We start from the raw sequence: 72,089 nt of genomic DNA, 5'->3' as shown, positions 1-72,089 counted from the left end.
AGGGAGCATGTAGGCAGCTTGTAGAGTTAATTTTAGCTTAAGTGTAGTGTAGTAGACAACCCAAAGTATTGATCTAGGCCCATTTTGGTATATTTCATGCCACCATTTCACAGCCAAATGCGATCAAATAAAAAAAAATTGTTCACTTTTTCACAAACTTTAGGTTTCTCACAGAAATTATTTACAAACAACTTATGCAATTATGGCATAAATGGTTGTAAATGCTTCTCTGGGATCCGCTTTGTTCAGAAATAGTAGACTTATATGGCTTTGGCATTGCTTTTTGGTAATTAGAAGTCTGCTAAATGCCACTGCGCACCACACGTGTTTTATGCCCAGCAGTGAAGGGGTTAATTAGGGAGCATGTAGGCAGCTTGTAGAGTTAATTTTAGCTTAAGTGTAGTGTAGTAGACAACCCAAAGTATTGATCTAGGCCCATTTTGGTATATTTCATGCCACCATTTTACCGCCAAATGCGATCAAATTAAAAAAAACTAAAAAATTTTCTCAATTTTAGGTTTCTCACTGAAATTATTTACAAACAACTTGTGCAATTGTGGCACAAATGGTTGTAAATGCTTCTCTGGGATCCCCTTTGTTCAGAAATAGCAGAAATATATGACTTTGGCGTTGCTTTCTGGTAATTAGAAGGCCGCTAAATGCTGCTGCGCATCACACGTGTATTATGGCTAGCAGTGAAGGGGTTAATTAGGTAGTTTGTAGGGAGCTTGCATGGTTAATTTTAGCTTTAGTGTAGAGATCAGCCTCCCACCTGACACATCAGACCCCCTGATCCCTCCCAAACACCTCCCTTCCCTCCCCCACCCCACAATTGTCCCCGCCATCTTAAGTACTGGCAAAAAGTCTGCCAGTACTAAAATAAAAGGTTTTTAAAAAAAATAATAATTTTTTAATAGCATATTTACATATGCTGTGGTGTAGCATCCCCCCTTAGCCCCCAACCTCCATGATCCCCCCCAAAACAGCTCTCTAACCCTCCCCATCTGCCTTATTGGTGGCCATCTTGGGTACTGGCAGCTGTCTGCTATTATTTCACAGTCAAAAAAGTGTTGTTGTTTTTTAAATGTACACTACTGTTACACCAGATATGAGTGGTGGCACTGGGCAAGTGGGCACAGTATACGCTGTGAGGCTGACACACACGCTGGCAGGCAGGCAACTGCAATTAGATTACACAGGAAAAAAAAAAAAAGTAGACTGATGTTCTAGCCCTAAAAAGGGCTTTTTGGGGTGCTGTCCTTACAGCAGAGATCAGATGAGTCCTTCAGGACTCTAGTGGACATTGAATACACTAGCCTAGCTATCGATTTCCCTATTAAATCAGAAGCAGCTACACTGTCCCTCCTCTCACTAAGAATGCAGCTTCCAAATGAATCTAAAATGGATGCTGTCCAGGAGGTGGGAGGGTCTGGTAGGGAGGGTCTGCTGCTGATTAGCTGTAATGTGTCTTCTGACTGTGAGGTAGAGGGTCAAAGTTTACTCAATGATGATGAATAGGGGGCAGATCAAACATCGCATATGTTCGCCAGCCGCGGTGAACGCGAACATGCTATGTTCGCCGGGAACTATTCGCCGGCGAACTATTCGCAACATCACTACCTGTGATCAATGTGAAATCACCAAGAATGGTCCTAGACATCTAAGTGAGGATTACAATACTACTTCCAGTGACCTCGGAATCGATGTCTGGAGGTTGGGGTGATAGGGAGTGAATGTCTTTCCCAGAAAGTTTGCTCCTTTTATCTAAGAACAATTACCCATTTTAGTCACTCTTTTAAATTTAATGACACATCATTTGTAAAATGATGGAAAACCCATTTGAACCATTTCTCCACTCAAATCCCAACTGATATTATTATATTTAGGCATTGTTTTCCCTCCCTGGAAAAATGTCTGTGGACACCATTGGATCTAGGTGAGGTATACAAGACACTGCCAGTGATCTGGATATAATCACCAAGACTGATCCTACACATCTAAGTTAAGAATACAAGACTACTTCAAGTGAGCTAGGCATGTATTTCTTGGGTGGTCCATGGAGCCAGTTGAGGTATACAAGACTACTCCCAGACATCTAGATGGGGTTTCCAAAACTTCTCCTAGGGATCTAGGTGACATCTCCACATAATATGTGTGAGGTCTACAAGACTAAATACAAGGAATAGACAGGAGCACTGGAGGATGTCCAAGTAGCATTTAATACTAACGATAATGCCACAATTAAAATGAGTGGTACAAAGTATAAAATTCCTCAAAGAAACTGTCAGCAACAAAGGGATTGCTTGCAATGGGAGGAATGAAGTAAAACAGCTGACGTGTTTCGGCCTGCAGCCGTAATCCAAGCTGAATAAAATATTTAAAACAACCACCCTTTTGTAGGGCCTTTATGTCTCCCATTGGTCAACCTATTAAACCAATCAAATCACATGTACACAATGCAATACACCTTAACATCCAGACAGTTAGTAGCGCCACTTATACAAATTTACATAGAAATAATAATCGTTTTCACTTTACAAATTTGTTTTAGCATGTATGGTCTGCATGAATGTCTTATCACTTAACCATTTAAGTTAAAAAAAATATACATCATATGTGCCCTTTTAGACAACATTGGACGCTAGTTTATTCAAGAGCTGAAATGTTCTCAACACAAACAGCCTCATGAGCTCACTACTGTTAAAAGTGTGCAATTCTATTCATACTATACTTTAAAAAATGATAACAGTAATGCTATTTTGGGATATTCGCTGCATTACTGACCTGGTTAGTAGTTACACGCTTTCTATCATATGCTGTGGGGGCATGCTTGTGTGATAGAGGATTAGAGTCACTACTGCCAGTAGTTTATTAAATCATAGGTGGAGTTCAAACCTAACGGTGTTCTGGTCTTTAGTGTGAAGATCCAGAACACCTCCTGTTTGCCCAGGACCTTTTCTTTGTCTCCTCCCCTCAAAGGTGTAGTTAGCCTTTCAATAGCTGTCCATTTGAAGCTTTCTGTGTTTTTATCATGAACCTGTACAAAATGTTGTACTAGGGGGTACTAGATCTTCCAATTCTAATGGTAGACAAATGTTCCCTGATTCGGGACCACACTTCTTAGTAGTTAAACCTACATACTGTACCTCACATAGGTTACAGGTGATAAGATAAATTACGAATTTTGACCTGCAGTTAATACAAGTATTTATGTCAAACTGCTGCCCTGTGGCTGAAGATTTGAACGTGCTTCCACATACAAATTTCTCACAAGCCACACAATCTTTGAAGTTGCACTTATGCATGCCTTTGACCAATAACCAAGCTGATCCACCTTGCTGTGTTACTTTCAATTTAGTAGGTGACACCATGTTGCCAATTGTTTTATTTTTCTTGTAAGAGAATTGGCACCTCTTCTTGGATAGATCAGCTAGGTCATCATCGGCTGATAATAATGCAAAATGTTTCTTAAGGATGCTGCAAATCTGAGGATACTCCTGTTACAAAAATCTGTTACAAATAATAATCCTTTGTTAGATGCATTGCTCTTGTGTGCTTTATCCTTTTTAGGTAATAACAATTCTCTCCTGTCTATTGTATTCACAGTTTCCCTAGCTTTGCCAATGATCCTACAGTAGGTCCATAACCTCTGTCTCTGAGTCTGGCCTCCAATTCTCTGCTTTTCACTACATACTGTTTGTTGTGCGTGCAGTTCCTTTTAACACGTATGAGCTGCCCCTTGGCTACTGCTTTAAACACGCTAGGGGGATGAAGCTTTCAGCATGCAGTAATGTATTGCCTGTTATAGGCTTATGATAGATAATAGAGGACACTCTTGTTCCTGGTGTCCCTGTAAGTGTAACATCAAGGTAATTGATATTGGTTTTATTCTGTTCAAAAGTGAATTCAATGCCCTTGTCATTCTTGTTCAAATAATGAATGTTTGGAATCTAAAAAGTGTCCCCCTTCCACACAAACAGGAGATCATCGATAAATCTCTTGTAAAAAACAATGTTCTGTTTGTGTGGATACTTTTCTCCAAATAGGTGGTCCTCCTCCCACCAACCCATGAAAAGGTTGGCATTAGAGGGGGCAAACTTAGCCCCCATTGCTGTACCACACATTTGGAGAAAGAATTTGCCATTGAATTCACAAAAGTTATGGGTCAAAAGAAAGTTAGTAACTCTTATCACAAATTCGCACAGGATATTTTCATCAGTGTAATATTTGTGCATAAAGTATTCAATATCTTTCAGGAATGGAATGGATGAATACAATTCTTTAACATCTATTGTAACTCATACATAATTTACACACCATTCAATGTTGGAGGTTGAGAACATGTTTTGTATCCAAAACAAAGCTTGCCAATGGCCTAATCATAGGCTGTAGCAAAGCGTCCAGCCATTCCGACAGATGTTCTAGTAGTGACCAGATTCTTCTGACAATGCGTCTCCCCTTGACCTCAATAAGAGATTTATGCACCTTGGGGAGGTGATTGAATATTGGTATTTTAGGATGACTGACATATAGACACTCACTTGTCTCTTTGTCAAAGAACCACAATTTCAAACCATCATCAATTAGGTCTTTTAGTTGTTTTTGGAAACATCTTGTTGGATAATTTTCCAACATTTTGTTATCTTGTGGATTCATGAGTTTTCTTAAGGCCTCTTTGACAAAGTCATTCTTATCCATAATCACAATAGAACCCCCCTTGTCAGCGGATCGGATCACTATATCGAGATTACGAGACTAATCCCATTGATCTAGTTGTAGATCCCAAAACTGATCCCAGTGATCAAGGGGAGGTCTACAAGATCACTCCCATTAATCTAGGTGAGGTATAACAAGACTACTCCTAGTGATCCCAGTGATTTAAGTAAAGTAAGAAGATTGCTTAGTCTCCTACGTGAGGTCTACAAGACTGCTGCCAGTTATCTGGGTTAGGCATCTGGAATTACTACCAATGATCTAGATAAAGAGGCCGAATTATCAAGTCGTCAACTCTGCTGCATTCACTGGCACCAATACGCTCACCTAACATCGCCTAACATTACGGCCGCTGACCTGAATATGATCTCCATATTTATAAAAAAGCCGGAAAAAATCTGCACACCAAGTACGGGGCAATGAGCAGAAGACTAGTGTTAACTAACAGTCATCAATCTCGCTGCTATTCGGCTTTTTACCAACTTTATTTATACCCTGTCACTAAACACAGCCACTATACTAAAATGTTTAACCCCTATCCGGCTGCTCCTGGAGCCCACCGCAACTTTAATAAAGTTATTAACCCCTATCCCGTCGCTCCCAGAGCCCACCACAACTTTAATAAAGCTATTAACCCCTATCCCACCACTCCCAGACCCTGCTGCCACCTAAATAAATGTATTAACCCCTATCCCACCGCTCCCGGACCACACTGCCACTAAATAAATGTATTAACCCCTAAACCCCTAGCCTCCCACATCACTACCACTTACTAAACAAATTAACATCTAAACCGCCAGCCCCCCACATTGCCATAAACTAAATTAAACTATTAAACCCTAAACCTAACAAGCCGCTAACTTTACATTATAATTACCTCATCCCTATCTTATAATAAATTTAAACGTACCTTTAGAATTAAAATAAACTATATTAAACTATTAATTAACCTACCCTAACTATTATACTAAAATTACATTAAACTAAAAATTAAATTAACTATATTACATATTTAAAAACCTAACCCTACTCAAATTATTTAAAAATGCAATTAACAATTACTAAATTACATAAAAATAACAAATAAGTTACAAAAAATAAAAAACACTAATGGCTAGATTACGAGTTTTGCAGTAAGTTAAAAAAGCAGCGTTAACAGGTCCTAACGCTGCTTTTTTACTACCGCTGCTATTACGAGTCTTGCAGGTTTAGGGGCACTGCACACTTTTTTGGCCTTACCGCAAACCGACTTACATAAACTTTGTAAACCCTTTTTTCTATGGGACTTCCATAGTGCTGGTATTACGAGTCTGTCCTGGGAGGCCAAAAAGTGAGCGGTACACCCTCTACCTCCAAGATCCGTAACACATTTTAAAATCAGTAGTTATGAGTGTTACACTACAACGCCGTAGTATAAAACTCATAACTAAAGTGCTATAAAGTACACTAACACCCAAAAACTACTTATTAACCCCTAAACCGAGGCCCTCCCACATCGCAAAAACTATAATAACATTTTTAACCCCTAATCTGCCGCTCTGGATATTGCCGCCACTATAATAAACATAATAACCCCTACACCGCCGCACTCACGCCTCGCAAACTCTAGTTAAATAAGCAAACAGGAAAGAGAGAGCGCCTAATAGTGTGATATCGTACTGGCGAATCAGGAGCAGAGAAATAGCGGCAACATTAGAAAGGTACTCACAAACGAGTTGGCACTCACAAGTAGTGCATACGAGCAGGCTGACCTTTAACAGCAGTCAGTACGCTGGGGGATCTGTCCTGTATGTTGCCCACCTAGGACGGGTGTTCAGCTGATCGTGAATGCTGCAAATGGAGGGGGTTCCTCTGCACACAGCGTGTGTGCGTTGATTAGACGTCTGCGGTTCAATTGTTCAACTTGGTGAGCAGAGAGACTCTTCAAACACACAGCGTGTGTGAGTCGTTTCCGTGTTTGTAGCAAACAGTTTGTGTAGCTTCAGAATAGTACCAGAATTAAACCAAAAAGCTAATAGTAATGAGAACGTGATGGTTTAAAACAGTGACAGCAGGATCAGATGTATTGAGATTAAAATTTAACATTTATTAGGAGCAATACAACGCGTTTCTCGGCCGTTATGCTCTTTGGACGTTTCATCAGGTAATATGACAGGTATAGCCATGAACTGGGCTTTAAAAATACCATGAACCCTCATGATTGGGTGGAACATCCACCAATAAAATCGCACAATACATCTGTTACAAAGTATAAAAACACAATGTTACGCTGTCATATATGAAAAACAAAATATAAATAGTTAAAACATAATTTGTATATACAAATCACATCTGGTTAAAAACAAGTGAAAAAAGAATGTAATATAAGGAAAAATTCTAGACAAAAACATGTAAATGTAAATTATATATATATGTGGCGATACAATTAGTGAAAAACTGGATGGCAACAATTTAATCTAGTGGCGTGAAAGACTAATACTGGAAGAATAATGAGACTAGGAATCTCTATTTAGTACACTGAACAACTGTCGGATTATAAAAATATTATATGAGGTATGAAATACTCAACGATAACTATAATTAAATTGAGAATGAAGTAATAATAATAATAAAAAGATTAAAATATATATATATAAAAGAAAGGAAAAAATCGCTTTGTGTCAATTGCAAAAAAAAGATATCCTTATTAACACTTTAAAATAACTGCTGGTATAAAAAATGAATAGTTCAATATTCAGAATGTACGAGTAAAAAATTATAGACTGAGTATGAAGAGTGTATGAATAAAAAATGTGGTCATTAATTCTGTTGAATGTCTGAAATTAGACGCAGAAGTATAAAAGATTATTAACAGTTAAATGTAAATAGGTGTAAATGCAAAAATAATATGATAAAATAAAAACAGACTGAAGACTTATAAGCGGCAAAATAGTTCTCCAGAACAGATAAAATATATTAAAAAAGTATATGTGTAAAATATCTACACGTTTAAACGGACAAAAAGAGTTGACTTGAAAGATATATCTGGGTGTCAAAAAAGTATAATAGATGATGCCGGATAAATATGATGATACACAATCCGTATAGCAATTAGTGTATTGTATGTTTATAAAACGTGATGCATGAAAAGACAAGGTGATAAGTGATATACGGTGTGATCTGTGGGCGTAGCGGTCTGGTTAGGGGGGTGTGGAGGACGGGGAAAAAAGGGCGATACGCGCTAAAAGGGATAGACTAGGACAGTATTGCTACGTGAATAGGTGGGAGCTGGCAAAGGACAAGAAATGTGTCTACTGGGGTGTGAAATGAAGAATGGGTATGATGAACAAGTGTAAGATTCAAGCCTGCTTAGTATGGATGAATGTGATATAGGTTTGTAGCACAGTATCAAATGAGAATACTATTACTTGGTAAACCCATATAGATATATGTGCAGTTAATCTAAGATTAATGATTCCCTGCATAAAATACACACTATAGTATAATCTGCAATATTAGGAATAATATCAAAATAAATCTTGAAATAAACAGGCTTGTAAAATATAAGAGGTTATGGAATAGGTGAAACTTTCCAAATGAATAAGTAAGGAGTATTTAATAATTGAATGCGTAATATGAAGAAATTGAATACACAGCAAGTAAGTCTTATCCAAGGTAATATAGATAGAATCACATAATGGAGAAATTCTGCAAATAAAGTTATAATGCAAACGAGGTTTTGTACCTTGCAAACTGTGAGTGCGGTAGGTAGTGACAAACACTTCCGGGTTCTGTACGCTGCGAGTGCAGCAGGAGTTGAGACACGCTGAAGCCGGCTAACTGACAGCGTGTGACGTCACGATTCTCCGGTGCAGCCGAAAACAAGATAAAGTTAATGAAACGGAACAGATAAGTTATAACTGTTTAGAACTTCAATAACCGGTTATTCTTAATGGGAGCCACAAGCTTGTTTAAAATAACATATGAGCGCATAAGATGGTACAGGTAGCGTAAGTCCACAATTAACAGACAGTCTTAAATAAATGTAAGTACTTGCCCAAACTTAGATTTCCAATATTGAAGAAGTTGTAACAGGCTGGAATACACTGGGAGATTCGTAGTAAAATGTTCTTGAAAGAAATAACTCCAGTTGTAGATGAGATAAGATTCAATTTAGAAACTTACAGAGAACTGAGAGGCTCAGTGTTACTCTGAGGAGAATAACAAAATACTAAGCAAGGTGTGCTTAGTGATCAGGTGTTTTATGGGAGTGAGTAGGTTATGATTGGTTGATCTCTAATTAAGGAAACAGTGCACCCTAAACCCTGACATGACTCCCCCCTCAAACAAGCTGATCCTCAGCTTGAAGTCTGGGGCGATCTGGATATCTCCTGTGAAATTGGGAAACAAGTCGAGGAGCATTAAGATTAGATGCGGGTTCCCAGGTGTCATCATCCTCTGAATATCCCTTCCACCTAATTAAATATTCCAGAATTCCCTTGGAAAACCTTGAATCGAGTACTTCTTTCACCTCATAGACTTCTGAGTCTTGGATGGAACTGGTCGGCAGTAATTGGGGTGTATTGTTTCTCGTAGGAACGTATGGTTTGAGGAGGGAAACATGGAAAGTTGGATGTATTCTCATAGATGATGGTAAATCTAAAGTAACTGCGTTCTGATTTATTACCCTAGTAATGGGGAAAGGTCCGCAGAATTTTTGCGTCATTTTTCTACTCGGGAGATGTAGCTTTAGGTTTTTCGTTGACAACCATACCTGGTCTCCAATTTGGTATGAAGGTGGTTGTCTGTGCCGCAAATCATAATAGTGCTTTTGGGAGTTCTGAGCTTTTGAAATGTTTTCTTTGATAACCCGAAAATTGTCTAGGAGTGCATTATTCCATTCATCAACCAGAGGAGAATTGGAAGGAGTAGTACTAACTGAAGTGATGGTTGGATGGTACCCATAATTTGCAAAGAACGGAGATAATTTTGTGGATGAGTTGGTTAGGTTATTGTAGGAAAATTCAGCGAAGGGTAGGTATGTTATCCAGTTGTCTTGCTGATAGGAACAGAAACATTGTAAGTACTCATCTAACCATTGGTTGATTCTTTCAACCTGTCCGTTTGCTTGTGGATGGAATGCAGTTGTGTATTGATGAGTTATGTTAAGAGATTGACAGAGACTTTTCCAAAATTTAGATGTGAACTGAGATCCCCTGTCAGATATCAGAACTGTTGGTACTCCATGAAGCCGAATCACATGTTGTATGAATAGTTTAGCTGTTTCCGCTGAAGTGGGAAGCTTATGAAATGGGATAAAATGCGACATTTTGGTGAAACTGTCAACAACTACCATGATAGTGGTATAATTTTTTGATGGAGGTAGATCCACAATAAAGTCAACTCCTACTTGTTTCCAGGGTCTGTCAGAAGTTGGAATGGATATTAAAAGCCCGTACGGTAATTTCCGCTCTGTTTTGCATACTTGACAAGTAACACAACTCTTTATGTAACTTGAGACAGTTTCCCTCAATTGAGGCCACCAATATGTCCTTGTTATAAGTTCAATGGTGCGTGATTCCCCTGGATGACCAGCTAAGGGTGAATCATGGTGGTGTTGTAGGATTTGTTGTCTCAAATCTTTAGGAATATAGATCATATTCTTGTAGTAGTATAATCCGTCTTTCAGTTCCAAAGGAACCTTAGTGTCAGTGGGTGAATTTTTCGAAGAGTTCTTTATATCAGTAAGAAAGTCTGAAGTTAATCCGATGAAGCGTTCTGAAGGAATTATAGATCTAGGATTTTCATCAGGAATAGGTTCGGATAATTGTCGAGAGAGTGCATCCGCTTTTCCATTTTTGTTTGCAGGGCGGTATAGGATTTGGAAGTCGAATCTTGCAAAGTAAAGACTCCACCGTACCTGTCTAGCTGATAGAGTTTTGTTATTTTGCAGGTATTGGAGATTTTTGTGGTCCGTGTAAATTATGAAGGGCATTTTTGCACCTTCTAGTAAGTGTCTCCAGAATTCTAACGATTTGCGGATGGCGAGTAATTCTTTGTCTCCTATTGCGTAATTCCTCTCTGCTGATGTCATACTTTTTGAGAAATAGGAGATTGGATGTAAAGGATCTTTGGATGTTTTCTGTTGTGAAAGTACTGCACCAATCGCAAAGTCTGAGGAATCAACTTCCAGTACATATTGTAAATCAACATTCGGAAATTTAAGTATGGGTGCTTCTGTGAAAGTTTGTTTCAGGAAGTCAAATACTTTGGAATGAGTTTGATTCCAATGGAATTGTTGAGTTGAACCAGTAAGTTGTGTGAGTGGTCTCACTATTGAAGAAAAATTCTTTATAAATTTTCTGTAATAATTGGCAAACCCTAAAAACCTTTGGAGAGACTTTTTGTCTTTAGGAGTTGGCCAATTTTTCACTGAATCAACCTTCTCGGTTTGCATTTGGATACCGTCAGGAGATATAGTGTAGCCTAAGAATGAGATAGTGGTATTGTGGAATGAACACTTTTCTAATTTGGCATATAGTTTATGCGTTTGTAAACGAGCTAATACCCAACGGACATGTTTTATATGTTCTGACAAGTTGTTGGAGTAGATTAAGATGTCGTCTAAGTATACTACTAGACATATGTCTAATAAATCCCGGAAAATATCATTAATGAAGTGTTGGAACGTTGCGGGGGCATTACAAAGACCGAATGGCATCACTAGGTACTCATAGAGTCCATACCGAGTTCTGAATGCTGTGAGCCATTCGTCTCCTTCCCTTATACGTATGAGATTGTATGCCCCGCGCAAGTCCAACTTAGTAAAGATGGTAGCATTACTTAATCTTTCAATTAATTCCGGGATGAGAGGTAACGGATAACGGTTTTTTACCGTCCGTTTATTAAGCTCTCGATAATCTATTATCGGCCTAAGGGATGTGTCTTTGTTGGTTACAAAAAACATTCCGGCTGCTGTGGGTGAAGAAGAGGGTCTGATAAAACCCTTCCGTAAATTATCTTGTAAGTATTGTTTTAGATGTATCAACTCTGGGTGACTCAATGGATACAAATGACCAACCGGTAATGTTGCACCTGGAATTAATTCAATTGGGCAATCATATACTCGATGGGGTGGAAGAGTTTCTGCCTCAACTTTGCTAAAGACCTCTATGAAGTCCTGGTATGGTTCCGGTATTTGTATCTGTTCTAATTCTGTGTGAAGTATTTTATGATGTGGAAAGCAAGTGTTTTCACAAAATTTTGATTGGAAGGCAACAGTTAAAGTAGTCCAATCAATATGGGGATTGTGTGTCTGTAGCCAGTATAAACCTAATACTATAGGAAAATGGGGTGATGGAATTACATCGAATGTTATATATTCGGTGTGTCCATCTTCAGTAATGACTAATATAGGTATTGTGTTGTGTGTTATAGGACTATTTGCAATCACAGAGCCATCAATAACTTTGATTGAGACTGGTGTTTTCTTCAACACAATAGGTATTTTATTTTTCAATACAGTAGATTTATCTATAAAGTTGCCAAAGGCTCCAGAGTCAACGATGGCAGATGTAGACAATCTCTTAAGGTCCCACTGCAAAAGGAGAGATAGTTTGCAGTAAGAAATTTGTTTATCTAAACTTTGAGTATTGTTAATATGAACAGACTTACTCTTTTTATTTTTTCGTAAGTTTGGGCAGTCCGTAACTGTATGACTGGGATTCGCACAATACATACAGAGGTGATTGGTTCTTCTCCTTATCCTTTCTTCAGGAGTTAATGGTCCACGTATAACTCCTATTTCCATGGGGGTTACATGCTCCGTAGGAGGGGATTTTGTATGTGCATAGGTGGAGGTGGTGGCTTTAAATGTTGGATCAAAATGACCACATTCCGCTTTGCGTTCCCTGAGCCTACGGTCGATTTGGGTTGCGACTTTCATTAAGGCATCCAAGGTACTTGGAAGCTCTATACGAGCTAGCTCATCCTTGACGGGATCAGACAATCCCAATCTAAATTGGTTTCTGAGAGAAACCAAGCTCCATGCTGAATCTGATGCGTACAGCTTAAATTCAGTGGTATATTCTTCCACTGTCTTTTTTCCTTGTTTTAAGCTCCTCATCTTCTGTTCAGCCGTTAGTTGAATATCAGTATCTCTATATAGCTCATCCATAGCTTGAAAAAAATTTGTTAGTGAGTCTAGTAGAGGGTCATTTGTTTCACACAAATGATCTGCCCAAATTCTGGGTTCGGATCTTAGAAATGATATTGTGGACAAAACCCTTACCCTGTCAGTGGGGTAAGTTTTTGGTTTTAAATTAAAGAGCAAGTAGCAAGCATTTTTAAACTGCCTGTAGGTTTTCCTATCACCATTATATAATTCTGGCAAGCTTATCTGTGGTTCAGAACTGGGGGTTTGTTGTTCTTTTACCTCCTTTATAAGTTTTCTGAGAACCTGATTTTCAAGCTGTAAGTCCAGGATAGCCTGTCCCATTTTGTCTACCTTTTGACTCAGGTTATAGACTACTTGGGGAATATCAGCAGGTTCCATTTTCTTTTAAGGCTAGTATTATGTAAGATTCAAGCCTGCTTAGTATGGATGAATGTGATATAGGTTTGTAGCACAGTATCAAATGAGAATACTATTACTTGGTAAACCCATATAGATATATGTGCAGTTAATCTAAGATTAATGATTCCCTGCATAAAATACACACTATAGTATAATCTGCAATATTAGGAATAATATCAAAATAAATCTTGAAATAAACAGGCTTGTAAAATATAAGAGGTTATGGAATAGGTGAAACTTTCCAAATGAATAAGTAAGGAGTATTTAATAATTGAATGCGTAATATGAAGAAATTGAATACACAGCAAGTAAGTCTTATCCAAGGTAATATAGATAGAATCACATAATGGAGAAATTCTGCAAATAAAGTTATAATGCAAACGAGGTTTTGTACCTTGCAAACTGTGAGTGCGGTAGGTAGTGACAAACACTTCCGGGTTCTGTACGCTGCGAGTGCAGCAGGAGTTGAGACACGCTGAAGCCGGCTAACTGACAGCGTGTGACGTCACGATTCTCCGGTGCAGCCGAAAACAAGATAAAGTTAATGAAACGGAACAGATAAGTTATAACTGTTTAGAACTTCAATAACCGGTTATTCTTAATGGGAGCCACAAGCTTGTTTAAAATAACATATGAGCGCATAAGATGGTACAGGTAGCGTAAGTCCACAATTAACAGACAGTCTTAAATAAATGTAAGTACTTGCCCAAACTTAGATTTCCAATATTGAAGAAGTTGTAACAGGCTGGAATACACTGGGAGATTCGTAGTAAAATGTTCTTGAAAGAAATAACTCCAGTTGTAGATGAGATAAGATTCAATTTAGAAACTTACAGAGAACTGAGAGGCTCAGTGTTACTCTGAGGAGAATAACAAAATACTAAGCAAGGTGTGCTTAGTGATCAGGTGTTTTATGGGAGTGAGTAGGTTATGATTGGTTGATCTCTAATTAAGGAAACAGTGCACCCTAAACCCTGACAACAAGTGATGAAGATGAGGTTTGTATTTAATATTAGGTTTAAGATGTAAGTGAGTGAGAATGTATAGATGATGAATATAGCTGAAGAACTGCGGATATTGTAAGAACAGTCCCTAGTAAACTAAATGTTAACAATCTGGAGCTATAGGAAAAAAGGGGGCAGTATTATGTAGGTTACCTAAAAAATGAAAATGGTAATAATAAAAAAAAAAAGAGTAGTACAGGATACCCATAAAGACTGCCCGTTTTTGAGGTAGAAGTGGTATCAAAGATATGCCACATCACAAAATAGGAATCAAGGGTCTATAATGGTGATGTAAAGGGACAGAAGAGTTGAGAGACTATTTAGTTAAAGGCAGCCAGATCCAAATTCGAATTCAGGCCTGATGGCCATAAGGTGTTAAGTTTGTGAATCCAGAAGGTTTCACGTTGCCTCAACTTAGTAATTCTATTGTAGTCAGTGGATGGGGGGATGTAGTCAATGGGATAGAATTTGAAAATTTCGGGGTTACCATGGTGTTTATTTAGGCAGTGTTCCGATACACTGTGTTTGATTTTTTTCTTTTTACAGTTCTTACAATTGCGTAAATGTTCCCCCCCAACGTATTCTGGCTTTTCTCGAGGTGCGACCCACGTATTGAACCCCACATACGCATTCTAGGACATAAACAATAAAACTTGAGTTACAATTGAAGAATTTTTTTATGGGAAAAGTTTCTCCAGTGGTTTGGGAAGCAAAAGTTTTTTTACCAGATTGAATATATTTGCAAGTATTGCAACATTTTCTCCCACATTTGAACACTCCTATCTGGCTTAAGAAAGTAGTTTGGGTATTTTGAATTTTTGGGGGGATGACATGTTTAACCTTTTTGCTGGGAGCTAGCTTGCCTCTAAGGGTATGGGCTCTGGTGTACACTATTCTGGGGGTGTTCACCTACTAGGGTTTTTAGTATTGGATCTTTGAGAATAATATGCCAATGTTTGTTCAAGGCCTAGACAGGCCTTTGTTTGTAATTACTATTATATTGGGTTATGAACATAGGGTTTGTAGAGAAGGTATCATCTTCCTTCTTGTTCTTATTTTTATTAAGTAAAGTGTCTCTGTCCAAAAGTCTGGCCTTATCTCTACAGGAGGTTAATAAATCCTTAGGGTATCCCTTGTCTATAAATCTTTGATAAATTATTTGGCTCTGAGAGTCAAAAGTTTCCATGGTAGAGCAATTGCATCTAATTCTCTCGAATTGGCTATAGGGGATATTTGATAGCCAACTCCTATGATGGTTACTGGCAAAATTCAGACCTTTTTGAAAAAGGTTTTTGAACGAAGATTCCCTGCTGAATCCCAGCTAAGTATAAGATCTAAAAAGTCTATAGTTTGTTCGTTAATGTTAGCTGTAAAAGAAAGACCAAAATCGTTCTCATTGAGAGATGCCACAAAAGTAGCACCTGCTGCAGTTTCTCCCTTCCATATAAAGAAGAGATTATCTATGTAGCAGCCATAGAACACCGAACCGAACTTTATATTTTATCATATTATTTTTGCATTTACACCTATTTACATTTAACTGTTAATAATCTTTTATACTTCTGCGTCTAATTTCAGACATTCAACAGAATTAATGACCACATTTTTTATTCATACACTCTTCATACTCAGTCTATAATTTTTTACTCGTACATTCTGAATATTGAACTATTCATTTTTTATACCAGCAGTTATTTTAAAGTGTTAATAAGGATATCTTTTTTTGCAATTGACACAAAGTGATTTTTTCCTTTCTTTTATATATATATTTTTTAATCTTTTTATTACTATTATTACTTCATTCTCAATTTAATTATAGTTATCACAATCGTTGAGTATTTCATACCTCATATAATATTTTTATAATCCGACAGTTGTTCAGTGTACTAAATAGAGATTCCTAGTCTCATTATTCTTCCAGTATTAGTCTTTCACGCCACTAGATTAAATTGTTGCCATCCAGTTTTTCACTAATTGTATCGCCACATATATATATAATTTACATTTACATGTTTTTGTCTAGAATTTTTCCTTATATTACATTCTTTTTTCACTTGTTTTTAACCAGATGTGATTTGTATATACAAATTATGTTTTAACTATTTATATTTTGTTTTTCATATATGACAGCGTAACATTGTGTTTTTATACTTTGTAACAGATGTATTGTGCGATTTTATTGGTGGATGTTCCACCCAATCATGAGGGTTCATGGTATTTTTAAAGCCCAGTTCATGGCTATACCTGTCATATTACCTGATGAAACGTCCAAAGAGCATAACGGCCGAGAAACGCGTTGTATTGCTCCTAATAAATGTTACATTTTAATCTCAATACATCTGATCCTGCTGTCACTGTTTTAAACCATCACGTTCTCATTACTATTAGCTTTTTGGTTTAATTCTGGTACTATTCTGAAGCTACACAAACTGTTTGCTACAAACACGGAAACGACTCACACACGCTGTGTGCAGAGGAACCCCCTCCATTTGCAGCATTCACGATCAGCTGAACACCCGTCCTAGGTGGGCAACATACAGGACAGATCCCCCAGCGTACTGACTGCTGTTAAAGGTCAGCCTGCTCGTATGCACTACTTGTGAGTGCCAACTCGTTTGTGAGTACCTTTCTAATGTTGCCGCTATTTCTCTGCTCCTGATTCGCCAGTACGATATCACACTATTAGGCGCTCTCTCTTTCCTATTTGCATATTTTAGATCATCCGACTCACCACCGGTTTTGGAGAGGAGCAGCCTTACCCCTGCAGAATGGTTCAGTGACTACACTATTTTATAATACTCTTGCCAAGATTGACCTAATTGGCAGCTTTTTTACAGAACTTTTTTTCTTGTTATATTCTGACCTCAGACTTTTTTTTATTATTATTATTATTATTATTATTATTATTATTATCAGGTATTTGTAGAGCGCCAACAGATTCCGCAGCGCATTTTATTCAATTGTTTTTTTCTTTTTTTCTTCTTCTGGTTACTTGGATTTATCTAATTGTATTGTTTTTATACATTTATATACAGTAATAATACCATAGCATTAGAAATTTGTTGTCTAGAGAGAAAATTCACTATATACACCTCTCTACTGGTTGGATACAGTTCAGTTAGCACCTCATGGTCGCAATATTTTACAGTTATTAGATATTTTGTGTTTACTTAGCATTAAAAAGTACTAGTGCACTTTTACATTACCATATTTACTTTATCATATGTACTATTAGGTTTTATCTCCCCTCTCTTTTCTTGCATTTATTTTTTCACTTATCTAACACTATTACACCAGTCATTGTGCACACACTTTGCTAGCGCGATATTACCAATTAGACCAATGTGTCTCCAAACACTTTTGTTTTCATTTTCATTTTTTGGGGATAACAAATAATTAATTTAGCGCACCCTATTGTATGCTTCCTTGCATACTTATATAACTAGTTAAATAATATTAACCCCTAATCTGCCGCCCCTTACATCGCCGCCACCTACATTATATTTATTAACCCCTAATCTGCTGTCCCCAACATCGCCGCTACTATATTAAATTTATTAACCCCTAAACCTAAGTCTAACCCTAACACCCCCCTAATTGAAATATAATTTAAATAAATCTAAATAAAATTCCTATCATTAACTACATTATTCCTATTTAAAACTAAATACTTACCTATAAAATAAACCCTAAGCTAGCTACAATACAACTAATAGTTACATTGTAGCTAGTTTAGGATTTATTTTTATTTTACAGGCAAGTTTGTATTTATTTTAAATAGGTACAATAGTTATTAAATAGTTATTAACTATTTAATAGCTACCTAGCTAAAATAAATACAAATTTACCTGTAAAATAAAACCTAACCTAAGTTACACTAACACCTAACACTACACTACAATTAAATAAATTACATTAATTAAATACAATTACCTAAATTAAATTAGCTAAATCACACAAAAAAAACCACTAAATTACATAAAATAAAAAACAAATTACAGATCTTTAAACTAATTACACCTAATCTAATAGCCCTATCAAAATAAAAAAGCCCCCCAATATAAAAAAAAAAGGCTTTTTATTTTTGATACTGTGTTTTTTTTATTTTTTTGTAACTTAGTGTTTTTTATTTTTGTAACTTAGTGTTTTTTATTTTTGTAACTTAGTGTTTTTTATTTTTGTAACTTAGTTGCTATTTTTTTGTAATTTAGTAAATTTTAATAGTAGTTTTAAATAACCTGAGAAGGGTTAGGTTTTTAAATTTGTAATATAGTTAATTTAATTTGTAGTTTAATGTAATTTTAGTATAACAGTTAGGGTAGGTTAATTAATAGTTCAATATAGTTTATTTTAATCCTAAAGGTAAGTTTTAATTTATTATAAGATAGGGATGAATTAATATTTAATGTAAAGTTAGCGGGTTGTTAGGTTTAAGGGTTAATAGCATAATTTAGTTTATGGCGATGTGAGGGGCTGGCGGTTTAGGGGTTAATAGCTTTAGTTAGTGGTAGTGATGTGGGAGGCCAGGGGTTTAGGGGTTAAGATTTTTATTACAGTTGCGGCGGGGTCCGGGAGCGGCGGGATAGGGGTTTATTTAGTGGTGGCGATGTCGGGTGGCAGATTAGGGGTGTTTAGACTCGGGGGTTATGTTAGGGTGTTAGGTGTAAACTTTACTGGTTTTCTACCATAGAAATCAATGGGATATCTAGCAGCATCGAACATATGCTTTCGCTGCTTTCAGACTCCCATTGATTCCTATGGAATCCGCGGCCTCCAGGGTGGTACGCAGTGGAATTCCAGCGTATTTGCGGTTTACAGCTTGATAAATATCCCTCAAAGTCTCCAAGACTGAACATAGCATTCTAGAGTTTACCTCTCTGTCATTTTTCTTCAGTCAGGGGTTAGGAGAGTATCATTTATATGAATGTGGTCAATGGCCTATAAAGAACTCTCTGGTCCCTGGGGAAATCTCCCTTTATTCCACTATGGGTGAGGATTATTTCTGGGAGGATGATGCTATCATACAAAGAACATTAGCATTTATGTTTAACCTCTATTTTCATAGATGCTATGATTAATTCATGAAAATAATCTGAGTATCTCCCCATTATTCCTTTAACGTTTGGTAAAATTACTGAATTTATTGTGATCACAAGATAAATATTTACCATTATCTTAAAAAATTCAAATATGATCGATAAAAAGGCATTACATTTATTTTCTGCAGGGGTTTTATGCTTGATATAGGTAGCACACATGGCTATGACATGTTTAGAAAACCCAGCATTTCTTGCAATGTATTTAACACAAGTCATTTACAAATTAAGTTATTTTTTCCAAGCAAGTGGGCTCTGAATGCAAAGCAAAGTATATCTCATAGCTGAAAAGCAATTTGTCCCAGTAGAGAGGAGATATGATTTGTTGGCAGTTATTCTCTGTTCATTTCATCAGAATTGGAAATAGTAAGATCAAAACGCGTCAGACAGGATTGTAACTCGGAAATGAAGAATATATTATGTACATATATTCATCACAAATACAAAGCCAATGTTTAAATTGCAAGCCTGATTTTTTTAATACTTTCTTTTCTAGGGAGAAATTTCTAAGAGAAAAACATTTTTGGAATTTTTTGCAGGCTAGGGTGTTCTGTTTGGGTTTATTATTTGTATAACCTACGGGATTATGAGTTGGCTGTCCTCGGGAGGTGACTGATGGTTGCTCAGAGGCCGGTAAATCCTGCAAATTTAAGAGTTTAGTAAACATGCTTTAATCGATTGTCTTTGAGTCCCTGTGAGGAGCCTACACTGAGAATTATTTTCCATGCCAGTCACCATAAATCTACATTCACACCCTTTTCAGTTCTCTCTCTCTTCTATAAGAAGCACTCTGCTGTCAGGGGAAATTTAACTGGGTGTTTGTCTTCTGGCAGAGATTAGGAAATGTAAGTCTGGTTTGTGTAAAATGAGAATAAATCAGGAAAGAAGCTAACCCTGGCGGTGGGCACACAGTTTGCTTAAATAAAGACATTCATGGGACTCAGAGCAATATATTCATCTTGTTTAAAGGTCCTTGACCTGCTTTACAAGCTGTGCGAAAACAAAGGGATTTAAATACTAATTGATTCAGTTAGCTGTGGTGAACATCTGTCTATTACTTGCGTGTTGGAGGAAAACTGTTACAGGGTTAAGTCACACTCAAAAACAAGTGGTGTTCTATATGGAAAGGAGTAAACCCTAGCAATACATTGCGCTAATTACTTGACTAGTGGTGCAGAATTTGGATTCAAGAAGTGATGCACTTGAACCAATACAAAAATGTTAAGGCATATGATAGATTTAAAGGGACAGTCTAGGCCAAAATAAACTTTCATGATTCAGATAGAGCATGTCATTTTAAACAATTTTCCAATTTACCTTTATCACCAATTTTGCTTTGTTCTCTTGGTATTCTTAGTTGAAAGCTTAACCTAGGATGTTCATATGCTAATTTCTTAGACCTTGAAGCCCACCTCTTTCAGATTGCATTTTAACAGTTTTTCACCACTAGAGGGTGTTAGTTCACGTATTTCATATAGATAACACTGTGCTCGTGCACGAGAAGTTATCTGGGAGCAGGCACTGATTGGCTAGACTGCAAGTCTGTCAAAAGAACTGAAAAAAGGGGCAGTTTGCAGAGGCTTAGATACAAGATAATCACAGAGGTTAAAAGTATATTATTATACCTGTGTTGGTTATACAAAACTGGGAAATGGGTAATAAAGGAATTATCTATCTTTTAAAACAAAAAATTCTGCTGTAGACTGTCCCTTTAAGTGTCATTAATATTATCGGCTAGATTTAGAGTTTTGTTGGTAACGACCCGCGTAGCTAACGCTGGCTTTTTTCCCCCTGCACCTTTTAAATACCGCTGGTATTTAGAGTTCACAGAAGGGCTGCGTTAGGCTCCAAAAAGGGAGCGTAGAGCATAATTTACCGCCACTGCAACTCTAAATACCAGCGGTGCTTACGGACGCGGCCAGCTTCAAAAACGTGCTCGTGCACGATTCCTCCATAGGAAACAATGGGGCAGTTTGAGCTGAAAAAAAAACCTAACACCTGCAAAAAAGCAGCGTTCAGCTCCTAATGCAGCCCCATTGTTTCCTAGGGAAAACACTTCCTATGTCTGCACCTAACACCCTAACATGTACCCCGAGTCTAAACACCCCTAACCTTACACTTATTAACCCCTAATCTGCCGCCCCCGCTATCGCTGACACCTGCATTATACAATTAACCCCTAATCTGCCGCTCCGCACACCGCCGCAACCTACGTTATCCCTATGTACACCTAATCTGCTGCCCCTAACACCGCCGACCCCTATATTATATTTATTAACCCCTAATCTGCCACCCCCAACGTTGCCTCCACCTACCTACAATTATTAACCCCTAAACTGCCGACCGGACCTCACCGCTACTCTAATAAATGTATTAACCCCTAAAGCTAAGTCTAACCCTAACCCTAACACCCCCCTAAGTTAAATATAATTTAAATCTAACGAAATAAATTAACTCTTATTAAATAAATTATTCCTATTTAAAGCTAAATACTTACCTGTAAAATAAATCCTAATATAGCTACAATATAAATTATAATTATATTGTAGCTATTTTAGGATTAATATTTATTTTACAGGCAACTTTGTATTTATTTTAAACAGGTACAATAGCTATTAAATAGTTAATAACTATTTAATAGTTACCTAGTTAAAATAATTACAAAATTACCTGTAAAATAAATCCTAACCTAAGTTACAATTAAACCTAACACTACACTATCAATAAATTAATTACATACAAATACCTACAAATAAATACAAATAAATAAACTAACTAAAGTACAAAAAATAAAAAAGAACTGTTACAAAAAATAAAAAAATATTTACAAACATTAGAAAAATATTACAATTTTAAGCTAATTACACCTACTCTAAGCCCCCTAATAAAATAACAAAGCCCCCCAAAATAAAAAAATGCCCTACCCTATTCTAAAATTAAAACAGAAAAGCTCTTTTACCTTACCAGCCCTTAAAAGGGCCTTTTGCGGGGCATGCCCCAAAGAATTCAGCTCTTTTGCCTGGAAAAAAAACATACAATACCCCCCCAACATTACAACCCACCACCCACATACCCCTAATCTAACCCAAACCCCCCTTAAATAAGGTCTTGATCCAACTGGCGGCTGAAGAAGTCCATCATCGGGCAGAAGTCTTCATCCTATCCGGGCAGAAGAGGACATCCGGACCGGCAAACATCTTCATCCAAGCGGCATCTTCTATCTTCTTCCATCCGACGACGAACGGCTCCATCTTCAAGACCTCCGGCGCGGATCCATCATCTTCTTCCGACGACTAGACGACGAATGAAGGTTCCTTTAAGGGACGTCATCCAAGATGGCGTCCCTCGAATTCCGATTGGCTGATAGGATTCTATCAGCCAATCGGAATGAAGGTAGAAAAAATCTGATTGGCTGATGGAATCAGCCAATCAGAATCAAGTTCAATCCGATTGGCTGATTCAATCAGCCAATCAGATTGAGCTTGCATTCTATTGGCTGTACGGAACACACTGAGCTGTGTGCAGCTTCTCATTTATATTATATAAAGTCCTTTAGTTACACACTGAGCTGTGTGCAGCTTCTCATTTATATTATATAAAGTCCTTTAGTTACACACTGAGCTGTGTGCAGCTTCTCATTTATATTATATAAAGTCCTTAGTTACACACTGAGCTGTGTGCAGCTTCTCATTTATATTATATAAAGTCCTTAGTTACACACTGAGCTGTGTGCAGCTTCTCATGTATATTATATAAAGTCCTTAGTTACACACTGAGCTGTGTGCAGCTTCTCATTTATATTATATAAAGTCCTTAGTTACACACTGAGCTGTGTGCAGCTTCTCATTTATATTATATAAAGTCCTTAGTTACACACTGAGCTGTGTGCAGCTTCTCATTTATATTATATAAAGTCCTTAGTTACACACTGAGCTGTGTGCAGCTTCTCATTTATATTATATAAAGTCCTTAGTTACACACTGAGCTGTGTGCAGCTTCTCATTTATATTATATAAAGTCCTTAGTTACACACTGAGCTGTGTGCAGCTTCTCATTTATATTATATAAAGTCCTTAGTTACACACTGAGCTGTGTGCAGCTTCTCATTTATATTATATAAAGTCCTTAGTTACACACTGAGCTGTGTGCAGCTTCTCATTTATATTATATAAAGTCCTTAGTTACACACTGAGCTGTGTGCAGCTTCTCATTTATATTATATAAAGTCCTTAGTTACACACTGAGCTGTGTGCAGCTTCTCATTTATATTATATAAAGTCCTTTAGTTACACACTGAGCTGTGTGCAGCTTCTCATGTATATTATATAAAGTCCTTAGTTACACACTGAGCTGTGTGCAGCTTCTCATTTATATTATATAAAGTCCTTAGTTACACACTGAGCTGTGTGCAGCTTCTCATTTATATTATATAAAGTCCTTTAGTTACACACTGAGCTGTGTGCAGCTTCTCATTTATATTATATAAAGTCCTTTAGTTACACACTGAGCTGTGTGCAGCTTCTCATTTATATTATATAAAGTCCTTTAGTTACACACTGAGCTGTGTGCAGCTTCTCATTTATATTATATAAAGTCCTTTAGTTACACACTGAGCTGTGTGCAGCTTCTCATTTATATTATATAAAGTCCTTAGTTACACACTGAGCTGTGTGCAGCTTCTCATTTATATTATATAAAGTCCTTTAGTTACACACTGAGCTGTGTGCAGCTTCTCATTTATATTATATAAAGTCCTTAGTTACACACTGAGCTGTGTGCAGCTTCTCATTTATATTATATAAAGTCCTTAGTTACACACTGAGCTGTGTGCAGCTTCTCATGTATATTATATAAAGTCCTTAGTTACACACTGAGCTGTGTGCAGCTTCTCATTTATATTATATAAAGTCCTTAGTTACACACTGAGCTGTGTGCAGCTTCTCATTTATATTATATAAAGTCCTTAGTTACACACTGAGCTGTGTGCAGCTTCTCATTTATATTATATAAAGTCCTTTAGTTACACACTGAGCTGTGTGCAGCTTCTCATTTATATTATATAAAGTCCTTTAGTTACACAGGCCTAGATTTAGAGTTCGGCGGTAAAAGGGCTGTTAACGCTCCGCGGGTTTTTTTCTGGCCGCACCATAAATTTAACTCTGGTATCGAGAGTTCAAACAAATGCTGCGTTAGGCTCCAAAAAAGGAGCGTAGAGCATTTTTACCGCAAATGCAACTCTCGATACCAGAGTTGCTTACGGACGCGGCCGGCATCAAAAACGTGCTCGTGCACGATTCTCCCATAGGAAACAATGGGGCTGTTTGAGCTGAAAAAAAACCTAACACCTGCAAAAAAGCAGCGTTCAGCTCCTAACGCAGCCCCATTGTTTCCTATGGGGAAACACCTCCTAAGTCTGCACCTAACACCCTAACATGTACCCCGAGTCTAAACACCCCTAACCTTACACTTATTAACCCCTAATCTGCCGCCCCCGCTATCGCTGACCCCTGCATTACACTTTTAACCCCTAATCTGCCGCTCCGTAAACCGCCGCCACCTACGTTATCCCTATGTACCCCTAATCTGCTGCCCTAACATCGCCGACCCCTATGTTATATTTATTAACCCCTAATCTGCCCCCCACAACGTCGCCGACACCTACCTACACTTATTAACCCCTAATCTGCCGAGCGGACCTGAGCGCTACTATAATAAAGTTATTAACCCCTAATCCGCCTCACTAACCCTATCATAAATAGTATTAACCCCTAATCTGCCCTCCCTAACATCGCCGACACCTACCTTCAATTATTAACCCCTAATCTGCCGACCGGAGCTCACCGCTATTCTAATAAATGTATTAACCCCTAAAGCTAAGTCTAACCCTAACACTAACACCCCCCTAAGTTAAATATAATTTTTATCTAACGAAATAAATTAACTCTTATTAAATAAATAATTCCTATTTAAAGCTAAATACTTACCTGTAAAATAAATCCTAATATAGCTACAATATAAATTATAATTATATTATACCTATTTTAGGATTAATATTTATTTTACAGGCAACTTTGTAATTATTTTAACCAGGTACAATAGCTATTAAATAGTTAAGAACTATTTAATAGTTACCTAGTTAAAATAATTACAAATTTACCTGTAAAATAAATCCTAACCTAAGATATAATTAAATCTAACACTACCCTATCAATAAAATAATTAAATAAACTACCTACAATTACCTACAATTAACCTAACACTACACTATCAATAAATTAATTAAACACAATTGCTACAAATAAATAACATTAAATAAACTATCTAAAGTACAAAAAATAAAAAAGAACTAAGTTACAGAAAATAATAAAATATTTACAAACATAAGAAAAATATTACAACAATTTTAAACTAATTACACCTACTCTAAGCCCCCTAATAAAATAACAAAGCCCCCCAAAATAAAAAATTCCCTACCCTATTCTAAAATACAAATATTACAAGCTCTTTTACCTTACCAGCCCTGAACAGGGCCCTTTGCGGGGCATGCCCCAAGAATTTCAGCTCTTTTGCCTGTAAAAAAAAACATACTATACCCCCCCCCCCAACATTACAACCCACCACCCACATACCCCTAATCTAACCCAAACCCCCCTTAAATAAACCTAACACTACCCCCCTGATGATCTTCCTACCTTGTCTTCACCATGCCAGGTTCACCGATCCGTCCTGGATCCAAGATCTTCATCCAACCCAAGCGGGGGCTAGACATCCACTGAAGAAGTCCAGAAGAGGGTCCAAAGTCTTCCTCCTATCCGGCAAGAAGAGGACATCCGGACCGGCAAACATCTTCTCCAAGCGGCATCTTCTATCTTCTTCCATCCGATGACGACCGGCTCCATCTTGAAGACCTCCAGCGCGGATCCATCCTCTTCTTCCGACGACTAGACGACGAATGACGGTTCCTTTAAGGGACGTCATCCAAGATGGCGTCCCTCGAATTCCGATTGGCTGATAGGATTCTATCAGCCAATCGGAATTAAGGTAGGAATTTTCTGATTGGCTGATGGAATCAGCCAATCAGAATATAGTTCAATCCGATTGGCTGATCCAATCAGCCAATCAGATTGAGCTCGCATTCTATTGGCTGTTCCGATCAGCCAATAGAATGCGAGCTCAATCTGATTGGCTGATTGGATCAGCCAATCGGATTGAACTATATTCTGATTGGCTGATTCCATCAGCCAATCAGAAAATTCCTACCTTAATTCCGATTGGCTGATAGAATCCTATCAGCCAATCGGAATTCGAGGGACGCCATCTTGGATGACGTCCCTTAAAGGAACCGTCATTCGTCGTCTAGTCGTCGGAAGAAGAGGATGGATCCGCGCTGGAGGTCTTCAAGATGGAGCCGGTCGTCATCGGATGGAAGAAGATAGAAGATGCCGCTTGGAGAAGATGTTTGCCGGTCCGGATGTCCTCTTCTTGCCGGATAGGAGGAAGACTTTGGACCCTCTTCTGGACTTCTTCAGTGGATGTCTAGCCCCCGCTTGGGTTGGATGAAGATCTTGGAGCCAGGACGGATCGGTGAACCTGGCATGGTGAAGACAAGGTAGGAAGATCATCAGGGGGGTAGTGTTAGGTTTATTTAAGGGGGGTTTGGGTTAGATTAGGGGTATGTGGGTGGTGGGTTGTAATGTTGGGGGGGGGGGTATAGTATGTTTTTTTTTACAGGCAAAAGAGCTGAAATTCTTGGGGCATGCCCCGCAAAGGGCCCTGTTCAGGGCTGGTAAGGTAAAAGAGCTTGTAATATTTGTATTTTAGAATAGGGTAGGGAATTTATTATTTTGGGGGGCTTTGTTATTTTATTAGGGGGCTTAGAGTAGGTGTAATTAGTTTAAAATTGTTGTAATATTTTTCTTATGTTTGTAAATATTTTATTATTTTCTGTAACTTAGTTCTTTTTTATTTTTTGTACTTTAGATAGTTTATTTAATGTTATTTATTTGTAGCAATTGTGTTTAATTAATTTATTGATAGTGTAGTGTTAGGTTAATTGTAGGTAATTGTAGGTAGTTTATTTAATTATTTTATTGATAGGGTAGTGTTAGGTTTAATTATATCTTAGGTTAGGATTTATTTTACAGGTAAATTTGTAATTATTTTAACTAGGTAACTATTACATAGTTCTTAACTATTTAATAGCTATTGTACCTGGTTAAAATAATTACAAAGTTGCCTGTAAAATAAATATTAATCCTAAAATAGGTATAATATAATTATAATTTATATTGTAGCTATATTAGGATTTATTTTACAGGTAAGTATTTAGCTTTAAATAGGAATTATTTATTTAATAAGAGTTAATTTATTTCGTTAGATAAAAATTATATTTAACTTAGGGGGGTGTTAGTGTTAGGGTTAGACTTAGCTTTAGGGGTTAATACATTTATTAGAATAGCGGTGAGCTCCGGTCGGCAGATTAGGGGTTAATAATTGAAGGTAGGTGTCGGCGATGTTAGGGAGGGCAGATTAGGGGTTAATACTATTTATGATAGGGTTAGTGAGGCGGATTAGGGGTTAATAACTTTATTATAGTAGCGCTCAGGTCCGCTCGGCAGATTAGGGGTTAATAAGTGTAGGTAGGTGTCGGCGACGTTGTGGGGGGCAGATTAGGGGTTAATAAATATAACATAGGGGTCGGCGATGTTAGGGGTAGCAGATTAGGGGTACATAGGGATAACGTAGGTGGCGGCGATTTGCGGTCGGAAGATTAGGGGTTAATTATTTTAAGTAGCTTGCGGCGACGTTGTGGGGGGCAAGTTAGGGGTTAATAGATATAATACAGGGGTCGGCGGTGTTAGGGGCAGCAGATTAGGGGTACATAAGTATAACGTAGGTGGCGGTCGGCAGATTAGGGGTTAAAAATTTTAATCGAGTGGCGGCGATGTGGGGGGACCTCGGTTTAGGGGTACATAGGTAGTTTATGGGTGTTAGTGTACTTTAGGGTACAGTAGTTAAGAGCTTTATAAACCGGCGTTAGCCAGAAAGCTCTTAACTCCTGCTATTTTCAGGCGGCTGGAATCTTGTCGTTAGAGCTCTAACGCTCACTGCAGAAACGACTCTAAATACCAGCGTTAGAAAGATCCCATTGAAAAGATAGGCTACGCAAATGGCGTAGGGGGATCTGCGGTATGGAAAAGTCGCGGCTGAAAAGTGAGCGTTAGACCCTTTAATCACTGACTCCAAATACCAGCGGGCGCCCAAAACCAGCGTTAGGAGCCTCTAACGCTGGTTTTGACGGCTACCGCCGAACTCTAAATCTAGGCCACACTGAGCTGTGTGCAGCTTCTCATTTATATTATATAAAGTCCTTTAGTTACACACTGAGCTGTGTGCAGCTTCTCATGTATATTATATAAAGTCCTTAGTTACACACTGAGCTGTGTGCAGCTTCTCATTTATATTATATAAAGTCCTTTAGTTACACACTGAGCTGTGTGCAGCTTCTCATTTATATTATATAAAGTCCTTAGTTACACACTGAGCTGTGTGCAGCTTCTCATTTATATTATATAAAGTCCTTAGTTACACACTGAGCTGTGTGCAGCTTCTCATTTATATTATATAAAGTCCTTAGTTACACACTGAGCTGTGTGCAGCTTCTCATTTATATTATATAAAGTCCTTAGTTACACACTGAGCTGTGTGCAGCTTCTCATTTATATTATATAAAGTCCTTAGTTACACACTGAGGTGTGTGCAGCTTCTCATTTATATTATATAAAGTCCTTAGTTACACACTGAGCTGTGTGCAGCTTCTCATTTATATTATATAAAGTCCTTAGTTACACACTGAGCTGTGTGCAGCTTCTCATTTATATTATATAAAGTCCTTTAGTTACACACTGAGCTGTGTGCAGCTTCTCATTTATATTATATAAAGTCCTTAGTTACACACTGAGCTGTGTGCAGCTTCTCATGTATATTATATAAAGTCCTTTAGTTACACACTGAGCTGTGTGCAGCTTCTCATTTATATTATATAAAGTCCTTAGTTACACACTGAGCTGTGTGCAGCTTCTCATGTATATTATATAAAGTCCTTTAGTTACACACTGAGCTGTGTGCAGCTTCTCATTTATATTATATAATGTCCTTAGTTACACACTGAGCTGTGTGCAGCTTCTCATTTATATTATATAATGTCCTTAGTTACACACTGAGCTGTGTGCAGCTTCTCATTTATATTATATAAAGTCCTTAGTTACACACTGAGCTGTGTGCAGCTTCTCATTTATATTATATAAAGTCCTTTAGTTACACACTGAGCTGTGTACAGCTTCTCATTTATATTATATAAAGTCCTTTAGTTACACACTGAGCTGTGTGCAGCTTCTCATTTATATTATATAAAGTCCTTTAGTTACACACTGAGCTGTGTGCAGCTTCTCATTTATATTATATAAAGTCCTTAGTTACACACTGAGCTGTGTGCAGCTTCTCATTTATATTATATAAAGTCCTTAGTTACACACTGAGCTGTGTGCAGCTTCTCATTTATATTATATAAAGTCCTTAGTTACACACTGAGCTGTGTGCAGCTTCTCATTTATATTATATAAAGTCCTTAGTTACACACTGAGCTGTGTGCAGCTTCTCATTTATATTATATAAAGTCCTTTAGTTACACACTGAGCTGTGTGCAGCTTCTCATTTATATTATATAAAGTCCTTAGTTACACACTGAGCTGTGTGCAGCTTCTCATTTATATTATATAAAGTCCTTAGTTACAAACTGAGCTGTGTGCAGCTTCTCATTTATATTATATAATGTCCTTTAGTTACACACTGAGCTGTGTGCAGCTTCTCATTTATATTATATAAAGTCCTTAGTTACACCAAGGCTGTGTGCAGCTTCTCATTTATATTTATAAAGTCCTTAGTTACACACTGAGCCTGTGTGCAGCTTTCTCATTTATATTATATAAAGTCCTTTAAGTTACAACACTGAGCTGTGTGCAGCTTTTCTCATTTATATTATATAAAGTACCTTAGTTACACACTGAGCTGTGTGCAGCTTCTCATTTATATATATAAAGTCCTTAGTACACACTGAGCTAGTGTGCCAGCTCTCTAAAGTCCTAGTACACACTGAGCTGTGTGCATGCTTCTCATTTATATTATATAAAGTCCATTAGTTACACACTGAGCTGTGTGCAGCTTCATCATTCTATATTATATAAAGTCCTTAGTTACACACTGAAGCTCTGTGTGCAGCTTCTCATTTATATTATTAAAGTCCCTTAGTTACCACACTGAGCTGTGTGCAGCTTCTCTATATTATATAGAATAACCCTGATATAAAGTCCTTAGTTACCACACTGAGCTGTGTGCAGCTTCTCATTATATTATATAAAGTCCTTAGTTACACACTGAGCTGTGTGCAGCTTCTCATTTATATTATATAAAGTCCTTAGTTACACACTGAGCTGTGTGCAGCTTCTCATTTATATTATATAAAGTCCTTAGTTACACACTGAGCTGTGTGCAGCTTCTCATTTATATTATATAAAGTCCTTAGTTACACACTGAGCTGTGTGCAGCTTCTCATTATATTATATAAAGTCCTTAGTTACACACTGAGCTGTGTGCAGCTTCTCATTTATATTATATAAAGTCCTTAGTTTACACACTGAGCTGTGTGCAGCTTCTCATTTATATTATATAAAGTCCCTTAGTTACACACTGAGCTGTGTGCAGCTTCTCATTTATATTATATAAAGTCCTTAGTTACACACTGAGCTGTGTGCAGCTTCTCATTTATATTATATAAAGTCCTTTAGTTACACACTGAGCTGTGTGCAGCTTCTCATTTATATTATATAAAGTCCTTAGTTACACACTGAGCTGTGTGCAGCTTATCACTTTACTATTATATAAAGTCCTTAGTTACACAACTGAGCTGTGTGCAGCTTCTCATTTATATCTATATAAAGTCCTCTTAGTCTACACACTGAGCTGTGTCGCAGCCTTCTCATTTATATTATATAAAGTCCTTAGTTACACACTGAGCTGTGTGCAGCTTCTCATCTTATATTATATAAAGTCCTTTAGTTACCACACTGAGCCTGTGTGCAGCTTCTCATTTATATCATATAAAGTCCTTAGTTACACACTGAGCTGTGTGCAGCTTCTCATTTATATTATATAAAGTCCTTAGTTACACACTGAGCTGTGTGCAGCTTCTCATTACTATTACTATAAAGTCACTTAGTTACACACTGAGCTGTGTGCAGCTTCTCATTCTATACTTATATAAAGTCCTTTAGTTACACACTGAGCTGTGTGCCAGCATTCTCATTTATATTATATAAAGTCCTTAGTTACACACTGAGCTGTGTGCAGACTTCCTATTTATATTATACTAAAGTCCTTAGTTACACACTGAGCTGTGGGGCAGCTTCTCATTTATATTATATAAAAGTCCTTTTAAGTTACACACTGGAGCTGTGTGCAGCTTCTCATTTATATTATATAAAGTCCCTTAGTTACACACTGGAGCTGTGTGCAGCTTCTCATTTATATTATACCCTTACACACTGTTCCCTCTTTAGTTTAGTACTCACTGAGCTGTGAGCAGCTTTCTCATTTATATTATATAAAGTCTCCTTAGTTACACACTGAGCTGTGTGGCAGCTTCTCATATTATATTATATAAAGTCCTTTAGTTACACACTGAGCTGGGTGCAGCTTCTCATTTATATTATATAAAGGTCCTTAGTTACACACTGAGCTGTGTGCAGCTTCTCATTATATTATATAAAGTCCTTTGTTACTCACTGAGCTGTGTGCAGCTTCTCATTTAGTATTATATAAAGTCCTTATGTTACACACTGAGCTGTGTGCAGCTATCTCATTTATATTATATAAAGTCCTTAGTTACACACTGAGCTGTGTGCAGCTTCTCATTTATATTATATAAAGTCCTTAGTTACACACTGAGCTGTGTGCAGCTTCTCATTTATATAATATAAAGTCCCTTAGTTTACACACTGAGCTGTGTGCAGCTTCTCATTGTATATTATATAAAGTCCTTAGTTACACACCATGAAGCTGTGTGCAGCTTCTCATTTAGATTATATAAAGTCCTTAGTTACACACTGAGCTGTGTGCAGCTTCTCATGTTATATTATATAAGTTCCTTAGTTACACACTGAGCTGTGTGCAGCTTCTCATTTATATTATATAAAGTCCTTAGTTACACACTGAGCTGTGTGCAGCTTCTCATTTTATATTATATAAAGTCCTTAGTTACACACTGAGCTGTGTGCCCGTTCTCATTTATATTATATAAAGTCCTTTAGGTTACACACTGAGCTGTGTGCAGGCTTCTCATTTATATATATAAAGTCCTTAGTTACACACTGAGCTGTGTGCAGCTTCTCATTTATATTATATAAAGTCCTTAGTTACACACTGAGCTGTGTGCAGCTTCTCATTTATATTATATAAAGTCCTTTAGTTACACACTGAGCTGTGTGCAGCTTCTCATTTATATTATATAAAGTCCTTAATTAACACAATGAGCTGTGTGCAGCTTCTCATTTATATTATATAAAGTCCTTTAGTTACACACTGAGCTGTGTGCAGCTTCTCATTTATATTATATAAAGTCCTTAGTTACACACTGAGCTGTGTGCAGCTTCTCATTTATATTATATAAAGTCCTTAGTTACACACTGAGCTGTGTGCAGCTTCTCATTTATATTATATAAAGTCCTTAGTTACACACTGAGCTGTGTTGCGAGCTTCTCATTTATATTATATAAAGTCCTTAGTTACACACCTGAGCTGTGTGCAGCTCATTTATTCATTTATATTATATAAAGTCCTTTAGTTACACACTGAGCTGTGTGCAGCTTCTCATTTATATTATATAAAGTCCTTAGTTACACACTGAGCTGTGTGCAGCTTCTCATTTATAATTATATAAAGTCCTTAGTTACACACTGAGCTGTGTGCAGCTTCTCATTTATATTATATAAAGTCCTTAGTTACACACTGAGCTGTGTGCAGCTTCTCATTTATATTATATAAAGTCACTTTAGTTACACACTGAGCTGTGTGCAGCTTTCTCATTTATTATTATATAAAGTCCTTTAGTTACACACTGAGCTGAGTGCAGCTTCTCATTTATAATATATAAAGTCCCTTAGTTACACACGTGAGCTGTGTGCAGCTTCTCTAGTAATTAGTCCCTTAGTTTTACAACACACTACTTCACTTCTCATTATATTATATAAAGTCCTTAGGTTACACACTGAGCTGTGTAGCAGCTTCTCATTTATATTATATAAAGTCCTTAGTTACACACTGAGGCTGTGTGCAGCTTCTCATTTATATTATAGTAAAGTCCTTAGTTACACTCTGAGCTGTGTGCAAGCTTCTCATTAATAGTATATAAAGTCCTTAGTTACACACTGAGGCTGTGTGCAGCTTCTCATTATATTATATAAAGTCCTTTAGTTACACACTGAGCTGTGTGCAGCTTCTCATTTATATTATATAAAGTCCTTAGTTACACACTGAGCTGTGTGCAGCTTCTCATTTATATTATATAAAGTCCTTTAGTTACACACTGAGCTGTGTGCAGCTTCTCATTTATATTATATAAAGTCCTTAGTTACACACTGAGCTGTGTGCAGCTTCTCTTTTATATTATATAAAGTCCTTAGTTACACACTGAGCTGTGTGCAGCTTCTCATTTATATTATATAAAGTCCTTAGTTACACACTGAGCTGTGTGCAGCTTCTCATTTATACTATATAAAAGTCCTTAGTTACACACTGAGCTGTGTGCAGCTTCTCATTTATATTATCTAAAGTCCTTAGTTACACACTGAGCTGTGTGGCAGCTTCTCATGTATATTATATAAAGTCCATCTTAGTTACACACTGAGCTGTGTGCAGCATCTCATTTATATTATATAAGTCCCTTTAGTTACACACTGAGCTGTGTGCAGCTTCTCATTTATATTATATAAAGTCCTTAGTTACACACTGAGCTGTGTGCAGCTTCTCATTTATATTATATAAAGTCCTTAGTTACACACTGAGCTGTGTGCAGCTTCTCATTTATATTATATAAAGTCCTTAGTTAAAAAATGAGCTGTGTGCAGCTTCTCATTTATATTATATAAAGTCCTTAGTTACACACTGAGCGGTGTGCAGCTTCTCATTTATATTATATAAAGTCCTTAGTTACACACTGAGCTGTGTGCAGCTTTCATGTATATTATATAAAGTCCTTAGTTACACACTGAGCTGTGTGCAGCTTCTCATTTATATTATATAAAGTCCTTAGTTACACACTGAGCTGTGTGCAAGCTTCTCATTTATATTATATAAAGTCCTTTAGTTACACACTGAGCTGTGTGCAAGCTTCTCATTTATATTATATAAAGTCCTTAGTTACACACTGAGCTGTGTGCAGCTTCTCATTTATATTATATAAAGTCCTTAGTTACACACTGAGCTGTGTGCAGCTTCTCATTTATATTATATAAGTCCTTAGTTACACACTGAGCTGTGTGCAGCTTCTCATTTATATTATATAAAGTCCTTTAGTTACACACTGAGCTGTGTGCAGCTTCTCATTTATATTATATAAAGTCCTTAGTTACACACTGAGCTGTGTGCAGCTTCTCATTTATATTATATAAAGTCCTTAGTTACACACTGAGCTGTGTGCAGCTTCTCATTTATATTATATAAAGTCCTTTAGTTACACACTGAGCTGTGTGCAGCTTCTCATTTATATTATATAAAGTCCTTAGTTACACACTGAGCTGTGTGCAGCTTCTCATTTATATTATATAAAGTCCTTAGTTACACACTGAGCTGTGTGCAGCTTCTCATTTATATTATATAAAGTCCTTAGTTACACACTGAGCTGTGTGCAGCTTCTCATTTATATATATAAAGTCCTTAGTTACACACTGAGCTGTGTGCAGCTTCTCATTTATATTATATAAGTCCTTTAGTTACACAACTGTGCTGTGTGCAGCTTTCTCATGTATATTATATAAAAGTCCTTAGTTACACACTGAGCTGTGTGCAGCTTCTCATTGTAATATTATAAAAAGTCCTTAGTTACACACCTGAGCTGTGTGCAGCTCTCATTTATATTATATAAAGTACCTTAGTTACACACTGAGCTGATGTGCAGCTTCTACATTTATATTATATAAAGTCCATTTAGTTACACACTGAGCTGTGTGCTGCTTTCTCATTTATATTATATAAAGTCCTTAGTATACACACTGAGCTGCTGTGCAGCTTCTCATTTATTATACTAAAGTCCTTTAGTTACACACTGAGCTGTGTGCAGCTTCTCATTTATATTATATAAAGTCCTTAGTTACACACTGAGCTGTGTGCAGCTTCTCATTTATATTATATAAAGTCCTTAGTTACACACTGAGCTGTGTGCAGCCTTATCATTTATATTTATATAAAGTCCCCCTTAGTTACACACTGAGCTGTGTGCAGCTTCTCATTTATATTATATAAAGTCCTTAGTTACACACTGAGCTGTGTGCAGCTTCTCATTTATATTATATAAAGTCCTTAGTTACACACTGAGCTGTGTGCAGCTTCTCATTTAATATTATATAGAAGTCCTTAGTTACACACTGAGCTGTGTGCAGCTTCTCATTTATATTATATAAAAGTCCTTAGTTACACACTGAGCTGTGTGCAGCTTCTCATTTATATTATATAAGTCCTTAGTTACACACTGAGCTGTGTGCAGCTTCTCATTTATATTATATAAAGTCCTTTAGTTACACACTGAGCTGTGTGCAGCTTCTCATTTATATTATATAAAGTCCTTAGTTACACACTGAGCTGTGTGCAGCTTCTCATTTATATTATATAAAGTCCTTAGTTACACACTGAGCTGTGTGCAGCTTCTCATTTATATTATATAAAGTCCTTAGTTACACACTGAGCTGTGTGCAGCTTCTCATTTATATTATATAAAGTCCTTTAGTTACACACTGAGCTGTGTGCAGCTTCTCATTTATATTATATAAAGTCCTTAGTTAAACACTGAGCTGTGTGCAGCTTCTATTTATATTATATAAAGTCCTTAGTTACACACTGAGCTGTGTGCAGCTTCTCATTTATATTATATAAAGTCCTTAGTTACACACTGAGCTGTGTGCAGCTTCTCATTTATATTATATAAAGTCCTTAGTTACACACTTGCTGTGTGCAGCTTCTCATTTATATTATATAAAGTCCTTAGTTACACATGAGCTGTGTGCAGCTTCTCATTTATATTATATAAAGTCCTTAGTTACACACTGAGCTGTGTGCAGCTTCTCATTTATATTATATAAGTCCTTTAGTTACACACTGACTGCTGTGTGCAGCTTCTCATTTATATTATATAAAGTCCTTAGTTACACACTGAGCTGTGTGCAGCTTCTCATTTATATTATAAAGTCCTTAGTTACACACTGAGCTGTGTGCAGCTTCTCATTTATATTATATAAAGTCCTTAGTTACACACTGAGCTGTGTGCAGCATTCTCATTTATATTATATAAAGTCCTTTAGTTACACACTGAGCTGTGTGCAGCTTCTCATTTATATTATATAAAGTCCTTAGTTACACACTGAGCTGTGTGCAGCTTCTCATTTATATTATATAAAGTCCTTTGTTACACACTGTGCTGTGTGCAGCTTCTCATTTATTATTATATAAAGTCCTTAGTTACACACTGAGCTGTGTGCAGCTTCTCATGTATATTATATAAAGGTCCTTTAGTTACACACTGAGCTGTGTGCAGCTTCTCATTTATATTATATAAAGTCCTTAGTTACACACTGAGCTGTGTGCAGCTTCTCATTTTAATTATATAAAGTCCTTAGTTACACACTGAGGCTGTGTGCAGCTTCTCATTTATATTATATAATAGTCCTTAAGTTACACACTGAGCTGTGTGCAGCTTCTCATTTTAATATATAAAGTCCTTAGTTACACACTGAGCTGTGGTGCAGCTTCTCATTTATATTATAATAAAGTCCTTAGTTACACCATGAGCTGTGTGCAGCTTCTCATTTATATTATATAAAGTCCTTAGTTACACACTGAGCTGTGTGCAGCTTCTCATTTAATTATATAAAGTCCTTAGTTACACACTGAGCTAGTGTGTGCAGCTTCTCATTTATATTATATAAAGTCCTTAGTTTACACACTGAGCTGTGTGCAGCTTCTCATTATATTATATAAAGTCCTTAGTTACACACGTGAGCTGTGTGCAGCTTCTCAAGTATATTATATAAAGTCCTTAGTACACACTGAGCTGGTGTGCAGCTTCTCATTTATAATATATAAAGTCCTTAGTTACACACTGAGCTGTGTGCAGCTTCTCATTTATATTATATAAAGTCCATTAGTTACACACTGAGCTGTGTGCAGCTTCTCATTTATATTATATAAGTCCTTAGTTACACACTGAGCTGTGTGGCAGCGCTTCTCATTTATATTATATAAAGTCCTTAGTTACACACTGAGCTGTGTGCAGCTTCTCATGTTTATTATATAAAGTCCTTTAGTTACACACTGTGCTGTGTGCAGCTTCTCATTTATATTATATAAAGTCCTTAGTTACACACTGAGCTGTGTGCAGCTTCTCATTTATGATTATATAAAGTCCTTAAGTTACACACTGAGCTGTGTGCAGCTTCTCATTTATATTATATAAAGTCCTTAGTTACACACTGAGCTGTGGTGCAGCTTCTCATGTATATTATATAAAGTCCTTAGTTACACACTTGAGCTGTGTGCAGCTTCTCATTTATATTAGTATAAAGTCCTTAGTTACACACTGAAGCTGTGTGTCAGCTTCTCATTTATATTATTATAAGTCCTTAGTTACACACTGAAGCTGTGTGCAGCTTCTCATGTATATTATATTAAAGTCCTTAGTTACACACTGAGCTGTGTGCAGCTTCTCATTTATATTATATAAAGTCCTTAGTTACACACTGAGCTGTGTGCAGCTTCTCATTTATATTATATAAAGTCCTTTAGTTTACACACTGAGCTGGTGTGCCAGCTTCTCATTTATATTATATAAAGTCCTAGTTACACACTGAGCTGTGTGCAGCTTCTCATTTATATTCATGAATAAAGTCCTTAGGTTACACACTGAGCTGTGTTGCAGCTTCTCATTTATATTATTTAAAGTCCTTAGTTACACACTGAGCTGTGTGCAGCTTCTCATTTATATTATATAAAGTCCTTTAGTTACACACTGAGCTGTGTGCAGCTTCTCATTTATATTATATTAAAGTCCTTAGTTACACACTGAGCTGTGTGCAGCTTCTCATTTATATTATATAAAGTCCTTAGTTACACACTGAGCTGTGTTGCAGCTTCTCATTTATATTATATAAAGTCCTTAGTTACACACTGAGCTGTGTGCAGCTTCTCATTTAATATATTATATAAAGTCCTTAGTTACACACTGAGCTGTTGTGGCAGCCTGCCTCCATTTATATTATATAAAGTCCTTAGTTACACACTGAGCTGTGTGCAGCTTCTCATGTATATTTATAAAGTCCTTAGTTACACACTGAGCTGGTGCAGCTTCTCATTTATATTATATAAAGTCCTTTAGTTAGTTACACACTGAGCTGTGTGCAGCTTCTCATTTATATTATATAAAGTCCTTAGTTACACACTGAGCTGTGTGCAGCTTCTCATTTATATTATATAAAGTCCTTAGTTACACACTGAGCTGTGTGCAGCTTCTCATTTATATTATATAAAGTCCTTAGTTACACACTGAGCTGTGTGCATGCTTCTCATTTATATTATATAAAGTCCTTAGTTACACACTGAGCTGTGTGCAGCTTCTCATTTATATTATATAAAGTCCTTAGTTACACACTGAGCTGTGTGCAGCTTCTCATTTATATTATATAAAGTCCTTAGTTACACACTGAGCTGTGTGCAGCTTCTCATTTATATTATATAAAGTCCTTTAGTTACACACTGAGCTGTGTGCAGCTTCTCATTTATATTATATAAAGTCCTTAGTTACACACTGAGCTGTGTGCAGCTTCTCATGTATATTATATAAAGTCCTTAGTACACACTGAGCTGTGTGCAGCTTCTCATTTATATTATATAAAGTCCTTAGTTACACACTGAGCTGTGTGCAGCTTCTCATTTATATTATATAAAGTCCTTTAGTTACACACTGAGCTGTGTGCAGCTTCTCATGTATATTATATAAAGTCCTTAGTTACACACTGAGCTGTGTGCAGCCTTCTCATTTATATTATATAAAGTCCTTTAGTTACACACTGAGCTGTGTGCAGCTTCTCATTTATATTATAAAGTCCTTAGTTACACACTGAGCTGTGTGCAGCTTCTCATTTATATTATATAAGTCCTTAGTTACACACTGAGCTGTGTGCAGCTTCTCATTTATATTATATAAAGTCCTTAGTTACACACTGGCCTGTGTGCAGCTTCTCATTTATATTATATAAAGTCCTTAGTTACACACTGAGCTGTGTGCAGCTTCTCATTCTATATTATATAAAGTCCTTAGTTACACACTGAGCTGTGTGCAGCTTCTCATGTATATTATATAAAGTCCTTAGTTACACACTGAGCTGTGTGCAGGCTTCTCATTTATATATATAAAGTCCTTAGTTACACACTGAGCTGTGTGCAGCTTCTCATTTATATTATATAAAGTCCTTAGTTACACACTGAGCTGTGTGCAGCTTCTCATTTATATTATATAAAGTCCCTTTAGTTACACACTGAGCTGTGTGCAGCTTCTCATTTATATTATATAAAGTCCTTAGTTACACACTGAGCTGTGTGCAGCTTCTCATGTATATTATATAAAGTCCTTAGTTACACACTGAGCTAGTGTGCAGCTTCTCATTTATATTATATAAAGTCCTTAGTTACACACTGAGCTGTGTGCAGCTTCTCATTTATATTATATAAAGTCCTTAGTTACACACTGAGCTGTGTGCAGCTTCTCATTTATATTATATAAAGTCCTTAGTTACACACTGAGCTGTGTGCAGCTTCTCATTTATATTATATAAAGTCCTTAGTTACACACTGAGCTGTGTGCAGCTTCTCATTTATATTATATAAAGTCCTTAGTTACACACTGAGCTGTGTGCAGCTTCTCATTTATATTATATAAAGTCCTTAGTTACACACTGAGCTGTTGCAGCTTCTCATTTATATTAAAGTCCTTAGTTACACACTGAGCTGTGTGCAGCTTCTCATTTATATTTATAAAGTCCTTAGTTACACACTGAGCTGTGTGCAGCTTCTCATTTATATTATATAAAGTCCTTAGTTACACACTGAGCTGTGTGCAGCTTCTCATCATGTTGTATTATATAAAGTCCTTAGTTACAACATGAGAGTGTTGCAGCTCTCATTTATATTATATAAAGTCCTTAGTTACACACTGAGCTATGTGCAGCTTCTCATTTATATTATATAAAGTCCTTAGTTACACACTGAGCTGTGTGCAGCTTCTCATTTATATTATATAAAGTCCTTAGTTACACACTGAGCTGTGTGCAGCTTCTCATTTATATATTAATAAAGTCCTTTAGTTACACACTGAGCTGTGTGCAGCTTCTCATTTATATTATATAAAGTCCTTAGTTACACTGAGCTGTGTGCAGCTTCTCATTATATATTTATTGTCCTTAGTTACACACTGAGCTGTGTGCAGCTTCTCATGTATATTATATAGTCCTTAGTTACACACTGAGCTGTGTGCAGCTTCTCATTTATATTATATAAAGTCCTTTAGTTACACACTGAGCTGTGTGCAGCTTCTCATTTATATTATATAAAGTCCTTTAGTTACACACTGAGCTGTGTGCAGCTTCTCATGTATATTATATAAAGTCCTTAGTTACACACTGAGCTGTGTGCAGCTTCTCATTTATATTATATAAAGTCCTTAGTTACACACTGAGCTGTGTGCAGCTTCTCATTTATATTATATAAAGTCCTTAGTTACACACTGAGCTGTGTGCAGCTTCTCATTTATATTATATAAAGTCCTTAGTTACACACTGAGCTGTGTGCAGCTTCTCATTTATTTATATAAAGTCCTTAGTTACACACTGAGCTGTGTGCAGCTTCTCATTTATATTATATAAAGTCCTTTAGTTACACACTGAGCTGTGTGCAGCTTCTCATTTATATTATATAAAGTCCTTAGTTACACACTGAGCTGTGTGCAGCTTCTCATTATATTATATAAAGTCCTTAGTTACACACTGAGCTGTGTGCAGCTTCTCATTTATATTATATAATGTCCTTAGTTACACACTGAGCTGTGTGCAGCTTCTCATTTATATTATATAAAGTCCTTAGTTACACACTGAGCTGTGTGCAGCTCTCATTTATATTATATAAAGTCCTTAGTTACACACTGAGCTGTGTGCAGCTTCTCATTTATATTATATAAAGTCCTTTAGTTACACACTGAGCTGTGTGCAGCTTCTCATTTATATTATATAAAGTCCTTAGTTACACACTGAGCTGTGTGCAGCTTCTCATTTATATTATATAAAGTCCTTAGTTACACACTGAGCTGTGTGCAGCTTCTCATTTATATTATATAAAGTCCTTAGTTACACACTGAGCTGTGTGCAGCTTCTCATGTATATTATATAAAGTCCTTAGTTACACACTGAGCTGTGTGCAGCTTCTCATTTATATTATATAAAGTCCTTAGTTACACACTGAGCTGTGTGCAGCTTCTCATTTTATATTATATAAGTCCTTAGTTACACACTGAGCTGTGTGCAGCTTCTCATTTATATTATATAAAGTCCTTAGTTACACACTGAGCTGTGTGCAGCTTCTCATTTATATTATATAAAGTCCTTAGTTACACACTGAGCTGTGGTGCAGCTTCTCATTAATATTATATAAAGTCCTTAGTTACACACTGAGCTGTGTGCAGCTTCTCATTTATATTATATAAAGTCCTTAGTTACACACTGAGCTGTGTGCAGCTTCTCATTTATATTATATAAAGTCCTTAGTTACACACTGAGCTGTGTGCAGCTTCTCATTTATATTATATAAAGTCCTTAGTTACACACTGAGCTGTGTGCAGCTTCTCATTTATATTATATAAAGTCCTTAGTTACACAGCTGAGCTGGTGTGCAGCTTCTCATTTATATTATATAAAGTCCTTTAGTTACACACTGAGCTGTGTGCAGCTTCTCATTTATATTATATAAAGTCCCTTAGTTACACACTGAGCTGTGTGCAGCTTCTCATTTATATTACTATAAAGTATCCTTTAGTTATACACACTGAGCTGTGTGCAGCTTCTCAATTTATATTATATAAAGTCCTTGGAGTTACACACTGAGCTGTTGTGCAGCTTCTCATTTATATTATATAAAGTCCTTAGTTACACACTGAGCTGTGTGCAGCTTCTCATTTATATTATATAAAGTCCTTAGTTACACACTGAGCTGTGGTGCAGCTTCTCATTTATATTTTATAAATATCCTTAGTTACACACTGAGCTGTGTGCAGCTTCTCATTTAATATTATATAAAGTCCTTAGTTACACACTGAGCTGTGTGCAGCTTCTCATTTTATATTATATAAAGTCCTTTGTTACACACTGAGCTGTGTGCAGCTTCTCATTTATATTATATAAAGTCCTTAGTTACTACACTGAGCTGTGTGCAGCTTCTCATTTATATTATATAAAGTCTTAGTTACACACTGAGCTGTGTGCAGCTTCTCATGATATATTATATAAAGTCCTTAGTTACACACTGAGCTGTGTGCAAGCTTCTCATTTATATTATATAAAGTCCTTAGTTACACACTGAGCTGTGTGCAGCTTCTCATTTATATATATAAAGTCCTTTAGTTACACACTGAGCTGTGTGCAGCTTCTCATTTATATATATAAAGTCCTTAGTTACACACTGAGCTGTGTGCAGCTTCTCATTTATATTATATAAAGTCCTTTAGTTACACACTGAGCTGTGGCAGCTTCTCATTTATATTATATAAAGTCCTTAGTTACACACTGAGCTGTGTGCAGCTTCTCATTTATATTATATAAAGTCCCTTAGTTACACACTGAGCTGTGTGCAGCTTCTCATGTATATTATATAAAGTCCTTAGTTACACACTGAGCTGTGTGCAGCTTCTCATTTATATTATATAAAGTCCTTAGTTACACACTGAGCTGTGTGCAGCTTCTCATTTATATTATCTAAAGTCCTTAGTTACACAATGAGCTGTGTGCAGCTTCTCATTTATATTATATAAAAGTCCTTAGTTACACACTGAGCTGTGTGCAGCTTCTCATTTATATTATCATAAAGTCCTTAGTTACACACTGAGCTGTGTGCAGTTCTCATTTATATTATATTAAAGTCTCTAGTTACACACTGAGCTGTGTGCAGCTTCTCATTTATATTATATAAAGTCCTTAGTTACACACTGAGCTGTGTGCAGCTTCTCATTTATATTATATAAAGTCCTTTGTTAACACATGAGCTGTGTGCAGCTTCTCATTTATATTATATAAAGTCCTTTAGTTACACACTGAGCTGTGTGCAGCTTCTATTTATATTATTTAAAGTCCTTAGTTACACACTGAGCTGTGTGCAGCTTCTCATTTATATTATATAAAGTCCTTAGTTTACACACTGAGTGTGTGCAGCTTCTCATTTATATAATATAAAGTCCTTAGTTACACTGAGCAATGTGCAGCTTCTCATTTATATTATATAAAGTCCTTAGTTACACACTGAGCTGTGTGCAGCTTCTCATTTATATTATATAAAGTCCTTAGTTACACACTGAGCTGTGTGCAGCTTCTCATTTATATTATATAAAGTCCTTAGTTACACACTGAGCTGTGTGCAGCTTCTCATTTATATTATATAAAGTCCTTAGTTACACACTGAGCTGTGTGCAGCTTCTCATTTATATTATATATAAAGTCCTTAGTTACACACTGAGCTGTGTGCAGCTTCTCATTTATATTATATAAAGTCCTTTAGTTACACACTGAGCTGTGTGCAGCTTCTCATTTATATTATATAAAGTCCTTAGTTACACACTGAGCTGTGTGCAGCTTCTCATTTATATTATATAAAGTCCTTAGTTACACACTGAGCTGTGTGCAGCTTCTCATGTTATTATATAAAGTCCTTAGTTACACACTGAGCTGTGTGCAGCTTCTCATTTATATTATATAAAGTCCTTAGTTACACACTGAGCTGTGTGCAGCTTCTCATTTATATTATATAAAGTCCTTAGTTACACACTGAGCTGTGTGCAGCTTCTCATTTATATTATATAAAGTCCTTAGTTACACACTGAGCTGTGTGCAGCTTCTCATTTATATTATATAATTTCTTTAGTTACACACTGAGCTGTGTGCAGCTTCTCATTTATATTATATAAAGTCCTTAGTTACACACTGAGCTGTGTGCAGCTTCTCATTTATATTATATAAAGTCCTTTAGTTACACACTGAGCTGTGTGCAGCTTCTCATTTATATTATATAAAGTCCTTTAGTTACACACTGAGCTGTGTGCAGCTTCTCATTTATATTATATAAAGTCCTTTAGTTACACACTGAGCTGTGTGCAGCTTCTCATTTATATTATATAAAGTCCTTAGTTACACACTGAGCTGTGTGCAGCTTCTCATTTATATTATATAAAGTCCTTAGTTACACACTGAGCTGTGTGCAGCTTTCTCATTTATATTATATAAAGTCCTTTAGTTACACACTGAGCTGTGTGCAGCTTCTCATTTATATTATATAAAGTCCTTAGTTACACACTGAGCTGTGTGCAGCTTCTCATTTATATTATATAAAGTCCTTTAGTTACACACTGAGCTGTGTGCAGCTTCTCATTTATATTATATAAAGTCCTTAGTTACACACTGAGCTGTGGCAGCTTCTCATTTATATTATATAAAGTCCCTTAGTTACACACTGAGCTGTGTGCAGCTTCTCATTTATATTATATAAAGTCCTTAGTTACACACTGAGCTGTGTGCAGCTTCTCATTTATAATATATAAAGTCCTTTAGTTACACACTGAGCTGTGTGCAGCTTCTAATTTATATTATATAAAGTCCTTAGTTACACACTGAGCTGTGTGCAGCTTCTCATTTATATTATATAAAGTCCTTAGTTACACACTGAGCTGTGTGCAGCTTCTCATTTATATTATATAAAGTCCTTTAGTTACACACTGAGCTGTGTGCAGCTTCTCATTTATATTATATAAAGTCCTTAGTTACACACTGAGCTGTGTGCAGCTTCTCATTTATATTATATAAAGTCCTTAGTTACACACTGAGCTGTGTGCAGCTTCTCATTTATATTATATAAAGTCCTTAGTTACACACTGAGCTGTGTGCAGCTTCTCATTTATATTATATAATGTCCTTAGTTACACACTGAGCTGTGTGCAGCTTCTCATTTATATATATAAAGTCCTTAGTTACACACTGAGCTGTGTGCAGCTTCTCATTTATATTATATAAAGTCCTTAGTTACACACTGAGCTGTGTGCAGCTTCTCATTTATATTATATAAAGTCCTTAGTTACACACTGAGCTGTGTGCAGCTTCTCATTTATATTATATAAAGTCCTTAGTTACACACTGAGCTGTGTGCAGCTTCTCATTTATATTATATAAAGTCCTTAGTTACACACTGAGCTGTGTGCAGCTTCTCATTTATATTATATAAAGTCCTTAGTTACACACTGAGCTGTGTGCAGCTTCTCATTTATATTATATAAAGTCCTTAGTTACACACTGAGCTGTGTGCAGCTTCTCATTTATATTATATAAAGTCCATTAGTTACACACTGAGCTGTGTGCAGCTTCTCATTTATATTATATAAAGTCCTTAGTTACACACTGAGCTGTGTGCAGCTTCTCATTTATATTATATAAAGTCCTTAGTTACACACTGAGCTGTGTGCAGCTTCTATCATTTATATTATATAAAGTCCTTAGTTACACACTGAGCTGTGTGCAGCTTCTCATGTATATTATATAAAGTCCTTAGTTACACACTGAGCTGTGTGCAGCTTCTCATTTATATTATATAAAGTCCTTTAGTTACACACTGAGCTGTGTGCAGCTTCTCATTTATATTATATAAAGTCCTTAGTTACACACTGAGCTGTGTGCAGCTTCTCATTTATATTATATAAAGTCCTTAGTTACACTCTGAGCTGTGTGCAGCTTCTCATTATATTATATAAAGTCCTTAGTTACACACTGAGCTGTGTGCAGCTTCTCATTTATATATATAAAGTCCTTAGTTACACACTGAGCTGTGTGCAGCTTCTCATTTATATTATATAAAGTCCTTAGTTACACACTGAGCTGTTGTGCAGCTTCTCATTTATATTATATAAAGTCCTTTAGTTACACACTGAGCTGTGTGCAGCTTCTCATTTATATTATATAAAGTCCTTTAGTTACACACTGAGCTGTGTGCAGCTTCTCATTTATATTATATAAACTCCCTTAGTTACACACTGAGCTGTGTGCAGCTTCTCATTTATATTATATAAAGTCCTTAGTTACACACTGAGCTGTGTGCAGCTTCTCATTTATATTATATAAAGTCCTTAGTTACACACTGAGCTGTGTTCAGCTCTCTCATTTATATTATATAAAGTCCTTTAGTTACACACTGAGCTGTGTGCAGCTTCTCATTTATATTATATAAAGTCCTTAGTTACACACTGAGCTGTGTGCAGCTTCTCATTTATATTATATAAAGTCCTTAGTTACACACTGAGCTGTGTGCAGCTTCTCATTTATATTATATAAAGTCCTTAGTTACACACTGAGCTGTGTGCAGCTTCTCATTTATATTATATAAAGTCCTTAGTTACACACTGAGCTGTGTGCAGCTTCTCATTTATATTATATAAAGTCCTTAGTTACACACTGAGCTGTGTGCAGCTTCTCATTTATATTATATAAAGTCCTTAGTTACACACTGAGCTGTGTGCAGCTTCTCATTTATATTATATAAAGTCCTTTAGTTACACACTGAGCTGTGTGCAGCTTCTCATTTATATTATATAAAGTCCTTTAGTTACCACACTGAGCTGTGTGCAGCTTCTCATTTATATTTTATAAAGTCCTTAGTTACACACTGAGCTGTGTGCAGCTTCTCATGTATATTATATAAAGTCCTTAGTTACACACTGAGCTGTGTGCAGCTTCTCATTTATATTATATAAAGTCCTTTAGTTACACACTGAGCTGTGTGCAGCTTCTCATTTATATTATATAAAGTCCTTAGTTACACACTGAGCTGTGTGCAGCTTCTCATTTATATTATATAAAGTCCTTTAGTTACACACTGAGCTGTGTGCAGCTTCTCATTTATATTATATAAAGTCCTTAGTTACACACTGAGCTGTGTGCAGCTTCTCATTTATATTATATAAAGTCCTTAGTTACACACTGAGCTGTGTGCAGCTTCTCATTTATATTATATAAAGTCCTTAGTTACACACAGAGCTGTGTGCAGCTTCTCATTTATATTATATAAAGTCCTTAGTTACACACTGAGCTGTGTGCAGCTTCTCATTTATATTATATAAAGTCCTTAGTTACACACTGAGCTGTGTGCAGCTTCTCATTTATATTATATAAAGTCCTTAGTTACACACTGAGCTGTGTGCAGCTTCTCATTTATATATTATATAAGTCCTTAGTTACACACTGAGCTGTGTGCAGCTTCTCATTTAAATTATATAAAGTCCTTTAGTTACACACTGAGCTGTGTGCAGCTTCTCATGTATATTATATAAAGTCCTTTAGTTACACACTGAGCTGTGTGCAGCTTCTCATTTTATATATATAAAGTCCTTAGTTACACACTGAGCTGATGTGCAGCTTCCTCATTTATATTATATAAAGTCCTTAGTTACACACTGAGCTGTGTGCAGCTTCTCATTTATATTATATAAAGTCCTTAGTTACACAATGAGCTGTGTGCAGCTTCCTCATGTATATATATCAAAGTCCTTAGTTACACACTGAGCTGTGTGCAGCTTCTCATTATATTATATAAAGTCCTTTAGTTACACACTGAGCTGTGTGCAGCTTCTCATTTATATTATATTAATTTCCTTAGTTACACACTGAGCTGTGTGCAGCTTCTCATTTATATTATATAAAGTCCTTAGTTACACACTGAGCTGTGTGCAGCTTCTCATTTATATTATATAAAGTCCTTAGTTACACACTGAGCTGTGTGCAGCTTCTCATTTATATTATATAAAGTCCTTAGTTACACACTGAGCTGTGTGCAGCTTCTCATTTATATTATATAAAGTCCTTAGTTACACACTGAGCTGTGTGCAGCTTCTCATTTATATTATATAAAGTCCTTAGTTACACACTGAGCTGTGTGCAGCTTCTCATTTATATTATATAAAGTCCTTAGTTACACACTGAGCTGTGTGCAGCTTCTCATTTATATTATATAAAGTCCTTAGTTACACACTGAGCTGTGTGCAGCTTCTCATTTATATTATATAAAGTCCTTAGTTACACACTGAGCTGTGTGCAGCTTCTCATTTATATTATATAAAGTCCTTAGTTACACACTGAGCTGTGTGCAGCTTCTCATTTATATTATATAAAGTCCTTAGTTACACACTGAGCTGTGTGCAGCTTCTCATTTATATTATATAAAGTCCTTAGTTACACACTGAGCTGTGTGCAGCTTCTCATTTATATTATATAAAGTCCTTAGTTACACACTGAGCTGTGTGCAGCTTCTCATGTATATTATATAAAGTCCTTAGTTACACACTGAGCTGTGTGCAGCTTCTCATTTATATTATATAAAGTCCTTAGTTACACACTGAGCTGGTGTGCAGCTTCTCATTTATATTATATAAAGTCCTTAGTTACACACTGAGCTGTGTGCAGCTTCTCATTTATATTATATAAAGTCCTTAGTTACACACTGAGCTGTGTGCAGCTTCTCATTTATATTATATAAAGTCCTTAGTTACACACTGAGCTGTGTGCAGCTTCTCATTTATATTATATAAAGTCCTTTAGTTACACACTGAGCTGTGTGCAGCTTCTCATTTATATTATATAAAGTCCTTAGTTACACACTGAGCTGTGTGCAGCTTCTCATTTATATTATATAAAGTCCTTAGTTACACACTGAGCTGTGTGCAGCTTCTCATTTATATTATATAAAGTCCTTAGTTACACACTGAGCTGTGTGCAGCTTCTCATGTATATTATATAAAGTCCTTTAGTTACACACTGAGCTGTGTGCAGCTTCTCATTTATATTATATAAAGTCCTTAGTTACACACTGAGCTGTGTGCAGCTTCTCATTTATATTATATAAAGTCCTTAGTTACACACTGAGCTGTGTGCAGCTTCTCATGTATATTATATAAAGTCCTTAGTTACACACTGAGCTGTGTGCAGCTTCTCATTTATATTATATAAAGTCCTTTAGTTACACACTGAGCTGTGTGCAGCTTTCTCATTTATATTATATAAAGTCCTAGTTACACACTTGAGCTGTGTGCAGCTTCTCATTTATATATATAAAGTCCTTAGTTACACACTGAGCTAGTGTGCAGCTTCCTCTTTTATATTATATAAAGTCCATAGTTACACACTAGAGCTGTGGTGCGCTTCTCATTTATATTATATAAAGTCCTTAGTTACACACTGAGCTGTGTGCAGCTTCTCAATTTATATTATATAAAGTCCTTAGTTACACACTGAGCTGTGTGCAGCTTCTTCATTTATATTATATAAAGTCCTTAGTTACACACTGAGCTGTGTGCAGCTTCTCATTTATATTATATAAAGTCCTTAGTTACACACTGAGCTGTGTGCAGCTTCTCATTTATATTATATAAAGTCCTTTAGTTACACACTGAGCTGTGTGCAGCTTCTCATTTATATTATATAAAGTCCTTAGTTACACACTGAGCTGTGTGCAGCTTCTCATTTATATTATATAAAGTCCTTAGTTACACACTGAGCTGTGTTGCAGCTTCTCATTTATATTATATAAAGTCCTTAGTTACACACTGAGCTGTGTGCAGCTTCTCATGTATATTATATAAAGTCCTTAGTTACACACTGAGCTGTGTGCAGCTTCTCATTTATATTATATAAAGTCCTTAGTTACACACTGAGCTGTGTGCAGCTTATCATTTATATTATATAAAGTCCCTTAGTTACACACTGAGCTGTGTGCAGCTTCTCATTTATATTATATAAAGTCCTTAGTTACACACTGAGCTGTGTGCAGCTTCTCATTTATATTATATAAAGTCCTTAGTTACACACTGAGCTGTGTGCAGCTTCTCATTTATATTATATAAAGTCCTTAGTTACACACTGAGCTGTGTGCAGCTTCTCATTTATATTATATAAAGTCCTTTAGTTACACACTGAGCTGTGTGCAGCTTCTCATTTATATTATATAAAGTCCTTTAGTTACACACTGAGCTGTGTGCAGCTTCTCATTTATATTATATAAAGTCCTTAGTTACACACTGAGCTGTGTGCAGCTTCTCATTTATATTATATAAAGTCCTTAGTTACACACTGAGCTGTGTGCAGCTTCTCATTTATATTATATAAAGTCCTTAGTTACACACTGAGCTGTGTGCAGCTTCTCATTTATATTATATAAAGTCCTTAGTTACACACTGAGCTGTGTGCAGCTTCTCATTTATATTATATAAAGTCCTTAGTTACACACTGAGCTGTGTGCAGCTTCTCATTTATATTATATAAAGTCCTTAGTTACACACTGAGCTGTGTGCAGCTTCTCATTTATATTATATAAAGTCCTAGTTACACACTGAGCTGTGTGCAGCTTCTCATTTATATGTATATAAAGTCTTAGTTACACACTGAGCTGTGTGCAGCTTCTCATTTATATTATATAAAGTCCTTAGTTACACACTGAGCTGTGTGCAGCTTCTCATTTATATTATATAAGTCCTTTAGTTACACACTGAGCTGTGTGCAGCTTCTCATTTATATTATATAAAGTCCTTAGTTACACACTGAGCTGTGTGCAGCTTCTCATTTATATTATATAAAGTCCTTAGTTACACACTGAGCTGTGTGCAGCTTCTCATTTATATTATATAAAGTCCTTAGTTACACACTGAGCTGTGTGCAGCTTCTCATTTATATTATATAAAGTCCTTAGTTTACACACTGAGCTGTGTGCAGCTTCTCATTTATATTATATAAAGTCCTTTAGTTACACACTGAGCTGTGTGCAGCTTCTCATTTATATTATATAAAGTCCTTAGTTACACACTGAGCTGTGTGCAGCTTCTCATGTATATTATATAAAGTCCTTAGTTACACACTGAGCTGTGTGCAGCTTCTCATTTATATTATATAAAGTCCTTTAGTTACACACTGAGCTGTGTGCAGCTTCTCATTTATATTATATAAAGTCCTTAGTTACACACTGAGCTGTGTGCAGCTTCTCATGTATATTATATAAAGTCCTTAGTTACACACAGAGCTGTGTGCAGCTTCTCATTTATATAATATAAAGTCCTTAGTTACACACTGAGCTGTGTGCAGCTTCTCATTTATATTATATAAAGTCCTTAGTTACACACTGAGCTGTGTGCAGCTCTCTATTTATATTATATAAAGTCCTTAGTTACACACTGAGCTGTGTGCAGCTTCTCATTTATATTATATAAAGTCCTTAGTTACACACTGAGCTGTGTGCAGCTTCTCATTTATATTATATAAAGTCCTTAGTTACACACTGAGCTGTGTGCAGCTTCTCATTTATATTATATAAAGTCCTTAGTTACACACTGAGCTGTGTGCAGCTTCTCATTTATATTATATAAAGTCCTTAGTTACACACTGAGCTGTGTGCAGCTTCTCATTTATATTATATAAAGTCCTTAGTTACACACTGAGCTGTGTGCTCTCATTTATATTATATAAAGTCCCTTAGTTACACACTGAGCTGTGTGCAGGCTTCTCATTTATATCAATATTAAAGTCCTTAGTTACACACTGAGCTGATGTGCAGCTTCTCATTTATATTATATAAAGTCCTTTAGTTACACACTGAGGCTGTGTGCTAGCTTCTTATTTATATTATATAAAGTCCTTAGTTACACACTGAGCTGTTGTGCAGCTTCTCATTATATAATATATAATCCTTAGTTACACACTGAGCTGTGTGCGCTTCTCATTTATAATTATATATAGTCCTTAGTTACACAAGAGGCTGTGTGCCAGGCTCTCATTTATATATATAACGTCCCTATAGTTAGACACACTGAGGCCTGTGTGCAGCTTCTCATGTATATTTGATATAATGTTGGGGGGGGTGGGGCCTTAGTTACACACTGAGCTGTGTGCAGCTTCTCATTTATATTATATAAAGTCCTTTAGTTACACACTGAGCTGTGTGCATTGTTTTTCTCATTTAATATTATATAAAGTACCTTAGTTACACACGTGATGCTGTGTGCAGCTTCTCATTTATATTATATAATGTCCTTTAGTTACACACTGAGGCTGTGTGCAGCTTCTCATTTATATTATATAAAGTCCTTAGTACACACTGAGCTGTGTGCAGCTACTCATTTATATTATATAAAGTCTTTAGTTACTTTAGTTACACACTGAGCTGTGTGCAGCTTCTCATGTATATTATATAAAGTCCTTAGTTACACACTGAGCTGTGTGCAGCTTCTCATTTATATTATATAAAGTCCTTTAGTTACACACTGAGCTGTGTGCAGCTTCTCATTTATATTATATAAAGTCCTTAGTTACACACTGAGCTGTGTGCAGCTTCTCATTTATATTATATAAAGTCCTTTAGTTACACACTGAGCTGTGTGCAGCTTCTCATTTATATTATATAAAGTCCTTAGTTACACACTGAGCTGTGTGCAGCTTCTCATTTATATTATATAAAGTCCTTTAGTTACACACTGAGCTGTGTGCAGCTTCTCATTTATATTATATAAAGTCCTTAGTTACACACTGAGCTGTGTGCAGCTTCTCATTTATATTATATAAAGTCCTTAGTTACACACTGAGCTGTGTGCAGCTTCTCATTTATATTATATAAAGTCCTTAGTTACACACTGAGCTGTGTGCAGCTTCTAATTTATATTATATAAAGTCCTTAGTTACACACTGAGCTGTGTGCAGCTTCTCATTTATATTATATAAAGTCCTTAGTTACACACTGAGCTGTGTGCAGCTTCTCATTTATATTATATAAAGTCCTTAGTTACACACTGAGCTGTGTGCAGCTTCTCATTGTATATTATATAAAGTCCTTAGTTACACACTGAGCTGTGTGCAGCTTCTCATTTATATTATATAAAGTCCTTAGTTACACACTGAGCTGTGTGCAGCTTCTCATTTATATTATATAAAGTCCTTAGTTACACACTGAGCTGTGTGCAGCTTCTCATTTATATTATATAAAGTCTTTAGTTACACACTGAGCTGTGTGCAGCTTCTCATTTATATTATATAAAGTCCTTTAGTTACACACTGAGCTGTGTGCAGCTTCTCATTTATATTATATAAAGTCCTTAGTTACACACTGAGCTGTGTGCAGCTTCTATATTATATAAAGTCCTTTAGTTACACACTGAGCTGTGTGCAGCTTCTCATGTATATTATATAAAGTCCTTAGTTACACACTGAGCTGTGTGCAGCTTCTCATTTATATTATATAAAGTCCTTAGTTACACACTGAGCTGTGTGCAGCTTCTCATTTATATTATATAAAGTCCTTTAGTTACACACTGAGCTGTGTGCAGCTTCTCATTTATATTATATAAAGTCCTTAGTTACACACTGAGCTGTGTGCAGCTTCTCATTTATATTATATAAAGTCCTTAGTTACACACTGAGCTGTGTGCAGCTTCTCATTTATATTATATAAAGTCCTTTAGTTACACACTGAGCTGTGTGCAGCTTCTCATTTATATTATATAAAGTCCTTTAGTTACACACTGAGCTGTGTGCAGCTTCTCATTTATATTATATAAAGTCCTTTAGTTACACACTGAGCTGTGTGCAGCTTCTCATTTATATTATATAAAGTCCTTAGTTACACACTGAGCTGTGTGCAGCTTCTCATGTATATTATATAAAGTCCTTAGTTACACACTGAGCTGTGTGCAGCTTCTCATTTATATTATATAAAGTCCTTAGTTACACACTGAGCTGTGTGCAGCTTCTCATTTATATTATATAAAGTCCTTAGTTACACACTGAGCTGTGTGCAGCTTCTCATTTATATTATATAAAGTCCTTTAGTTACACACTGAGCTGTGTGCAGCTTCTCATTTATATAATGTCCTTTAGTTACACACTGAGCTGTGTGCAGCTTCTCATTTATATAATGTCCTTTAGTTACACACTGAGCTGTGTGCAGCTTCTCATTTATATTATATAAAGTCCTTTAGTTACACACTGAGCTGTGTGCAGCTTCTCATTTATATAATGTCCTTTAGTTACACACTGAGCTGTGTGCAGCTTCTCATTTATATTATATAAAGTCCTTAGTTACACACTGAGCTGTGTGCAGCTTCTCATTTATATTATATAAAGTCCTTAGTTACACACTGAGCTGTGTGCAGCTTCTCATTTATATTATATAAAGTCCTTTAGTTACACACTGAGCTGTGTGCAGCTTCTCATGTATATTATATAAAGTCCTTTAGTTACACACTGAGCTGTGTGCAGCTTCTCATTTATATTATATAAAGTCCTTAGTTACACACTGAGCTGTGTGCAGCTTCTCATTTATATTATATAAAGTCCTTAGTTACACACTGAGCTGTGTGCAGCTTCTCATGTATATTATATAAAGTCCTTAGTTACACACTGAGCTGTGTGCAGCTTCTCATTTATATTATATAATGTCCTTAGTTACACACTGAGCTGTGTGCAGCTTCTCATTTATATTATATAAAGTCCTTAGTTACACACTGAGCTGTGTGCAGCTTCTCATTTATATTATATAAAGTCCTTAGTTACACACTGAGCTGTGTGCAGCTTCTCATGTATATTATATAATGTCCTTTAGTTACACACTGAGCTGTGTGCAGCTTCTCATTTATATTATATAAAGTCCTTTAGTTACACACTGAGCTGTGTGCAGCTTCTCATTTATATTATATAAAGTCCTTAGTTACACACTGAGCTGTGTGCAGCTTCTCATGTATATTATATAATGTCCTTAGTTACACACTGAGCTGTGTGCAGCTTCTCATTTATATTATATAAAGTCCTTAGTTACACACTGAGCTGTGTGCAGCTTCTCATGTATATTATATAAAGTCCTTAGTTACACACTGAGCTGTGTGCAGCTTCTCATTTATATTATATAAAGTCCTTAGTTACACACTGAGCTGTGTGCAGCTTCTCATTTATATTATATAATGTCCTTAGTTACACACTGAGCTGTGTGCAGCTTCTCATTTATATTATATAAAGTCCTTAGTTACACACTGAGCTGTGTGCAGCTTCTCATTTATATTATATAAAGTCCTTAGTTACACACTGAGCTGTGTGCAGCTTCTCATTTATATTATATAAAGTCCTTAGTTACACACTGAGCTGTGTGCAGCTTCTCATTTATATTATATAAAGTCCTTAGTTACACACTGAGCTGTGTGCAGCTTCTCATTTATATTATATAAAGTCCTTAGTTACACACTGAGCTGTGTGCAGCTTCTCATTTATATTATATAAAGTCCTTAGTTACACACTGAGCTGTGTGCAGCTTCTCATTTATATTATATAAAGTCCTTAGTTACACACTGAGCTGTGTGCAGCTTCTCATTTATATTATATAAAGTCCTTAGTTACACACTGAGCTGTGTGCAGCTTCTCATTTATATTATATAAAGTCCTTAGTTACACACTGAGCTGTGTGCAGCTTCTCATTTATATTATATAAAGTCCTTTAGTTACACACTGAGCTGTGTGCAGCTTCTCATTTATATTATATAAAGTCCTTTAGTTACACACTGAGCTGTGTGCAGCTTCTCATGTATATTATATAAAGTCCTTAGTTACACACTGAGCTGTGTGCAGCTTCTCATGTATATTATATAAAGTCCTTAGTTACACACTGAGCTGTGTGCAGCTTCTCATTTATATTATATAAAGTCCTTAGTTACACACTGAGCTGTGTGCAGCTTCTCATTTATATTATATAAAGTCCTTAGTTACACACTGAGCTGTGTGCAGCTTCTCATTTATATTATATAAAGTCCTTAGTTACACACTGAGCTGTGTGCAGCTTCTCATTTATATTATATAAAGTCCTTAGTTACACACTGAGCTGTGTGCAGCTTCTCATGTATATTATATAAAGTCCTTAGTTACACACTGAGCTGTGTGCAGCTTCTCATTTATATTATATAAAGTCCTTAGTTACACACTGAGCTGTGTGCAGCTTCTCATTTATATTATATAAAGTCCTTAGTTACACACTGAGCTGTGTGCAGCTTCTCATTTATATTATATAAAGTCCTTAGTTACACACTGAGCTGTGTACAGTTTACCAAACATGAGTCTTTCTATTGAAGATTAATAACTCTGAAGTTATTCTTTTTACTATTCTGTTTTCATTTACTGTATTGCAAGATGACTGCCCAATGCCTTATGATGTAAAGTTAAACATGCAATCCAACTTACAGATTAGTAGAATCCAGCAGAGTAGCTTAACTCAGACAAATTCCACAGCAGAGATTTATGAATCCTTCATGCTTTATTGTTGCAAAACAAGAATTATGAGGTTCCAGAAGTGGTAATTGCCAGGTAAAAAGAATTTGCCTCTACAAAGCTATTAGCAGAGTTCTAGCAAACTTACACATTGAAAGTGAAACTAATTTACACACACAAGTGAAACAAAATGGAGGCAGGAAGTGACCTCAAAAAGGTCAGAGGTAGCACATAGAATATACATTAAATTGAATACAATAATAAAACATAACACTAGAGGGAGCACAAGAACTAAAATAGCATTTAAAGATGTACATATGAATATATGGACAGAACACATTCTCTATAAAAAGAAAGTGTTGCAGGGAGTATAAAGACGTAGTGAGAAATGAGGTAAGAAGTAGGTTTGTACATAGAAAGGGGGCAGGTAGGTGAGTATTTGCAGACAGGGGCAGGTAGGTGAGTATTTGCAGACAGGGGCAGGTAGGTGAGTATTTGCAGACAGGGGCAGGTAGGTGAGTATTTGCAGACAGGGCAGGTAGGTGAGTATTTGCAGGCAGGTAGGTGAGTATTTGCAGACAGGGCAGGTAGGTGAGTATTTGCAGACAGGGCAGGTAGGTGAGTATTTGCAGACAGGGGAAGGTAGGTGAGTATTTGCAGACAGGGGAAGGTAGGTGAGTATTTGCAGACAGGGGCAGGTAGGTGAGTATTTGCAGACAGGGCAGGTAGGTGAGTATTTGCAGGCAGGTAGGTGAGTATTTGCAGACAGGGCAGGTAGGTGAGTATTTGCAGACAGGGCAGGTAGGTGAGTATTTGCAGACAGGGGAAGGTAGGTGAGTATTTGCAGACAGGGCAGGTAGGTGAGTATTTGCAGACAGGGCAGGTAGGTGAGTATTTGCAGACAGGGCAGGTAGAAGAGTATTTGCAGACAGGGGCAGGTAGGTGAGTATTTGCTGACAGGGCAGGTAGGTGAGTATTTGTAGACAGGGGCAGAGATTTAGGAGAGTGCAGAGGTAGTAAAGGTTTTGTATAGGAGGGTTAAGATTCTAATTGATAAAAGTTACCAAGAACAATATATTGCCAGGTGCTATAAGCCTTTACTCACATATTCAGGTGCCATCTCCTTGGCATGATGATCTCTCTCCAGCTAATCCCTCATCTCAAAGCTAAGCAATATACATTCATTTCACACTGGGTCTCTGCTCTGCCAGAAATTGATAAGCCTTGGGTGATCTACCACAGTACTGGATCCACCTCTCAATCTGTCATTCATCTGTGCAAATTCTCCAATGCTGATTACATTTAACCGCTTCCCCTGGCCAATCACCTTATCTGACTCTACATCTGATGCTCGAATACACAAGAAAAGCCAACAAGCTAAAATTCTTAAAAGGATAGGAAACCCCTAAATACCCTAACATACAATTTTAAACAACTGTACAATCTACTTCTTTAATCAAATTTGTATCTTGTTATCCTTTGCTGAATGAACAGCATTGCACTACTGGCAGCTAGCTAAACACATCTAGTTAGCCAATCACAAGAGATAGATGTGTGCAGGCACCAATCAGCAGCTAGCTAAACACATCTAGTTAGCCAATCACAAGAGATAGATGTGTGCAGGCACCAATCAGCAGCTAGCTAAACACATCTAGTTAGCCAATCACAAGAGATAGATGTGTGCAGGCACCAATCAGCAGCTAGCTAAACACATCTAGTTAACCAATCACAAGAGATAGATGTGTGCAGGTACCAATCAGCAGCTAGCTAAACACATCTAGTTAGCCAATCACAAGAGATAAATGTGTGCAGGCACCAATCAGCAGCTAGCTAAACACATCTAGTTAGCCAATCACAAGAGATAGATGTGTGCAGGCACCAATCAGCAGCTAGCTAAACACATCTAGTTAGCCAATCACAAGAGATAGATGTGTGCAGGCACCAATCAGCAGCTAGCTAAACACATCTAGTTAGCCAATCACAAGAGATAGATGTGTGCAGGCACCAATCAGCAGCTAGCTAAACACATCTAGTTAGCCAATCACAAGAGATGGAAGTGAACTTAAATGTGTTTTAAAATTATATTCTTTAAAATATGAATCATGCAAATTTAATTTTACCTTTCCTTAAATATTATAAAATGTATATGTGTAGATCATATGAAGGATAGATAGACGGACAGAAAGACAGATACAAACATAGATTAGATAGACAGACAGATGCAAACAAACATAGATTAGAAGGACAGACAGACAGTTACAAACAAGGAAACAAACATAGATTAGATAGACAGACAGATACAAACAAATATAGATTAGATAGACAGACAGATGCAAACAAACATAGATTAGATAGACAGACAGATACAAACAAACATAGATTACATTGACAGACAGATACAAACAAACATAGATTAGATAGACAGACAGATACAAACAAACATAGATTAGATAGACACAGATACAAACATAGATTAGATAGACAGACAGATAGATACAAACAAACATGGATTAGATAGACAGACAGGTACAAACAAAAGAAACAGATTAGACAGACAAAGAGAAAGACAGATACAGAACAAACATAGATTACATAGACAGACAGACAAACAGATACAAACAAACATAGATTAGATAGACAGACAGATACAAACAAATGTAGATTAGATAGACAGACAGATAGATACAAACAAACATAGATTAGATAGACAGACAGGTACAAACAAAAGAAACATAGATTAGACAGACAAAGAGAAAGACAGATACAGAACAAACATAGATTAGATAGACAGACAGACAAACAGATACAAACAAACATAGATTAGATAGACAGACAGATGCAAACAAACAAACATAGATTAGATAGACAGACAGATGCAAACAAACATATATTAGAAGGACAGACAGACAGTTACAAACAAAGAAACAAACATATATTAGATAGACAGACAGATACAAACAAACATAGATTAGTTAAATTCTTTTTATTGACATGAATCAATACATATCCAACATCGTACAGAACATTGCAGTAAATATTAAGATGGTAAGGATGTTATAGGGAGGCACAGATCCAAACATTTTGCAATATATTTATATACGAACAAAAAAAAGAAAAAACTAGGTATAGCCATAAGGTCAGATAGGGGGAGAAAGGGAAAGGGGAATGTTGAGAGGTTGTCCAGCCTCGGGATTATGATAAAAGGGAGAGGGAATTTTATTATTTCCTGGAAAGAATACTAATCGCCTGCGTTCGCCCTAATTGGGCCCCTGTGTTTTGAGGTATTCGTCCCATATCGCTTGTATTGCTGTAAAGGTGTCAGTGTTGCCTCTCTTATAGACAGAGTATTCTTCTAGCTCCAGTAGCTCGGTTACCTTGGCCCTCCACATTCCCAGAGTGGGAACATCTCTTACTTTCCAATATTTAGCAATCAAAACTTTCACACTATTAGTGAATATTCAGAACAGTGGAAGGAGAGATTTAAAGGGGAGCCTAACGGGTCTATTAAGCAACCAGATGAGGGGGTCGGGCGGCAGGGTCACGTGTAATATATTTCCTATCTCATCTATAATTTCGTACCAGAAGTGGTTTAGCTGTGAGCACCACCACCACATGTGTCCCATGCCACTCCCGACATGACCACATCTCCAGCATTTATTTTGGGCACTGGGGTACAATCGGTGTAGTTTCCGTGGAGTTAGATACCAACAGTGAAGTATTTTATAATTGGTTTCTAGGATGGATGCTGAGGTGGAGGACTTTTTGGTGTTGATAAATATGTTAACAGCTGTCTGTGGTAGAATAATTATGCCCAGCTCCCTCTCCCTCATTTCTATAGAGTATGGTAAGTTACCCGGCGTGGGTTGGGTTAAGATTTTGTATATAGCAGATAGAGAGTGTTTGATTGGTGAAGTTAGGAGATAGAGTTTCTCAATATTAGTTGGAGGGCGGGTCATGTTATTACTGTGATTATGTGTGGTTATATAGTTATGAAGTCTTCGATATGAAAACCAGTTGCGTGCCCACTCATAACCCTTATCTATTAGTTGTGTTTGAGTGCATATGGAATCATTGGTAGTGACGTTATGCAGTAGGATATTGTCTTCTATCGGGGCATTGGGTAATGGTGTTTGTAGGAGATTTGTGGAGAAGTCTGAATTATATCTAAGAGAAGTCAGAGGGCCTGGGTTTGAGGACAAACAGGGGAGGTGACAAGAGGTCATATTCCACTGTATAAGAGTCTCTTTCGTAATAGGGTTTATTAGTGTTTTAAGTTTCTTGTGGAAATTAGGGCTCCAGCATATAGAAGTGAGAGGAAGGTCTGGGTTTAGTTGACCCTCAAGGCGAACCCACCTCCTCTGTTCAGTGCCCACCCTCCAGTCCAAGATTCTTTGTAAATGAATGGACATTCCATATCTCTCCAAGTCGGGCAGACCCAAACCACCGTGCTCCCGTGGTAGCAACATAGTGGTTTTATTTATTTTAGGTGGTTTCCTTTTCCAAACAAAGGAGTTGATTAAGTTTTGTATTTGAATGAGGTATTTGGGAGGTAGGGGCACTGGCACGGCGTTCATGATGTAGAGTAACCTTGGAAATATATTCATTTTTATGGTATTGATTCTGCCCCACCAAGAGAGCTTTTTTGAGCCCCAGGAAGAAAGGTCTCACATTATTGCTGTTTTAATAGGAATGTAGTTAGATTGAAATAAGTCGTCAAAAGATCGAGGAAGATAGATTCCTAAATATTTAAGAGCTTTTGAGCACCACCTCAAGGGGCAACTATTTTTAATTAGGTTTATAGAGTGGTCGGGGAGGCCTAGGGCCAGTATTTCGGATTTGTATTGGTTAATTAGAAAAACAGTAAGCTTGTTGAAGAGGGATAGTTCAGCTAATAATGGGGGGATGGATGTTTCGGGCTCAGTCAGAGAGAATAGGATGTCATCAGCAAACAGAGAAATCTTATATTCGTCTCTACCCACCGTGACGCCTTGGATCTCGGGTGTATTCCTAATCCTCACTGCAAAGGTTTCTATGAATAGGGCAAACAAGAGGGGGGAGAGAGGGCAGCCCTGTTGTGTTCCATTCGTAATTTCAATCGGTGAAGACATAGAGCCATTTACTAAGATACGGGCACTAGGTGAGGAATAAAGGGCAATTTAGGGAGATTAAGGTCACTGAGGTAGTCTGTTATGTCTGTCGGTAGAGGACAAGAGGAACCTCTTCTTATGTTATAAAGGGTGTCGTAGTAGTCCCTAAAGGCCTGAGTTATATCTTTAGAGGTGGTCTGACTCGTGCCTCTAGAATCACGTATTCTCATAATATATTGTTTGTTTGTACGTTTCCGGAGCTGACGGGCCAGCATCCTACCCTGTTTATTTGCCCCCTCATAATAAACTTTTCTAAGATATAAGGCCTTGTTCTTGGCCTCTGTGCCCAGAAACGTACGAAGTTGGTCTCGTTTGTGGGTAATACTGTCTATCAAGGAGGTACTTGTAGGGTGTAGTTTATGTAGGTCTTGCAATTTATGGATGTCAGCAAGGAGGGAGCTAAGGTATGCAGTTTGTTGTTTCCGTTTCGCAGCCTTGAGAGCAATCAATTCCCCGCGGATAACGCATTTGTGGGCGTTCCATATATTGTGTATGTTAACTTCGGGAGTGTGATTTGTGTGAAAATAGTCAATCAGAGTTTTTGGACCTGTATAAGTATCTGGGGGTCTCTGAATAGGGAATCGTCAAGTCTCCACCTAGATGTGGAAGGGTCAAAGGGGCGCCAGTAGAGCTGGCAACTGATGATGGCGTGATCTGACCACGTTATGGGATTTATGTGAGTCTGGGCGATAGAAGATAGACTGGAGACGTCGGCGAAGATGTAATCTATTCTGGTATATAATTGATGGGGGTTTGAGAAAAAGGTAAAATCTTTAGAATTCGGATGTTGGAGGCGCCAGGTATCATGTAATGCTAGGCATGAGAGGGAATGTTTAATCTGCTTTAAAGTTTTATGTGGAGTAGAGGATGTCCCCATGGAGCAATCAAGTTCTGGGTCAAGTGCTAGATTAAAATCACCCCCCATTATAAGGCTTCCTCTAGCCACCTCTAGGATTTTATTGCTAAGTTGGCGGAAAAAGGGAGCTGGGCTCGTGTTAGGGGCGTAAACATTGAACAGTGTCAAAGGTTTGTGATATAAGTGACCCACCAAGATCAAGTATCTTCCCTCTCTATCCTTATAAGAGGAAGAAACGACAAAGGTTAAGCCTTTGTCTATTAGGATTCAAAACCCCGTTATGTTTGGTGATATTAGAAGAGAAGAAACTCTGTCCAAATTTTAGAAAGCTAGCTTTAGGTTCGTGTCCTCTCTTAAAGTGGGTTTCTTGAATAAAAAGGATATCTCCCTTGTGTCTCCTATAGTCTCTGAGGGCCATTGACCGCTTTTGTGGACTATTGAGACCCTTAGTGTTGTGGGAGAGGAATTTAATTTTGGAGAATGAACTATTCATGTACGGGGAGTTTAGAGAGATCAGCTAATAAGTGCGAACGCATAGCGCTGTGTGCAAAAAAGGAAGTGTAACTCCCGAGGCTGGACGGGAAGGAAGGGGGGTAAGGGGTTAAAAAAAGGAAACATTCACAAGAACAATAAACTAAAAATAGGAAAGAGGCATAAGAAAATGACATAAACATCATTGCAGTAATAACAATTGTAGAAAGTGTATGAAACAATCTAAAATACACCTTACAAATGGGGGGGAGAGTATCGCCTATAATTCTCTTAGGTTATATTATATATATGTAGGATCAGGATCAGATAATTGAACTGATATTATTTATCTCAGTAAACAGACATATCAAATGAATTAATAAAAAACTTCTGGGACATCTAGAGGGGGGAATCACCTCGATTGATGATCTAAGACATATTTGGGGCAGTAATGCTGATGTTAGAGCCATTTAAAGCTGAATAGGATTCCCAACAAAGGTATTACAAAAATGACATGTATGGTAAGGGGTGGCCAGAGGGATAGATAAGCTATGAAATCACCTTATAGGCGATCAGAGAGGTCCATGACTGGGATAGTCAGTTGTCAGGAGGCCGATGAATAGGGGAATTAAAGTTAGAGTCTCCATGTGTTGCAAAAATATGGGGGAAAATTAATAAAATAGCACCAAAGTAGTATATACACGGGTAACATAGTTGAGAACTAAAAGCCTAACCCCTGGTAGTAATAACCACTCAAACATCCCCTAGTAATATTTACTGAGTACACATGGGGATGAAACTAAGCATTAGACGACTGAACCTTGAGCAAATTGCAATCATACTGATGAGGCAAGGGTAACATGGATGAGAACTTTCAACGTAAATACCTAATAAGATGAACAATACAAATGTCTTATGGGTATATAATACAGTAACGTTCGCCCATTAATAGTACGAAGAAGGTGTTACAGTTTATGACCAACCAGGGTTAATAGCATTATGGGCTCTATTTATCTCTTGAGCATATAAACTGGGTACCCTGTGGGATAAGTGGAAAACATTAAGCATTTGAACCTTGAGCAGGTTAAGATCGTTACTGTTGTGTGAGGAGAATATGGGTGGAAAAACTCCAACATGCAACCTAATAAAATAAGCAATATAAATGACCTTTGGGTCCATAGCCTAGCATTGTTTGCCCAGTTACAACATTAGGAAGGTGTTACAGTATATAACCAGGATTTATTGCATTATGGGCTCTATTTATCAAAGGAATAGGAAGGTGACCACTGATTGCATATAGGAATTTCAGTTTTAGAGCTAAATTGGTATGTAAGCAACCTGTGAGTTATAGACAGAGATCTATTCTTGCCTACTAGATCTAAAGGTAGAATTGGGATCTATATGTATTTTAAAAAAATTACAGGTGGGAATTAGTGGAATAGTATCATAACAGTGTAACTTAGGGATGTGTGGTTAAAAACTATAAACCTATACCCTGGTGAGTCTATTGCCCCAAACATTTCTTAAGCACAATTACAGGGTATACTGTGAGGTGAATGAAAAATATTAAACATTAGAACCTTAGGCAAATTACATTATAACAATTGTGCGAGAATAACATGGATGAGAACTTTTAACGTATAACCTGATAAAATAAACAATATAGATGTCCATTGGGCCCATAGTCCAGCATAATTTGCCTAGTTACAGAATTGAAAAGGTGTTACAGATTATAATTAACCAGGGTTGGTTGCAGTATGGGATCAATTGTCTAAGGAGTAGGAAAATGGCAACGTATTGCTTGTTGAGCTTCAATTCTGAGCTTAGGGGTTATGTAAACCTCTTGAAAGTTATAAACAAAGAACTATTCCAGTTTGATAGATCTAGAGGCAATAATAAGGCAAGTAAAGAAATATGTTACCAGGATTAGTCCGATCTCCTCTTCACAAGACCGCCACCCCCACCACCGCGGAGGCCAGAGATGGTGTAGGGCAGCAGGTGGTAGTACATTTAGCGGTGTGCGGTCTGGGTAGAACCCAGATCTGAGGATATATTTTAAATATAAGAAAAGAAAGAAAGGTTTTATGGAACCTGACAAGAGCGTAGAATCAAGGGGTGGGTTCGTTTGCTCTCAGTGATCCTCTTTCAACTTTTCTTCGTTTCGGTTGAGCTCTCTGCCACTGAGGTCTCTGCTCTAGGGGACGAGAGGGACCAGGATCAGCTGTTGTAGAGGATGATAAAACATTAGCCTCAGCTGGAGGTTATAATGGGATATCCAGGGAGCTTGAGAGACGATCTAGGTCCCTGTAATCCTTGTAGATAATCTGTGTTCCATTGTGATTGACAATAAGACTAAAGGGGAATCCCCAGTGGTATTTAATGCCGTGTTCCTGCAGGGCGCTGGTTATAAACTTAATTTCCTTGCGTCTTTGGATTGTCAGGGGGCTGAGGTCCTGGTACAACTGGAGAGAGTGACCCTGGTATGATATGGATTGTCGCGTTCTGGCAGCTTGCCAAAAGGTATCCTTTGTTGTAAAGCGTAGAAATTTAACAATAACATCCCGCGGTGGCAATGGGGGCCTCGGGAGAGTGCGTAAAGCTCTATGAGCCCTGTCAATGTCCTCATTCAATAGTGGCGGGGAATTAGGGGAAAGGAGCTGAAAGAGGCCTGAAATATAAGTTTTAAGCTGTTCCTGAGGTGTATCTTCAGGTATGCCCCGAATTCTTAAATTATGTCTGCGCCCTCGATTGTCCAGGTCCTCCACTTTATCTTGAAGGGACTGGACCATAGAGTTCTGGATAGATATTTGCTGTGTGTTGGCGCTGACCAAGTTATTTAGGGTTTCTTGGCCTTCTTCCAAATACTCCATGCGTGCCCCCATCTCATTAAGGTCTCTTTTGAGGTCTCTCATTTCCTCCTTGATGAAAGACTTTAGTGATTCCAAGTCAGATTTAGAAGGTAGTGAGGCCAGTTTCACCTGAATAGCCTGTAGAGAATCTTGGTGTGTATTTGTCAGCTCCGTGGACCCCAAGGAGGCTGGAGTGTCAGATGTGCCCCTGATGCCATAGGAGCAGTGTCCGTAATGTGAAAAAAGGAGGACACTGATGGGGTCTGGGAAGAATTCTTGGTTGGTCTTTCTGATTTCTGACCCTTCTTTGGGGTCATCGTTGGCAGCTATCCCTAGTAAAGATAAGTCTTGTGAGGCTGGTATGGTGGCAAAGTTTTTATGAGGGTAAGTTAAGCGGGAAGCCTGTGATGGTTTTGCCTCCGTGGTATTTGCTAGAGAGCGCTGGATAGGCCCTGGACTAGGCTTGCAGTAACTGTGTGAGGCTTAATAGGCCCAAGCACCGCTGTTAACTTCATGCCTAAGGGCAAGAGGACAATGTGGCAAGAGTGATATGGGCTGTATAGTTTAGATGGATGGTGCGCCCAAGATCCCATAGAGCGGCCAATAAGACAGGGGTAAGACAGCTGTGGTTCACCTCCACTTATGGCTGGCCATGTGGAGTCAGCCATTTAGCCATGTGTAGTGCGTGTGACCCCGGAGGAGGCTGCAAAAGCCAAAAGGAAGATAGAGAGCTCACTTCAGCGATCCGGATAGTGGAGCACAGAGCCGTCACGAGTCGCCACCTGATTTGCCCCAGTCACGCTGTGAGTAGCTGCTGGTGAGAGCTGCGAGCATAGATAGGACCTGCGCCTCAGTGAATCCAAGATGACGCTGCCCCTCGTGTGAGCGGGTGTAAGTCCGAGGTCCCCCAGAGCCCAGGGAGTCAAGAGAGGAACGCTGGTAAAGTGAGGGGTCTTCTCAGGGCTGTGGGTGGTATAAATGAGTCCGGAATGAGCCTCTATTTGGTGATATGTTGTGTGGCTCGTTAGGGCTGCTGTAATACAGCTCAGTGTGAAGCTGGCTCTTCAAGGTGTTCCCTCCTGTCGACAGTCACTGCTAACGGCTATAAAAGTGACAACCTAACTAGAGAGTCGGGTGTAGTTATTTAAACTTATATCCCAATCGGTTATAGTAGCTAAGAGACAAGGCTGATACGGAGCTCTGTTATTATGCAGCCATGTTCCTGCACGGCTCAGCTCCGCCCCACAAACAAACATAGATTAGATAGACAGACAGATACAAACAAACAAACAAACAAACAAACATATATTAGATAGACAGACAGATACAAACAAACAAACATAGATTAGATAGACAGACAGATACAAACAAACAAACAAACAAACAAACATATATTAGATAGACAGACAGATACAAACAAACAAACATAGATTAGATAGACAGACAGATACAAACAAACAAAAAAACATATATTAGATAGACAGACAGATACAAACAAACATAGATTAGATAGACAGACAGATACAAACAAACATAGATTAGATAGACAGACAGATACAAACAAACAAACAAACATATATTAGATACACAGACAGATACAAACAAACAAACATAGATTAGATAGACAGATACAAACAAACATAGATTAGATAGACAGACAGATACAAACAAACATAGATTAGATAGACAGACAGATACAAACAAACAAACAAACATATATTAGATACACAGACAGATACAAACAAACAAACATAGATTAGATAGACAGATACAAACAAACAAACATATATTAGATAGACAGACAGATACAAACAAACATAGATTAGATAGACAGACAGATACAAACAAACAAACAAACATATATTAGATAGACAGACAGATACAAACAAACATAGATTAGATAGACAGACAGATACAAACAAACAAACATAGATTAGATAGACAGACAGACAGACAGACAGATACACACAAATATAGATTAGATAGACAGACAGATACAAACAAATATAGATTAGATAGACAGACAGATAGATACAAACAAACATAGATTAGATAGACAGACAGATACAAACAAAAGAAACATAGATTAGATAGACAAACAGAAAGACAGATACAAACAAACATAGATTAGATAGACAGACAGATACAAACAAACAAACAAACATAGATTAGATAGACAGACAGATACACACAAATATAGATTAGATAGACAGACAGATACAAACAAATATAGATTAGATAGACAGACAGATAGATACAAACAAACATAGATTAGATAGACAGACTGACTGACAGACAGATACAAACAAACATAGATTAGACAGACAGATACAAACAAACATAGATTAGATAGACAGACAGACAGATACAAACAAACAGATTAGATAGATAGATAGATAGATAGACAGACAGACAGACAGACAGACAGACAGATACAACCAAACAAACATAGATTAGATAGACAGACAGACCGACAGATACTAACAAACAAACATAGATTAGATAGACAGACAGGCAGACAGATACTAACAAACAAACATAGATTAGATAGACAGACAGGCAGACACAAACAAACAAACAAACAAACATGGATTAGATAGAAAGACAGACACAAACAAACAAATATAGACAGATACAAACAGACAGACAGAGACACGGACACAAACAAACAAACATAGATTAGATAGAAAGACACAGACAGACAGACATAGATAGAGAGAGAGAGAGGGGTGGGAGAGAGAGAAAGAGAGTGAGAAGGGGAGAGAGAGAGAAAGAGAGTGAGAGGGGGAGAGAGAGAGAAAGAGAGAGAGTGAGAGAGAGAGAGAGAGAGAGAGAGAGAGAAAGGGGGAGAGAGAAAAAGAGGGGGGAAAGAGAGGGGGGAGAGAGAGAGAGAGAGAGAGAGAGAGAGAGAGAGGTGGGAGAGAGAGAAAGAGAGTGAGAGGGGGAGAGAGAGAGAGAGTGAGAAAGAGAGAGAGAGAAAGGGGGAGAAAGCGAAAGAGGGGGAAAGAGAGGGGGAGAGAGAGAGAGAGAGAGAGAGATGGGGGAGAGAGAGAGAGAGCTAGAGAGAAGGGGGGAGAGAGGGGGTGAGAGAGATGTGTGAAGAAAGATTATTATTATTATTATTATTATTATTATCAGGTATTTGTAGAGCGCCAAAAAATAACAAATAATGATAATATTTTCTTGATATTCAGCACAAAATGTACCACGTTTGTCTTGCTTATCTACTAAGCTTCCTACATAGAAATCGATCAAATGTTGCAGAATGTATATACACAGAACATATGGCATCTTAATGGAGTGCAAATTATCATGGTCTCTCTTCCATATTATAGATTATTTAAATAGTTTATTTTGCATTTAACACACATTTTATCCATATCCACTAAATGTTCTCCATTAAAGTGAAAGTAAATCCTAGCGTTTTACAAATACTAGGATTTACTATTGAAACAAATAAAGGGCACTTTCACTCATGAAGTATAAGATAAGTATAAGACAAGTATAAGATACTTCATGTAGAAAGCTCATTTATTTGTTTTAAACAATGCCGTATTCAGCTGCTACAGCAGCACACGGCTTAAAAATGTTTTTGCTGAGGTAACGTTTTCACCTCTTAGCCAATAGCTGTGCGGTAAATCCGGCTTGGCGCCCATGGGAGCCAGATTTACTGCACGGCTAAGAGGTGAAAACGTCACCTCTTAGCAAAAAATGTTTTTTAGCCGTGTGCTGCTGTAGCAGCTGAAAACGGCATTGGTTAAAACAAATAAATGAGCTTTCTTCATGAAGTATCGTATACTTATCTTATACTAATCTTATAATTCAATAAACAAAATAGACTGGCGAACCAGTCTTGGGAGCGTGGTGTCTGTATGAATTTTAGCAAAATATATGTATTGCTAATGGTACTATTGTAGCCGGAGTAGTTCATAAATCACAAAAGTTAATAGAAGCCATAATGCAGGGGTCCGCTCTGCGTGTTTGTACCCATAGCCGGCAATCTGTGATTCTAAATATGAAATCAAAAACCAGCAATACCAGTGCGCTTAAATAAATAAAGACTTAGCTGTTTAAGAACTAGCGGTATGCTCACTCACCCACCAAAGATGAAAACGTGAAGAGTCTCCAATCGGTGTCAAGCTGTAGTTGGAATAAGCCGGTATCCTATGGTAGCTTACATGCACAGACCGCAAAAAGCCTTTCTTCCTGTGCTGGCTCCGTGTGGCGTACCACGTGGTCAGGACCTGGCCAATCCACTTACTCTTGGTGACGTCACCGTCAGCTGGGGACTTGGTAACCAATCAAACGGTGCAGTCCTTCTCCATATTGAGCAACTTGTATTCAATTCACAAGATGATATCCTCGATGACGTCACCTTCAGCCGAGGGACTCTGTGTCCAATCAGATGGTATGGTCCCGTCGTTTGAAAACTTCTTGCTTTTAAAAGTTATATGTTCGTATATTGAAGGCACTCTTAGTATAATGGGGGTGGGTGATACAATACCGCTGTTCACAGCCAAATGATATTCTGGGCGCAAATCCTGAAGGAGATAATTGCTTGGTATCCCATAAACTTGGAAAGTTCTTGTTCTGGGCAAGAAAAGTGGATTCCCCACAATCCACAAAATATGAAACAAAAAAGTATATCCAGAACAAGAAAGTGAAAATCAGTTGTAGCTTTATTCTTTAAAATTGTATGATGACCACATACAGCAACACAGGGTTAGTGAAGACAAAACTTCTGACCGGTTTCGGTCGTATTGACCGTAATCATAGAATAACACCTGTTGGGAGGTGCACCCTTTTAAGTCTAACACTATATATTATTGAATTTCATAATCAGGATGTCACAACTTTCAAATGGCAGGCCATCGAACAAATTGGCACACCACCAAGAGGTGGAGATAAATTGTCCATCCTAAGCAAACAAGAAATCTATTGGATTTTTAAAACAAAGTGTCTTTTGCCTAATGGGTACAACTCAGAGTATGATGTTATTAACTACTGGCAAAAATAAACCATCATGCTAAATTACCGTCCATTATTTTCTCTCCACTGCAGTTAGGTTGCTTTACTTATTGCAGTAAAGGAAATTAAAATATGGCTAGTTATAAGACACTCAAGTTAAACTACATATACTTGATTAATTTTGAGTCTCCCACTGATTATGAATCTTATACAAGTATTGCTTCTTTGCATGGGATATTATAATATGTCTTATTAACCAAAGTTTAAATTGGGTTTAATAATAATTTTTATTATGTACATAACAAGCATCTTATGTGTAGATTAGATATTTACTTTGATTGCTGTCCCATGCAGGTATATGCACAGAGAAGGGAATAAAAGCGAGTGCATGTTTGTGTTTATGCATGTACATGCACTGATGTGCGTGTGCATGTATGCATACATGTATATGCACCTAAGATGTAGTTATTTTATTTTATCTTATTTTATTTAAGGTGTCCAAATCTTGCATGATGTGTTTTCTTGCTCTACTCTGTTGAATTTCCAAA

Source organism: Bombina bombina, chromosome 8 (assembly GCF_027579735.1).
Source record: "Bombina bombina isolate aBomBom1 chromosome 8, aBomBom1.pri, whole genome shotgun sequence".
Classification (NCBI taxonomy): Eukaryota; Metazoa; Chordata; class Amphibia; order Anura; family Bombinatoridae; genus Bombina; species Bombina bombina.
The sequence above is the reverse complement of the archived record's forward strand: the minus strand, read 5'-3'. Positions refer to the sequence as shown.